The 72,089-nt window shown below is 38.9% G+C and overlaps 1 pseudogene across 1 annotated transcript; it reads right to left on the bottom strand.

The window, feature by feature from the left end:
• Window positions 1–61,430: 61,430 nt before the first annotated feature.
• Window positions 61,431–64,359, bottom strand: LOC308630125 (nonsense-mediated mRNA decay factor SMG5-like; annotated as a pseudogene). The gene has a single exon. The product of its transcript is annotated as a nonsense-mediated mRNA decay factor SMG5-like (transcript).
• Between the last annotated feature and the right edge of the window lie 7,730 nt (window positions 64,360–72,089).

The following is a 72,089-nucleotide window of genomic DNA, read 5'->3' as shown; positions in this document are numbered from 1 at the left end:
CTTCCTGTAAGCAGTTTAGAGTCCTTGAAGAATTTTGAACAAGAAAGTGACATAATCATTTTTTCAAGTAAGAAATGTCACTTTGATAATAGTGTGAAGGAAGAAATATAGAAGTCAAGACTGATATTAGAAAAGCCAGCCAGCAGAGAAATCCAATAAGCTACATAACAATGAGTGAGTAAACTCCAGCAATGAAACTGGAGAGAAAAAAACAGAATGAAAAGAGAGAGTATAGGGATTGTGAAATGAATGGTGAAAATTTTATAAAGACTGTGAAGTAGGAGAGATAAGCTTTTGTTTTCACATGACCTGCAGGTGCTAGAATGGCTATGGGAAAAATATCATCCATTTTACTGTAGTGTGCTTAACACACAGTGTATACCACTTCTCAAAGAGCAGAGACATGACAAAATCCAGAAAGACTGAAGCACCTGCTTCTCAAGAAATTCCATGAGGGCTTCCCTGGTGGCGCAGTGGTTGAGAGTCTGCCTGCCGATGCAGGGGACATGGGTTCGTGTCCTGGTCCAGGAAGATCCCACATGCCGTGAAGCGGCTGGGCCCATGAGCCATGGCCACTGAGCCTGCGCATCTGGAGCCTGTGCTCCGCAACAGGAGAGGCCACAACAGTGAGAGGCCCGCGTACCACAAAACAAACAAACAAACAAAATTCCATGAAATTACTACCCATTTTTCTGGCATGCTTTAAACATAGACTTTGTGAAGATAAACTGAGACCTCTAGAAAACCTTTTTAAATTGGGGGCTCTATAATGAGACTATGCTGTTCCCAATTTTTATTTTCCCTATTAAGTAAGTTTTTTTTGTTTATTTTCAGTGCCATATATTATATGAGGCATATAATTTTCAATTTCATTTCACTTGTTAAGAAACTGGAGTGTAATAGAGTGATCATGGTTTAAACATTACACTGTATATGTAGACTGACATGTGCAAGTGCTGCAAGCTCAAAATGCCTGACTTTCAAAAGCAACCCAATCAGTAAAGACATGACAAATGCACAAAGCAAGTCCATTATAATGGTTGTTTGGGTCACTGGGCAAGAAGAAGAAGAAAGGAGACAAAAGAACACGAGCTAACAAGTAACTGCTGCTCATTAAATCTGACTAGATCAATAAGTGATGTCCCTTCCATTCACCCACACCAAGCAAGGGTACATTGGAAATAAATGAAATCCCTTTCTGCTTAGTGTAACAGGAAAAATACATTAAATGGAATTTTTAACATGAATGAATGTTAACTATTTCTTGCTAATAGTCTCATTTCATTTTGGTAGGAACAGCCAAATCTCTAAATAATATTGAAAAGTCTGACAAGAAAACGTAATTATAAAACGTGGGGAACTTTAGTGATGGATACAGTGCAATGCTATCTGACCTTTACATTCCTTGATTATATTGAATTAATAGCCTCAGTGCTAATGGTACTTACTTAAAATGGCATAGTAAAAAGGCCATTGTATTACGTAAGATCTCCATGGAAATGGAAACCCACTAGTTTATCTTTTTTAATGCTGTGAGGGCATTCTGTAAACATAATCCCATTCAATAAACCCTGATTTTATTTGTGTAGATAAGTATCTATCCCCAGACATTTACTTTCCTGCTATCAACACAACCCCCTCTGCTGAGCTCTTGACTCTTGATCTTAAGGGACAATAACCAATGCTGATGTACAACTAGATATGAGCCAGTGTTTTTTGTTTTGTTTTGTTTTGTTTTGTTTTGTTTTTGTGGTACACAGGCCTCTCACTGTTGTGGCCTCTCCTGCTGCGGAGCACAGGCTCCGGACGCGCAGGCTCAGCGGCCATGGCTCACGGGCCCAGCCGCTCCGCGGCATGTGGGGTCCTCCCAGACCGGGGCACGAACCCATGTCCCCTGCATCGGCAGGCGGACTCTCAACAACTGCGCCACCAGGGAAGCCCGAGCCAGTGTGTTTTATATCTGAGCCAGATGTCTGGAAAATACTGCCTGTGAGCCGAATCTACAATCTGTTCTTGTAAACAAAGTTTTATTGGAACACAACCATGCCTACTATTAGTGTATGGTCTACAGCTACTTCTATACTACAAAAGTAGAGTTGAGTAGTTGTGACAGAGAACATATGGTCCCGCAAATCTAAAATATTTATCTCCTGGCCCTTTACAGAAAAAGTTCTACTACTTGTAATCTTTACTAATCATTTAAAATCAACATTGATCACCCTCATTTGTGATCATCAAAGTAGCTCCCAACATGGCAGCAGGATTTTGGCAACATACAAAATGCTCTTTTCTTGAATTCTAAGGCTCTTCTCATATCTTCAAACTTATAGGTAAGAGGTATCTATCGTTAAGAAGTGGAAACTCAGAACCTCCACAATCTGAAGCATCATTGTGGGAAAATGACGATCATTATTCCCCCAAATTCCTAATTTTTACTTCTTATTTTATCCACTTTTCTGCTCATCCTTCCACCAGCAATGCCATTATGATAGGGCATATTATGAGAAAATAAGCAATGTTTCAGACTATGGATTTTAAAACACATAGCTACCTTATATAAAAATTAAACAAGTCAATCTATCCAAAGGAAACATGATTCTATTAAACCATTTGTACCTCTCATACAGAGAGAACTGTGATTAAATTACCATGTAAATAAGTGCCAGTAGCCAAAGGGTGGTAAGGATATCTGGAGAACAGACTGTAGAATCAAACTGTCAGAGGAATTACGGATCCCTGTGGAAACTGCTGGAAAGAAACTAATCTTACCTCCTGCAGTAGGTAAAAGAATCACCCACTGCCAGAGGGAGTTTAAATAGGCTGGCATGGGACTAGGAATCTGCAGTTTAAACCAGGTAACCAGGTTCTGATGAAGATTCTTGAACCCCACATTAAGAAACACAATGTTCATTTTCTCCACTGGCATTATACATTTATAAACCCTACCTGACAATAATCATTTTTAAAACTATAAAAGCAGTATGCACATGTAGTAAGAAAATTCAGTTTTAAAAGACTTGGTAAAATAAATAGGATCTTTTAAAGACAGGATATTTTAAATGACTAAGAAATCTTAAAACCTTGATAGGTTTAAACAGTACAAATCTCTTCTCCCAGTGTATCATCTGTCTCTTAACTTTGTCCATGGTATCCCTTTTTGAACTATTTGGAATATTTTATTTGGATATAATTCAATTCATCTATTTCTTTTCCTTATTGTTAATGCTTTGAAATTTTAACTTTTTTTTTATAACATAGGAGACTGTTTTTTCCTATTAACTATTATTGCTTTACCTTTCACAATCAGGTTTAACCCAAATAGAGATTGGTAGGAATGAAGTTGTGTGTGTGTGTGTGTGTGTGTGTGTGTGTGTTACATTGACTTAGACAGTTTCTTTATCATACATCCATTTCCTATTGATTTGTGGTGGTATCATTGGGGTGTGTGTGTGTGTGTGTATCCACAAATTGCCTACATACAGAAGAGTTGAATCCAGATAAAGTAAAAGTAACAGAAGAATAGGAAAAAAGAAGTTTTGTTCTAGGATTCTCAAGGAGAAAATCAAGGAATAACACCCATAAAACAGAATAAGAAATTATGAAATATGTATTTAGAAATCACATAAAAAATGGATCTGAAAAGAACCAAACCATTGATTTAAAATATTAATAATCATTCATTTTTTAATTAAAAATATTGGAGTTATCAAAGTAATGTTTTTAAATGAAGGAGACAAAAATGTAATACCGAAACAATATGAAAATTAAAGGGAGAAATTAAAGAGTAAAAAGCCAAAATAGAAAAACAGAAAGTGGGGGCAGTGGGGAGGGGAAACAGTTTGAAGATTGCCCTCAGGGAGATATTTCTGAAACTCATATGGAATCTCCTGGAGCATTTAGCAGCCCAGGTCTTCTCTTTCAATTGTCTTTCTCACTTGGAAGTTCACAAACCATCCCAGTACCTAAATTTCCTATTTAAGTACCAGGCAAGCTGTCCATTTGTCCACACTTGCAGCTGAAACACCAGTCCTCCCCATGTATCACGTGTGCACATGCTCTTGCTCACACACACACACACACACACCCCATAACAAACACATTCATCAAAAGGAGTTTCCTTATTATGTGCTTTCTGAGTTTCTTGAGGGTTTTCCTGATTGTGACAAGAGCAGGTGCTGAGTTAGAAAAATTTCAAGATTCCAGGATCACCTTCAAATCATAATTTCTGAACTTGATACCTTTCATCGTTCTTGGTTCACGTTAGCACATCAGAAAGGCTTTGCCAAAAGTGGGTATGAAGCAAAATATGTATTTGTTTTGAACTCCTGGGTGCAAGTAGCCAGGAAATGTTTACCTTGATAGGAAGCTGGCTGCTGGTGCATTCCTGATTCAAGTTGCCTTTCCTATAAAAGTGAAATCGGGGACTCACTCCTCTGTTCCACTGTGGGCTTTTTTTTATTCCTAATTTAGTCCCTATAAAACACTTTAGAAGAATGTTTCCATGTCTATCTCTCTAGGCTCTGAGCTAATAGAGAGCAAGGATAGTATTTTTTTCATCTTTACTTCCACATCACCTTCCATAGATACATAGAAATTCTTTATAACTTTCGAAAAAAGAATGAATTCAATAATCTATAAAATGCTCTTTATGTAGTTTAGTAGAGCCTAAGGCTATGGAATTCATGCTGTTACAGTCACTGAGAAGAGATGTGCAGAAAAAAATAAAAGAAGACCAAAGAGTATTCCTGGGGGAGCCACATTTAAGGCACAAGAGAAAGAAGCACCATCTAAAAAGACCTAAGAAGAGAAATATGAAAGTTATTGTAATAAAAATCATGATAACTTCTTGCTTCCAGAATGAGGAGGTGATTGATGGTTTCAGTCAAAGTTGTAAAATTAGAAAGAGAATTTGCAACCAGAAGATTGTGTATGATTCCACTACTTAGATTCATTCTTTACTCTTGAGATAAAATTTTCTAAAGTCAGTAAAAAAAAAAACCTATGTATTTAGTGCTGTGTTTTACACTACTCTAAACAATGGATGTTTATATCACGGCATTAGAAAAGGTATAATCTCTGCAGATGCAATGAATATATAAATATTTTCCTATAATAATCAAAACCTACATACTTCTCTAAGTATAACACATAGGAGAGAGCTACATGCAATAGAAACTCACTAAATTACCCTTATGGTGATTAAGACAGTCACCAGAAAACAATTTCATTTTTGTCCATAATAGTAAGTAAGTTGCTGAAAGAATATTCATTTTATTATGTCCATAGCAATTTTTGAAATGACGAAATACTCAAGTTTCACCCATGCTTACCCTATAATAACTTCATAAATGTTCTTTCCTTTTTACTTCCTTTTCTTTATCATTTCTTCTGAAAACAATTTTCCATAACTTAGAGTTTTAAAATATCATGTTAAAAGTATTCTGATGTATGAGAACCCTGGCAGCAGCAACATCTTTAGTGCTGATTCACTCTTATTTTTAAATTAAGGGTTTTTCTTCCTTCAAATTATTGATGTTGAGACATTAATGATAATGTTGATTTTCATGAACTATGGAGTCTTGCCACGTACTGGGCAAGGCACCAAGTAGTCAGATGAAACACTGTTCCTCAATAGCTTTGAATACAAACTGTGGTTCTAATCCTAGTCTTCTGAGGGAAAGGAGGAGGGTGAGTGGAGAGAACCATGACTGAAATTAAGCACAAAGTAGCAAAATCTAAAAGCCAAATGTTTTTACATTGAAAATATTTTCATTGGCTTCCAATCATTGATATTAAATGAATAATACTACTGTGGAACTAAAGGTAGCTTTTAAATTATTGTTTCTGATACACAACAAAATGAGTATCACATCCTAAAGAAGCATATCTCTGGATTATAAACATGAGTTATGGAATAAAATAAGGATGAGGAAAATTAATATGGTGTTGATCCAAAGTCAAATAATGACTTTCTCTCAAGAGACAAATGTATCAACATTTAAAAAGAAATAAATTTAAAGACTCCAATTTGAAAATTGTACTAACGTAAGAAATTACTAAGAAATCAGAATCTTTATAATACTAGTAGAGATCATATGTGTCAAACTGACAGTATGCTTTTACAAGTAAAGCAAACTAATGATATATTTTTTTCTTCAAAAATGATTAAAACACACAGCTTGGGATATCCAAAGTGCTTACTAGATGCCCACAGAAGACTTCTGTAAGCAGAACAGAGTGAGTCATTCCCTGAGTATTCTAGGAAACCAAGGTTTTATCACTCAGCATCACCATTTGAAAAGTAGGCAATTATCTTACAGGGAAACACAGATCTTCACAAAACGGGTGTAAAAGGTCCAGGGATTAACTAACAATATGCATAAATACTGAGAATGGGGCTGGGGGGGTGCGGTGAGGGGATGGGGGCTGGACAGAGAAGAAATTGCAGGAAGCACTCTTTAGGGAAAATAGTGCAAAGCAAAGGAACAGTAAGAGCTAAAATAATACCTACATAGGAAAAATAATCTAAGAGGAATGAAGAAACCACTCAGTCAATAGGAAGGCTGAAGACCACAAGGAATACAGAATGCAGGTAACCCTGATACAGGACGATTCTCGGTACTTTCCATTTCCTATTAAATGAGCTATGCTATTGACAAATATTTCAAATTCAGAAATTGGATTCAGGAGTGTTCTGGACTAAATGTTTGTGTTCCCCTTAAATTCATATGTTGAAATCTTAACCCCCAATGTGATGGTATTAGGAGGTAGAGACTTTGAGGGGTGATAATATCATGAGGGTAGAGTTCTCATGAGTGGGATTAGTGCTGTTATAGGAAAAGACACAGACCCCAGCGAGTGTTCTCTCCCCTTCTCTCTCTTCTTCCCTCTTTCTCCCTCTCGATAACACCACACTGAGTGGCATCTTATTATACACATGTCGGTTCACTAAATCACCCAGAACAGTCTTACAGAGCATATTTTATGAAGTACTTATTCTTCATTGACTTTTAGTGAACAAACAGAAACTATAAGGGCATACTTCAAAAAGCCTTATTACTTTAGATGGTATTTATACATTTTAAAAATGGCAGCTAACACGTGGGCTCCCTGAGAAGTCGTGCATACTATTTCAGAGAGACTCTGAAGCCAGACTGTCTGGTTTACTGACTCGCTCGTATTATTATCCATCAGGTCCTGGGCAGGGTCTCACATCTTTCGAGCATTTATGTGCAAATAGTATTCTAAGTGTTTTCCATCAATTAACCTATTTTAAAAGATGAGGCAGTTGAGGCACAGGAAGGTGTAATAATTTGCCCAAGGACACCCAGCTAAGTAAATGCAGAGCTGGAATTCCAGTTAAGAACACTTGACTCTTAGCCCAAACTTGGTTTAAATGCTACACTGTAACTTTTACTTCAGTACTTTGGCTACAATCGTTATTTAGAAATGGGCAACTATACTTTTCTGGGGCGAAGAGCCAATTTTCCTTAAACAGGGAAGGGTCTGCTGAAGGGGCACAGCTGTCTCCATCGGGGATGTTTCTACTTCTGTATCCTAATAGCCTTATTAGGAGAAAGTCTTGTTGAAGAAAATGCTGCAGTTTGGTATCAAAACAAACCATGAGGGCTTCCCTGGTGGCGCAGTGGTTGAGAGTCCGCCTGCTGATGCAGGGGACACGGGTTCGTGCCCTGGTCCGGGAAGATCTTACATGCCGCGGAGCGGCTGGGCCCGTGAGCCATAGCCGCTGAGCCTGCGCGTCCGGAGCCTGTGCTCCGCAACGGGAGAGGCCACAACAGTGAGAGGCCCGCGTAACGCAAAAAAAAAAAAAAAAAAACCAACAACAACAACAACAAAAAACCCATTAACTCTCATCTCAACAGACTCTCAAAACTGCATGACAATATTCTGCTGGTCTCTTTAATGATCTACCACAATTAACAAACAAATCTCTTCTCTCATGAAACCGACATGAGCATCTCATGCCATTGCCCCATAAGTTGAGGCACTAACTTGAAGCTATCTGATGGGATCTCTTCATCTTCTTGATTCCAAGTGTTGAGACCTATGCACACAGAATTTGCACATGTGCCATCCTCCTTCCTTTCGAAAACAAGAGATCACCTGTTCTTCCTCCTAAGGCCTACCCCTCCACTAGCATTCTGGATCCTGCCCCACTGCATTTACTCAGAAAACCTGCCTGTTGATTATGCCTCTTGCATCTTGTGTTCTGAAGCTCAAGCCTCAATAATCTTCCCTCTATCCTCACAGCCTCCTCCCATTACCACCTTTTTTCTCTCCATCCTCAAGAGCCAAACTTCTTGAAAGTGTCATCTGTATTTTTTATCTCCATTTCCTCCCTACCACTAAGTCCTCAGCCCAGAATTCCACCAATAACATTCCATGGAAACAGCTTTCACTAAAGTTAACAATAATCTACAAAAGGCTAAGTCAAATCCTGTCTTACTTGATATATCAGCAGCATTTCACACATCCTGTTTCTGATACACAAATTTCAATCTCCATCAGAGAGCTGTCCTGGACTTCCACATCAATATACCCACAGCTGCCTACCTGATGCCTCTGCTGATGTCTCAAAGGCACACCAAACTGAACTCATGCTTCCTCCAAACCCATCCCTTTACAACATTTCCTTTTTCACTGAAAGGCTCATGGATCCATATAGGTTTACAAATTATGAATCCATGAGTCCCTCTTCAAGCCTTCCTCTCCTCAGCTCATTCCAGTTTTTCCATTACTATTGATTTTATCTCCTAAGTATCTATTTCATCCACATACAGTGTATATGCCATATATTATGAAACAACCCAGCAGGATACGGGACACACTCTGGAATCAAATACATTAATATTTCTGCAGTGAAACATTAATTAATACATCACTAACTGTGATAAGTAACAACTATAAATAGCTTCATGTCAGTTTGTTTCAGGTTCTGCTGCCATTTGAATTCAGCTAGGTCAGATTTTCCATCAAGTGTGTTATAATTAGAGCTTTCAGTTATCGGAGCTGAATTTCAAAATTGTGGCTAAGCAACTGTGAATCTGTGCCACAACTGATCAAGAACTAATGTGGATAGTTGTTAAGATTATGGATCCCAGAGCCAGACTGTCTGGGATCAATTTCATTTCCACCACTAAACAGACCTTGGACAAGAGACTTAACCTCTCTGCGCCTTAAATTCCTCATCTGTAAAATGGAATGACAAACTACCTACCTCATAGGATTGCCATGGGGATTAATAAACTAATGCATGTAGATTGCTTAGAACAGTTTTTGACACAAAGTAAGCATTCAATAAGTATTAGCTCCCAGAAAGTTTTCACTATCACAGACAATGGTGTAGTTCAATGTCTTTCTACTTGTGCCACTATGAACACTTCCTAGCCATAGGATTATTGGGTTAGATGAAATGTCATTTAAAATTTGGATAAATAGTAAAAATTGTCCTCCTCAAAACTTCCCATAATTAATGATTAACAGTTAACTCTCAAAAATGATATAGGATTTTACCCTCATCCCAATATCCTTAAAAGCACTGGGTTAACTCAACAAATTTTTGCAAATCTGAAAGTGAGAAAATGATATCTCATTTTAATAATTCCCTTAATCAGGAGAGATTCCTTTAAAATTTCTTTAATGATGAGAGAAGAACGCATTTCATATATGTACTGGCTATTTGTATCTCTTCATTTTCATGCCTTCTGTTCATTTTAATTGTGACATTCCTGAGGTTTCTTTTTTTTAATTGAGATATAATTGGCATATAATGTATTAGTTTCAGGTGTACAACATAATGACTTGATATTTGTACATCAAATCTGTATATTGTAAAATTATCACCATAATCACCAAACCAAGAAACTGAGGTTTAATATTTAAAAACTCTTAGTGAAGAAATAATGGAAACTAAGATTTTTCTTTCATATATGTATATATATATATATATGTGTGTGTGTATATACATATATAAAATATTTTCATGTCATATGTCACCCATATGACTTTCCCACACCTCACGAGGATGGACCTGCCTTAGACCCCCTGCCATGCTCAGTCACTAAGTAGGAACCGCCAGCAGGAAACATAGGCTCCGTGCAAACACAGTGGTAGATTCAGACTCAACAGCAGGGGCTATCAATCAGTTATGCTCCCTGCAGCAGGAGAGTTCAGCAGTATGTTTCCATAGCTACATGGCCCACCTTTGCATCTTATAAATCTACTGCTTCATGAAGGTTTTGAGAACAGCTCCCCTACACTTCCTTTGGGTCTCTCTCCCTGAGGTGCATCTTGAAAGGGGACATTTAGTGGGATGAACTAGAATTTCATCACTGTGGTTAATCACAAGACCACAGCTGGTACTCATCCTCACCCTCCTCCACTTTCCATTCTAAATTCCCTGCATCTTCATCTGTGATCTCAGGAGGTGTGGCTGGCTTGCCTGGTAGTGTGACCCAAAACCTCCTTCCTGAGGGGTATGAGCCCTCAGCAATCATACTTTTCTCAGGTCACACTGTTACAGCTTGTCCATCATGAGTGCCACGCATATTCCTTCCTGCCCCATTGTATAAAAGGACCCTATATCCTCCTCCTGATGATTGGTTGTTAACTGTTGATGGTGATTAACACGATGGTGATTCCTTGCCTCTAATCCCTGGGCACAAAGGGTCCAAAGTGCCCTGACAGCAGATGAAACTTATAATCAATGGGACCCTTGCTGTGTCCCCTGGCAAGAGGGAGCCTCCTTTGGGGACCAAGACTTCCAACGCTGTAGAGTTTGCAGCTGTGGTGACAGGCAGCACAAAGTCCCCCAGTGGGCCATTGGGAATGGTGGCATGTAGGGCCACTCCTGCTTCAACTCCATTGTTCCAGGACCCATGTATTCTTCTTACTAGGAACATAGCACTGGATGGAGGTTTCTGGTTTGATGCATGTATTATATCCTGAAAGATGGCACCACATTCTCTCAGAGCATTACCTTTGAAACTGTGCCTTTGGAAGGCTGTTCCAGAATTCTGTGATGACACGTGCTTCAGCATCCTGTAGTATGATACAACATGGACCAACTCCACTACTTCACTGGGAAGTGGATCCGCTGGTCAGATGTTATGCTGTATGGGATTCAATGCCCCCATGAGCTTTCTATAGCCCCAAGATAGTAGTGCTAGCTGAGGCTCTGCAGTCAAGAGAGGCAAATTCATACTGAGACTATGAGTCTATCCCCATAAAGGCAAACTTCTGGCCATTCCAGGACAAAAGGGCCTAATATGGTTGATTGTCACCAAGAGGCCTGTTGGTCTCCTTCCAGAATCATGTCATACCTGGGGCTCACCATTGGCCCTTAATTCTTCCAAGCTTTTAAGAGCCACCCTAGCAGTGGGTTTGTCTTATCCCCTATGGTCCTTGACAGGGATCTAAATTCCTTGTCCAGAGAAAATATCACCAGGTTAATGAATTCCTATCCTACATTCCAGCTCCTTGAGCAAGCACCCTGGAAATCCAATCCCAAATATACTCCCCCAACTTCTGCCTGTACATTACAGCTAAGTCTTATGATTGTTTCTCCCTTATCAGGCCCAGCAGCTTGGATTTTCTGGGATTTTTATCTTATAGCCTGGAAGCTGGGAAAGGAACTAGGAATAGTTCTTGAGAATATATGTTACCTTACATGGATGAGGCCTCTGCAGAGTCTTCTAAGAAAGGGTGGACAAATTTTTCAAGCTCTGAAGATTCTAGAGGATCTGCAGAACCAACATCCTCAGGAGCACCAACCCAGATCTCCCATCCTATGTTTCAGAGTTCCAGGTTTCCAATCCAATACTCTGAACTTAGCATAACTGACCTGTCTTAGATGATGAACATTCAAATGTCTCGAGAGCTCTGTGACTCTATCGAATCTTCATTTTGTTGTGAAGCTGCATTGCTGTCTTCATAAACATTGCCTCCACCCCACACCCAAATATATCTAAATCATCACATATGCAAGGGCATTTCCCTGCACTGGTGTGTTTACCAGGTTACCACTGGTGAAATATTTAGCAATCGGGACACCAAACTTTTCCAGGGATGATCTGCTCAGGATGGCATCTTCTCTGCCCACCAAGTGCTTAGTGAGCTAGTCCTGCATCCTCATCCTTCCATCTGTTTTCCTGGACCACTCTCTTAACAACTTGTGTTAGTTTAGGTCCACTGAGAAGCACATACCAATATGAGATTATGCATGCAAAATGTTTACTGGGGAAAGGAGCAGGAGGAAGTAGAGGGAACCTTCAGACCATGACTCCCATGGAAGGAGGAAGGGAAGTAAGGACAGGGTAGGAGTCACAGATAGCAGCACAGTCTAAGAAAGACTGAGCCAAGCCAAGGAGGAGTTCTTAATCCAAAAACACACAGGAAGAGTCCAACATCTTTCAAGGATGGGCTTGTCATAGTATTTTCATCATGCTCAGTCATTGGCTGAGAAGAAGTGTGGCCTCAGCACAAAGGCAGTGTTGGATCCTCTGGGGTAGTAGATGAAACCATCAGTTGTCAATCATGCTCCCTGCAGCTGGAGATCTGAGCAGTCCATTTTCATGAATGCCACACCTGTAATTCTACTCTACTGTAGTCTATTTGAAAAAAAATTAAGATTCCTGGTAAAAAAAATAACCAAGTCTGCTTCATCAGATTCTTATTTTAAGACAGGACTTCAGGTCATTAGACTCTTAAAGCACAACCTCACATCTCTCCTAAAGAACAAAATTTCTATGTTTTATGGCAGTAACTTTTCTCTCCTCTAAACACATTTTACCATGATTATGTTTTGAATTACGGACATTAACCACAGCTTAACTACAAAAGGATATTTATTGTATGTGTAAGGACTCAGGATATGTTATCATAAGACAAAAATCTCCCTAAAATAAAAAGGTAATTTGTTATACTGACATTCTAAAAATGGTAGAAGTCTGCAAGATCCAGATCAGGGGATCTGAGGGCTTTCTTTCTTTCTTTCTTTTTTTAAATCACAAATAACACCTTTTATTTAGTTCTTTAACAAAAGGATTTTCAGAGAAAAACAAATTCTGTATCCCAGAACTCACAGATTCCTACACCAACGTGGTATGTTTTAAAGGTTTTTTTTTAATCAAAGGTACACATGCACATAAAGGATCAAATAATTTGTTATAGAAAACACTAGTTTTCCCACACCTTTCTTCCCAGTCCCCTTCTAGAGAGGCAACCGTTTTCACTTCTTTCAGCTGATTATATTTACCTACATGTCTTTAAATACCATGTTTGAATGGCTACTTGTTGATTTGCCAGTTTTTTTTAATTTTTATATGATTTTTAAAGGCTACTTTCCATTTAATGTTATTACAAAATGCTGGCTATATTCCCCATGTACAATACATCCTTCAGCCTATCTTACACCCAATAGTTTGTCCCTTCCATTCCCTCACCCTATGTTGCTCCCACCACTGGTAACCACCACTTTGTTCTCTATATCTGTTTTCTGTTTCTTTTTTGTGATATTCATTTTTGCTGTTTTTTATAGATTCCACATATAAGTGATATCTTACAGTACTTCTCTTTCTCTCTCTGACTTATTTCACTTAGCATAATGCCCTCCAAGTCCATCCATGTTGCTGCAAATGGCAAAATTTCATTCTTTTTTATGGCTGAGTAGTATTCCATTGTGTGCATATGCATATATATATATATATATATATATATATATATATATATATATACCACATCTTCTTTATCCATTCATCTGTCGATGGACCCTTAGGATGCTTCCATGTCTTGGCAATTGTAAATAGTGCTGCAATGAACACTGGGGTGCATGTATCTTTTCAAATTAGTGTTTCCAGTTTTTTTTCAGGTATACTCACAGGAGTGGAATTGCTGGATCATATGGTAGTACTATTTTTAGTTTTTTGAGAAATCTCCATGCTGTTTTCCACAGTGGCTGCATCAATTTACAATCCCAACAGTGAACTAGGGTTCCCTTTTCTCCATATCCTCACCAACATTTGTTATTTGTGTTCTTTTTGATAATAGCCTTTCTGACAGGTGTGAGGTGATATCTCATTGTGGTTTTGATTTGCATTTCCCTGATGATTAATGATGTTGAGCATCTCTTCATGTGCCTGTTGGCCATCTGCTTTTCCTCTTTGGAAAAACAATCTGAAGGCTTTCTTTATGTTGATCCTCCACCAAACCCGGAACAGAGTTGATCATTGAGCATTAAAGTATTGCTGCAAAACTGAATGGAACTGAAATTTGTATTTGAATTTTGAACGGATGTGTTACTAAAGTTTCCCATATTCCCAAGTCCTTTCAGTCTCAGGACAAGTTATACAATACTTAAAAGGCATATGAAGCAGTATTTACAACAGCTGTTGTTTTTCCTATTAATGCTTTTTAAATTGACTTCTGTTTCTAGATTAACAACCTCCAGCCCAGGTTGTTGGGGATTTGGATACAAAAGGAACTCTGGTGGATAATTAGTGTACCCTACTACCTCTGAGAAGAAGTTTATATATATATATATATATATTTTTTTTTTTTTTTTTTTTTTTTTGGTACGCAGGCCTCTCACTGTTGTGGCCTCTCCCGTTGCGGAGCACAGGCTCCGGACGCGCAGGCTCAGCGGCCGTGGCTCACGGGCCCAGCCACTCCACGGCATGCGGGATCTTCCCGGACTAGAGCATGAACCCATGTCCCCTGCATTGGCAGGCGGACTCTCAACCACTGTGCCACCAGGGAAGCCCCTGTTTGTTTGTTCTTTAATTCTTCTAGGTCTTTGTTAAACATTTCTTGCATCTTCTCGATCTTTGCCTCCATTCTTTTTCTGAGGTCCTGGATCATTTTCACTATCATTATTCTGAATTCTTTTTCTGGAAGGTTGCCTATCTCCACTTCATTTAGTTGTTTTTCTGGGGTTTTATCTTGTTCCTTCATCTGGTACATAGCCCTCTGCCTTTTCATCTTGTCTATCTTTCTGTGAATGTGGTTTTTGTTCCACAGGCTGCAGGATTGTAGTTCTTCTTGCTTCTGCTGTCTGCCCTCTGGTGGATGAGGCTATCTCAGAGGCTTGTGTCCAATATCAATATTATTAACAACAGCCACATTTGGAAACAACCGAAATGTCCATTGACATAATAACATATAAATTATTAATATACATTCATATAACAATACAGAGCAATAAAGATGATCAAACTACTTGCTATTAGATCAAGTTCCCAGAACCAGACCCTGAGATGAGGATTCAGGTCCAATTAACTTATCTGGAAGGTTAATCCAGGAAACATTACTGGAGGAGTGGGGAAATGACACAGGGAAGGGAATTTAACCAATAAAAGGGTACTTTAGAAAGCCAGTTACCATTGTTGAAACGGAGCAGGACCCTGTGGTTCTTGCCCCCATGTCCTCGGCCTGCATTTTGTCTGTGGAAAAACTTTAGCCAAAGAGTAAGTTTCATCAGAGAAATGAGAAAACACAGAAACAAAGGAAAACAGTACAACAAGACTAAATAATAAAAGTTTAGTCAGTAAACATAGTCAAGGACCTTTAGTTCCTTCTCAAGGGCTATAGATAACATTCTGAGCAGTATCCTGTGAGCTGTCTTGCAGAGACTGAAACCCCCACCTGGCGGAAGAAGTTAACTACATGATGTCCAGACTGTAGCCATGACATAAGCTGCCACAATTCTGAGAATTGGCCTCAAAGAAATGGGAATAAACCAACCCTGGAACTGAAGATTAACTGTACTTAAAACAGACCACCACATGATCAATTTCAAGATGACGGGCAGAGTGACTGTGCTGTTTCTGCATTTAGCCCCCTCCACCCACCTATAAAAGCTCTTGTCCCCTAATTGTCAGTCGGGAAGAGTTGGCCTTTGGACAGGCGTCAGCCGCATCCCGCACCCCCACCCCGTTGCCAGCATCCAAAATAAAGCAAACTTTCCACCAACTTGCCTCTCTACTGGCTTTTTTTTTTTTTTACAACTTTATTGGAGTATAGTTGCTCCACAGTGGTGTGTTAGTTTCTGCTTTATAACAAAGTGAATCAGTTAGACATATAAAACTGTTCCCATATCACTTCCCTCTTGCGTCTCCCTCTCTCCCACCCTCCCTATCCCACCCCTCTAGGTGGTCACAAAGCACAGAGCTGATCTCCCTGTGCTATGCGGCTGCTTCCCACTAGCTATCTACCTTACGTTTGGTAGTGTATACATGTCCATGCCTCTCTCTCGCTTTGTCAGCTTATCCTTCCCCCTCCCCATATCCTCAAGTCCATTCTCAAGTAGGTCTGTGTCTTTATTCCTGTTTTACTCCTAGGTTTTTGAGCAGCAAGCACCTGGATCTCCACTTTCAGTAATGTTGTGAGTAGGTGGAGCTTAATCCTCCCGAGGAACTCTAAGAATCAGTATAAAATGCATGCCTCAGAGTTATCCACACAAGGAGTGAGAGAGCTTGTCCATACATAAGCTCTTGTCAGTCATTGACTGAGATCTACAAAAGAGTAATTTATCTCTCTGGACTTCTGACTGCCAGATGCAAGGGGTGGGGCTCTGGCTACCAAGAAAGGCTTCAGGCAGGTGGAATTCTGCCTTATTTCACTACAGTGGTAGGTCTGAGAGAATGTAGTAGAGCAATAATGACAGAGCCCACCATACTTCTGCCATGAACACAAACATAGATGAATTTCACAGACATCATATTTGTGAGAAAATGAAATCCAGCATGTTTGTTTGTTTCCACTTATGCAGAGTTCAAATGCAGGCAGAATAAAGGTGTTAGAACTCAGAATAGGGATTGCAATTGGGGAAGGAGAGAGGGAAGATTGGAGGACAGCACAGATAAATCTTAGGGATGCTTATGATGTTATGTAACACACTATGACAATTCATTGAACTATACACTTATCATTTGTACACACTGCTGTATTGTGTACATATTGTAACATTTAAAACTTTGGTTTTTTAAATGGAAGGGGAAATAGAGTAGGGCTTTCAATGCAGGCTGCCTCTATATGGTAGTCACAATTCAGGTGGACCTTTGTAAATATCTCAAAATGATATCGGGAAATGGAAGCTCTCAATCAATGCTTCTGGTTTGTTTATCAGAGATAGGGCTTATGAAGTGGAAATATGACATTAAATCCCTGTAAAGCCCAACAACTCAAAATATATTGGTGACTCCATTGTAAGCAAAAACAAGGAGACAAGGGGTTCCTTCTTTCTACTAATGGCAGGTGCCTCCTCTGTACATATTTATCTACTGCCCACTTCACTGATGGCTTATCCGTGTCTACATTATCCTGCTCTACAGATGTTATTGTGGGCCTGGGCTGGAAGTAAACAGGCTCTTCCAATTCTGAGACTGAGAAGTTGGGAAGAAATATGAGAAGGGGTCCTTAAAGCTCAGGTTGTTGAAATCACCCAGGATGGGACAGAGATTCAGAAGAGCCTTAATAAAGAGACACTCCATCCCAACTGTGTGTGGAAGCTAAGCAACTAATAATATAATCTCTTTTCTCAAAAACCAGATAATGAAAGTCCATATAGGGGCCACAGTTTATGTAGGTAAGTTGCGTGCCAATGCTAATGTTCCTTAATTCTAATCTCTCTCTTGGCCTTTCTCTCTAGTTTGCTTAAAAGATAAACACAGCTCTCTGGGGAGAGTTGGAGGTTCCAAGAACTACAGCACTAACCCTGGACTTCAAGTCACCCACAGCAGGAGGTTCTAAGATGTAGTCATAACCTTTGTCTCTCAGTTCTTTAAACTTTCTGTCCAGTAGAGAATATATTCAGTACTTCACCATCACCACCACAGTTCAGTTCAGGAGAGAAGCATATACACAAAGTCACTGTGGATAGGGACTTTTAGATATTTGGGAAACTCTGGTCTGGGACACAGCAGAATAGCATGTAGGAGACATTCAGGAGCTGGAATGTGAAGCAGCTGCAGGAATTACTAGTTGTTAATTTTTAATGGTTGTCTGGTTTGGCCTCCTTGACAATTCCCCAAATAAAATATCTACTACACCCTTTCTGAAGTTAATCCTTTTGTCACTAATTTCCTGATCTTGCATTGCTTTCCTATTCTAAACAAAGAAAGGGTGACATAAACAAATGTCTTATGCAGTTGTCCTTACAATCCAAATACCAACTAAGAACACTTAGAAGGCAGGGAGCATGCAAGTAGGAAAGTGCCCCCAACATCTAGAAGAGTGACTGGGACATAGTAGATATAGAATCATTGTTTAAAGTAATTTAATTTTCTGATTTTAAAATGATTTTTTAATAAGAACCTTTCATCAAACTTCATTCCCTCTGAGTCGAATGCAAAATGACTCTGCAAAAGGAAAGGACGAATTATCAATACTGGAAGAGACTGGACTTGAACTATGTCATAATGTCATGAGGTTATTTCACAGATGAGAAGCCTGTGCCCAAAGAAGGTGTGCGGACCTCCCAAAGCTTCTCTGCTACTAAGGGCCAGGCCTGTAGGAAAGCTCAGGCTTTTTAACTCTTAGATGAAAGGGGTTTTCCCTGTCTCCTCACAAGGTTTCCCTTTACAAGTTACATGACGCACTGAATAAAGTATGCCATTTATTGTTTTTAATCATTTCTGAATTTAAATAATGAATCGATCATCTTGACCTTTTCTAACTTGCAGTTGAAATGCTGTGTAAATCTTTCACTTGTTGTGAACACTGTGAAAGAGTAATTGTATGGCTAAGACGGTTCTGATTTTTCACCCTAAAATGCAAATCTCATCCCAGGTCATTAATGCTGAGGATGAAAAGTATAGCTCAATTCCATTTCTTATGTGTTCAGTTTTCTGAGCTGACCCAGAAAAATTAGAACTCTTAAACTCTAGAGGAAATGTCAGAAGAGGAACTCACACTAAGATCATTCATCTTCAAAATATAAACATCATTCTATTACTCTATTCTCTTGAAAGATTTCCTCTTGAATACAGCATTTTAACTGCAGTAAGAAAAAGGTACCCGAAGCCCATTAGTAATTCTCTAACTTCTGAAGTGCAGTTTATTCCAAATGTAAAATATATCACTGTGGGAAAGCATTTGCTTAATGAGAAAATTCCCCAAGAGAAGAAATACTTCTCAGCAATACACTGATCATTTAGAATTCCCAGAGTCACTGTGCTATACGTAACTTTTGACACCTTATGTACAGTTCTGAAATTTATTAGAAACATAAAATGAAAAACTGTTAAGAGTGAATGTTACAGTCTTTATGTTTTGCCCTCTGTATACAATATTCAATCCCAACATGATATTAATGTCACTCACTAAAAAAACTATAATTATTAAGCAAAAGATAATTTTCCATTTTTTCTTAGTTTTATTAGTAGTAATTGATCAGGCTCAACATGAAGATGCAAGATGCAATGCAATGCAATGCAAGGTGTCTCTCCAACAGAAGAGAGAAAATCTGAGTCTTCCATCTTAGAAGGTCTGATCCTGAAAGGTCTTAGAAGTCCTCTGTATAACTCTCCTCACTTTAGACATGAAGAAACTGAATCTGATATTCAGAAACTTGAGCTGACTTTAGTCCCAAAGATGACAAAATCCTTGAAGGAGCGTATAATGATCAAAACAACAACCAACTGTTCTCAAGCCCGCTTTCTCTCTCCTATTTTAAAACTTATGGATTTTTCTTTCCTCATACTTTCACAAATTGGATCTGTCTCTGCTTATAAAAGATCTGGGCAAAGATGACAGTAAATGCTTAGTTTTGTTTCATGAAATCATGGTAGTCAGACACATTTCCTAATAACCTATACTAAATGCAGAGCTGCAGTGTTTGGTTTTAAAATTAACTATGGATAGTGCTGACACATAAAGAAGTGCTGGCTGTGCTGCTGCTGATATTCCAAAATGAATTGGGAGGAGAAACCCACACATAGAATAAGATGCTTTTGAATTTTTCTGAAGAGACAATACACCGGCGAGTCTCCCCAAACAAGACCGCTGATAATTCTCTCACGCTGTGTACAAGCAGAAAATGATGACTAAAAATCAAAACCAGTCTTAGTCATTATTCTTCTGCCTGAATTGTCACCAATGCCTCCTCTTCTTACTGGAACCCAGGCATATTTAAATCTTCACAGCCTTCAGACTCTTGACTGTCATATATCACCTGGCCAAAGAGTTTATTGAACGAGAAACCAATAATGCTGAAGAGCAATCAACCCTCCATCCAGCGCCTCATTTTTCACATTTGTACCATATATGATCAGCATTTACATCCTACCAACACAGTGGGGAAATATGATCATAAATAAAATGACTTCTATGCCCTTAAGAAGCCCAGGTAAGTAGAAATGTAAATACAGATGCAAAATGAGAGGAAAACTTCTGTGCTAGAGGAGATAATAATGTTCTATGGCAGCAAGAAGAGAGAAAAACAATCATTCTTCCTCAGGGAATTAGGAAAAGCTAGGCAAGGGGAAGATGATGTCTGAGTTTTAAGGATAACGATGAGAAGGTGAAGAAATACAGAAAGATTTTTCAAGTATAAGGTACTACAGTAGATGAATGTATAGATAGGGAAGGAAATAATACTAGAAATACAGGTTGAGGCTATTGGGAAGAATTTTACAAACCCTATTCAGTTCAGGGGCAGAATTGTAGTTTCAAATCAATTAGGATGTTTCTGTTATGCACTGTGTAGAGCATCATTTTTCTTATAATGGTTTTTAAGAAAAACCATTATTCTATTGGGTCAGGTATCATTATATACCAATCAACCCAGAAACCTGCTGTGCATGAGAAGCATGTTTGGGAAAGGGAAAATAGATGTTAACACTGCAAAAGAAAAAATCAATAGGATGCTCTGGGCTGGGAAAAAAAAAAAACCCTCAAAAACTCAAAATGGTTTCCCTAAATATCTTACCTCAGGAGAAATATTGAGATAGGCTCCTTTTAAGGTTGTTTATTTCAGAACTCATCAAAACCATCAAAGGCCCAGGTCTTTCCTTCTTTCACCTTGGCCACCCTCAATATATTGGCTGTGGCTCTGAAACTAGTCCCTTCACAGTTGCAAGATGGCTGTAGCAACTCCATATATTACATCTTCGCACAACACATCTCAAAGGCAAGAAGAATGTCTCATCCTTTTACCCCAAAACAGAAGAAATTGTTTCCAGAACACCTTAATAAATATTCCTCCAAGTCTAATGACTAAGAATTATGTTAGATGATTATTATTCCTAAGCCAATTAATAGTGAAGGGGAATGGAATTAACATGATCAGCTGAAAATAATCAAGAGTCACCCAGTTCATATTGAAGTATATTGCTCCCAAATGCCAAATTTAAACCTAAGTTTGCTAGTTAGCTAAGGATAAAAAGAAGAAAGGTTATCAGGTAGTGATCAAATAGAGTTTTCCACAAGAAATTAGCCTAGGGGAGGAATTATTATTTTGGTATTATCAGGGTTTTCTTTGAAGACAAGATTCATCCTATCTCTGTCTCGCCTTACTCTATCTTCTTTATCATATTATCCTGTTTAACTTCTTCCATCAAATTGATCAATTTCTGAAATTACCATTTTTGTATGCTAATTATATGTATGTCTTCAATCTCATTTCACTGTAAGGGGGTCTTTTTCTTGCTCACCACTATATCCCAATGGTTAAAAGAGTGCCCACAGGGCTTCCCTGGTGGCGCAGTGGTTGAGAGTCTGCCTGCCGATGCAGGGGACACGGCTTCGTGCCGCAGTCCGGGAAGCTCCCACATGCCGCGGAGCGGCTAGGCCCGCGAGCCATGGCTGCTGAGCCTGCGCGTCCGGAGCCCGCAACGGGAGAGGCCACAACAGTGAGAGGCCCGCGAACCACAAAAAAAAAAAAAAAAAAAGAGTGCCCACAATAAATATTTATTGGTGAAATTTATAAATGAACAATATTGTTTTCATTCTGTGGACAATTCAATTAATGCAAACGTCTTATTTATTGAATATTTATCCTTTTTAAACTATTATATGTATAATTTGTGAAATATATGAAGTCATTAGAGGAAAGACAATAGGGCAGACAAAAAGAGAGGTACAGGAGGATTTTTCTTCCAAGGCACAATCTGCCAATCAAAAGTACACCTGGTTGCTTAATTTTAAAGTTTTAATTATCTCTTCTAGACACTATATCAATAAGAAACCTAACATTCTGACTTTTCTAACTGAAGGGAAAATTGTTTAATAGCCTCAGTTCCTAGATACAGAGATGAATTCAAACTAAATACACAATAGATTTAGGCACATGTAGGAGCACTGCCATGATGTTATATACTACTTAGCCACGTTCAGCATCCAATACCACACTAGCTGTTGCAATCTCTTGCTATGACAGTCTTCTTTGGCTAATTTGATTTCAACTTGTCATACAGAATAAATTCTAAAAACTTTTGTACCTCCCACCAATGCTGAACTCATTAAAGATAATACGGAGACATTTTTTAGTTTATTCTGGGTCAGAATGCCATAATTCTGGAGAAGGCACTGGTACTCCAAATATTAAGTGACTAATTTCAAATATCCTTCCACATTCTCCCTACAAGTTTAAAAATCAGTTGATCAGCCTGGGGCTGTCACAAATTTCCTGGAAAAATAAATGGCTGTCTTTACAGTAATAAGAATAAGAAGGAAAAAGCTGACAAATTCTGAGAATTTAGGAAGTGTCAGACACTCTTCTCAGTATTACACATGAAATAATTCAGTTAATCCTCACAACAACCCTATGGAATTATCCCCTTTTGACATAAAGGAAACTGTGGAACAGAGATGCTAAGTGGCTTTTCAAAGCTCAGAGTAAGTGGCAAAGACAAGGCTCAAACCCAACAGGCTGGCTCCAGAATCACTGCTCTTAACCATTTACATGCATGGTCTTTCAACTCCTCAGTTGAATTACTGTCACTGAGGTCACAATGAAAGCAAGCTTTGAAAAGAAAAAAAAAATTTATATAAATTCATTTCCATTCCTCTTATTTTAAAAGAAAAGCAAAAGGAGGTAAACATAGGGAAAGGTGAAAGAAGGCTTCTTCCTATCTTCTCTCCTTTGTACAATTTTCACTAAAGTTCTTGCTAGTGACCTTAGACTAGTATTGAATAGTCAACTTTTCTCAAAACCTCTTCAACATGAAAGTCTCACTCAATTATGTAATGTAAGAAAAGAAATTAAGTAGACATTATACATCCTATTTTACAGATAAATAATGTACCTATATAAATATGTAGACAGAGATATAAGGAACCCAAGATCTCAAATCTATATTCTGTCCGTAAAGGGGCATCCCTCCATAAAGTATTCCTCAGTGATGTGGGTAGACAAAGCACAAAGAGAAGGAGATAAACACTTTACATATTAGCTGGGGCTTTGATTCCAAACTCTACTTTAATTCCCTAATGTATTAGCTGCTCCCCCCCAAAAAAAAGCTACTTTGCCATAACTGGAGGTAGACCCACAGCTGGAAACTAAATCAGGCTAGACAGTCTTTTCCATCCTTTCACCCCTAAATTCACACACAAATCGTAGATCTTACCATTTGCTGGGGGGGCTTATTAGACTCCTCTCTTATGTCATTATTGCTCTTATGTATCCACTGGGACAAATGAAATAAGAAATACCATCTTTCAAGACTTTATTTATATCTTTTTCATATTATACCAGAAACTTCCAAATGTGCCAAGATAAAATAATCAATTAATTTTATCATGAGATCATTCTCTTAAGTTGAGAATTCACCTCATATTCTACTTCCCTGCTAGAAAAAGTTTCAGTTAAGTGGCCCAACCAAACCTAGCAGATAAGGCAATGCGATATGACCCAGATGACAGAATGGCCCGAATAATGGGATGCCCATAGAACAAAATGCCTCAAACTTTATTCCTCACTGTAAAATGTAACCAAGTAAGCTCTTCCCTATTACCAAGTTTATCTTTGTTCTCACAGAGAACAAGATCCAACTGTGGATTTTCTTTGTCTATAATTTCAAGGTAACCAGGATAATCACCTTTCATTTTCTCCAATAAACTCCAGATACCTGGATATATCAATCACAAAAATCAGTATCATTTTTCACACAATGATTTTTGCAAACATTATATACACATCACAGCCACCTGTCCAATTGGGTGTTATTACCCTTATTTTACTTAAAATATTTTACTTACTTATTTTAATTAAGTAAAGAAATTAAGAATCAGAAAGTTCAAATTACTTGTAAGGCCACACAGCTAATTTAATCTCACCCAAAAATCTTTTTTATTTCCCCATTCATTATGCTGTCTCATCTGAGCAACTTAATAACTCCCTTCATTTACCCAATGTTATTTCTCTCTCCTTCTTCCCTATTGAATCAACAAATAGGAAAGCATGTTCCCAATTACAGCTTTTGTAAATGCAAGAAGGCCAGCCCCTCACCTTTGTGGCATCAATTAGAAACATGCTAGGAAACAATAGAAAACCAGACTCTGCTGTTTTCACAGTAAACATAATAGCTATAGTATTATTCTAAATTTTGAAAATGTCCATTAAGAGGATTTATGTACTTTATTTAAATTGGTTCTGTTTAATGTGTGATGAGTTCAGATATTTTCACAACCAGTATTCTAATGTTTTCCATTTTATCAATGACGATAAACTTTTATGTTAAGAAGTTAATTCATTTCTTAAAAGTCAGTTTACTTTAGTGAAGAAAGTCATCACAAGTTCCCATTTGTTCCTGACTCAATATATAACTTACTTTTGGTGTTATATAGGGCTTTTCCCTGAAATATACTTCTCTGTGTGTTCTCTAGGGTAAGAGTATTTCTCTCAGTGACACCTAGTCATTGAATAGTTGACTTCCAGTCTTGACAGATCATCAGTCTTGCAACTTAGAGTCTTCCACCTCTGGATTTATGTTCAGTGTCAAACTCTAATGACTTTATATGGGTGATTTTCTTCTTTCAGCAACAGGAAAAGCACTGCTATTAGACCTAGTTTTACATATCCTCTCATTCCATCTAAAATTTCTGAGTCAAGCTAAGCATCTGCATTTTTTCTCTAAGTCACAGATAAAATGTTTCAAAATATGAAAACAACTCAAATAAGGTAAAATCTTTGTTCTCTACATAATTACCAACTTCTGTCTAGGTTGAATAAAGATTTACCCTTTATGGACTCTAATGTTTCATGAAAAAACAAAGTATGGACATAGAGGAAGCACTTTCTGCCTTTAAAGAGTATTATCTAGACTACAAACTGCTTCACTGTAATGTTCCCTTAGGAACTGAAACAGCATTGGGGAGTTTCCAAAGTTCCACTTAGTTTAAGAGGTAGTCAGTACAAATCTACTCTCTTAAATGGAGATTTTGGACATGGATTTCCTTAATTGAAGGTTCATATCCAGGATATATTAAGAGGGAACTAAAATTTGATGATGCAACATTATACTCTCTAAGGAGAATCTTCTAATTAGAAATCTCCTTACAAGTAAGAGTGGAGCTTAATTAATTTTGAATCCCACTCATTTTATGATGTTCCAGGATGGAACTGCTTTTCTCATATCAGTTCACTGAGTCTCTTTTAGTTTGAATATGATTATACCAGTTTTTTAAAAATATATTCAAAAGGAGATTCAACGCACATAAAGTTAATTTTAAGTCATTCTAAAACTCTTCTTATTCACTCAAAATTCAGTGACAATTCCAAACTATTTGTGAAGGTCTATTTAAAATATAGTATAATTTAACATATATAGTATTTAAGGATAGGCAATTTTAATAAAGGCTTAAAACAACTATATTCATATTTATGTACATCCAGTATAATGAATATTTTTTAACTGAACCAATAAAATGTATTATCTCTGAAGAGGTTCTCCCAGTAATTTTGAAATAAGGGGAGGAAATAAAGCTTCCCAGCTTTAGAGTGGGAGGAATATATTGTTCTTGGATAATATCCATCTCTTTCCTGCTGTTCAATTAATTTCCTACTTTATTTCACTTTTTCTTTCTTCTTTTATAATATTTTTATATTTTCCATATGTAAATGATCTTTTTTCCTCTTTAGTTCTTGATCTTTCCATAATCTATATGTTTGAAAAATGTAGATTTGAAGCTTGATTAGTGATTCCAGGTAGAGATTTTCTTATCATGTTACTTACAGACACATGCTGGGGTGTTATATTTAAAGACAGATGGCAAAAATCATATGAACACTCCACGTGGCTAGCTCTGTATCCATCAATTTTCAGCTGAAGAGGCTAGCTCATGCATCTGCAATAACTGGTAGAAGAGAAAATAAAAATGGAGAAGACTAGAAATTTTCACTCATTAAAAAAGTGGTTTTATTTGCTCTGACACCAAAATATACTGAATTTGAAAGTTCTTCAGATGGTTGTGGTGTAAAGCACTCCTACAGAGAAGTGACTGTTTTCTAAATATACATAGCTCATTTCCTCTGAGTCGGAATTTTAACTGGGAGCCAGGAACATATACAGCTATCTTAATGTTTTATGGTGCCAGCAAATAGAACTACCTATCATATAGGATTGCTTCATTGCTAGATTCCAAAAGTGCTAGGTTCGAAACTAATAATATCACTCACAGATCCTCCCTTCTAGCCGTCCTCATCTTCGTCTCAAAAATTTGCTACTGCTGTTAAATGTACATTTCTGCCCCTGAAAACCCTGTGCCTTTCAAGAAGCCAAGAATCTCATCCAAGAAAACAATCTCTCCATTGTTTCTGAGATTCACCAAGTTTCACTTTATCCTTAGAATCCTGTTCCATCTGTGAAGTCCTGACTACAAGTTAGACCTCTCCAATAAAGCCCCTGCTCCAGTTCCCAGACTCTTTCCAAGGGCAGGTATGTCCCAGGAATCATTACTCCCACCATGACTCAGGCGACTCTGACTCCATCTCAGACTGAAAGAGGACATATGTGTTCATTCACACAAATGTAAGGACATCTAACTTAACATAACAAGTTTATACACAGCCATATAAGCATATATTTACACAGACATGCACACACATGCACACATGTACTCACTCTCTCTATTGATGTAAGAAAGTAATAATTCTGAAAGGATGGAATAATATAGTACTATGGACTGAATATGTGTGACCCTTCATAATTCATATATTGAGACCTAATCCCCAATGTGATGATGTTTGAATTTAGGGCCTTTAGGAGTTTATCAGGTCATAAGAGTGGAGCCTTTGTGAATGGGATCAGTCTCCTTATAAAAGAAGCTACAGCAAGATTCTCACCCCTTCCAACATAAGAGGACAGAGAGAAGATGGACCCATCTACCAATGAACCTGAAACCAGACACTGAACCTGTTGATACCTTCATCTTAAACTTCCCTGCCTCTAGACTGTGAGAATAAATGTTTATAATCCATTCACTTTATGTTATTTTGTTACAGTAGCCCAAACAGACAAAAACATAAAGTATGAGAAACAAATATTAGAAGAGTATTAAAATGTTAAAGCGATAAAATGATCAAATGAACGCCAAACTGGTTATGAGAGGTTATGAGTAAGAAAGACAAAATTTGATTTGAGGAAATGAAAGAAACAGGAACAGAAAAGACTCTGAGTCAGAGGAAGATAGATGTTTTTGGTCAGGAATGTTACCAGGATAAGCTTACAACTAGTAAACAATATTACTTTCAGTCCTAACTGATGTCTTTGTCTTTGTCTTAGAATGCGCTGCTAGTTTAATGCCTTAAACCTGCTCTAAGAGCTCAGGTAAAGCTCTCAACTAAAGTTTACCAAGAAATCTCTTGGAACACTTGGAGCATGAGTGCTTGGGAACAGGAGACACACCCAGACAAGAACAAATCTTTCTCTGAACTCAGTTCTGTATCTCTTCTCTTCTTGTCAAAAAAATCTTCTCTGCACTTCATGAATTCTGCACCTACTACAGGCTGAACTGGTTCTAACATCCACCTTTAACATAGGTGAAAGGGTTGTTTATTTCAGAACTTTATAAAGACAACTAAAGAGATAATTGACAATAACAGAAACCATACTAGAGAACAAAATCTTAAAAAAAAAAAAAAAGCTAACCTCGATCATTGAGACAGACACATCTTAGAGTTAACCCAATAAGTCACCTTAGGATGTATGGTCCACTCCTCATTTGCATAATCTCTTCCCCTTGAGTGTGGGCAAGACCTGTGACTTGCTTCTTACCAGACTATAACAAAGGTGATGGGCAACCATTCTCTTGACTACTTTACATAATATAACAAAAATGATAGAACGTCACTCTCATGGTGACTCCATCTTAGACAACTGAGATAATTAAATCTCTGGATGAGATCACAGGCCCAACCGCACCTTTATTTCAGCCTGGTTAGACTCTGAACAAAGGACCCAACTAACCCATGCACTGAGTCCTAGCACAAGGAAACTATGGAATAAAAAAATATGTTTTGTTTTGATCTGCCAAATATGTGGTAATTTTTTACATAGAAATAGAAAACTAAAACAAACATACATGCACATAAACCTATTCTGAATTGTTTATGACAACCTTCCTAATTTTAACCTTCTTAATTTTAACGGTCTCCCTGTATATTATATCAAGCATATTTTTAAATGCCATCACACGTTAAGAATATTTTTACTATAAAAGTTTTTGGAGAGATTTTCATAATTTTGCTTATTTGAGAACAAATATTTCATTTCATTTTTCCTTGTTATTTTACCTCTATCCTAAGATATGACAGTTGAGTTAAGCTGCAGTTTAAAAAGTGATAAAATGTTATGCTCTATGGATATTTCCTTAAATGTTAACTTCTTTTAATTTCCAAGATTTCCAATTCTAGAGTCATTTTTCTGGTTGTACTTATATTTGTAGGTCATCTGAAAGTTTATAGCCCTACAAATTGTGCCTATATTATGTAATGGATAAAATGGCCCTGCACAAAAACAAATTATAAAGAATAAAAGACAAGGTTGTGAAATTCACTTCTAATTCTACTTCAATAAGCGTTTAATGAAACTTTTCACAAACTCTGGCTGAGGGAAAAATTTCCCTGCTGGTTCTTTTCTTATCCTCTTTTTTTCACGGTCTAATTTGGGATCCTTGGCAGGCCCTATGTTGTGTTCCATCTTGATCTGCGTCTCATGTGAATATGCACTGAAAAGACAGTGCAGTCGCAAAGGCATTTCATTCTTTCTGAAGATAATGTTCCAAATGATCACTCTAAGAGTTTTTATGAATTAATGCATATAGTTCCAGCTGTTCCCAACCCTATTAGTTACTACACAGATCGGTTCAAAAGCTAAAGTCATGGAGATCTTGTCTCCTTCAATTCTCTTGAAAATGACTCCTCGGTTACCAATTTTTCTGGAAATGACTTTTCCCTAATTGTCTGAAACTATCTACCAGGCTTTGTGAACATTGCCCTTCTCTCTTCTGAGAAGAACCTACTCTAGGAGGGGTTTTATGTGGTTTTGCTGGGGGGGAAAAGCCTTTCAGGTCCTGAGCACTCCATCCTCAAGATGCTCAATATGAACCCTCAAATTGAACCCTCCCCTCAATATGAACCCAGTTCAGAAGTTATTCACTCCACAATGATTTCCTTATTGTGATATCAAACATCATCTTCCCACTACCTCAGCCAGGATCTTGCTGTTAATCATTTTTATCAACCACGTGTGGCCTACATTTTCTCAACCTTTTTTTTTTTACAACCATGTCTATGACTTTGGAAAGAAACAGACCCCTTAAGGGCAGTTACCATGTACCCAAAGGAAAGGAGACTAAACAGAACATTTCCACTTAAACAAATCTAAACAGAAAAATATGACAATGGATAATGACATTTGAATGTCATGAAAAGAAAGGCAGTAGCAAAGGCATTTGAAGTACAACTTAAAAGAACGAAGCATAACAGAAGATGGCTAGAAAGTGCCATGCAGTATTTGCTACATTCTAAAAAGGGATTGCTGGATGTATTTCTCCATATGTCATTAAGAGGCATGCACTTGTCTTGGGTATCATACCAAGTCACATATAGAGACAGACCTCGATATCATTTTGGACAGTAAAGGAAAGATGTGACAAAAGATTTGCTCTATCAAATTTCTAAGCAAAGATATGAATAATAGAGTCAAAACACCTAATGTTTTTTAAATTGTGTATGCTCTTGATAAAGATTAAATATTCTACTACATCAAAAACCTTTGAAAATCATACAACAATAATAGTAGTCATTTGTTACATTATTATAATTAATATCAAAATGTAGTATAGTATAATGACTAATCATCATGAATTTTGGAGTCAGATAAATCTGTGTTAGAATTCAGCACCCTCCATTTAGCAGTGGAAGGCCACTGAATGAGTGAATTAAACTTTCTAAGCCTTAGTTTCTTCATTTGTAAAATATAGGAAATAACACGTTTTTCATGGCAAACAATAAATTATATAATCTTTATATAGTGCTCATCATAGGGTCTAGCAATTAGTAAGTGTTCAGTATCTGCTAGCAAGTTTTATATTTACTTCAAATGTCTTATAGAGGAAATTATTTTTTATATTTATATAAAGAGAGGAAATTGTGAAGAAAAGGAAAATACAGCCAAAAATAATTAGTTGAAGACAGTGGTGAGATTAAAATACACATCACAAAGTCATACATAGTCTGCTAGATATAAACCATGAATTTAACTCAGAGGTCCCTAGGAGCTGGTGTGAAGAGGAAAACATGATCAGTCATCTGACTTAAAAAAAAAAAAAAGAAAAAAATAGAAAGCCATGTTTAAAAGAAACCCAGATAGGGGATTCCCTGGCAGTCCAGCGGTTAGGGCTTGGTGCTTTCACTGCCGTGGGCCCAGGTTCAACCTCTGGTCGAGGAAGTAAGTTGCCACAAGCAGTGCAGCCAAAAATTTTTAAATAAATAAAAGAAACGCAGATATTCTAAAAAACAAATGTGTCACATCTCTACGTCCTCACAATAAGGCCTCTATGTGAGGTGTAAATACTTTCCTCAATTACTTTTTTACAGTAAAGCAAATAGACAAGTGTTTTGATTTTCTTATAACATCCCTCAAATTTGACTAATGGAATAATACTAAAATTCAGTTTAGTGACAGTAATTTTAAAATGGTGCAGTTTGGGTGCATGATTCTCTGATGAAAAACAATACATCAATAAATAAGTCTTAGTAATAACCATCCTTCTGTAGCACTTTGAAATCCATGGTTATTTTTAATTCTAAAAACTAGGTAAAGCAAGTAAATTCATTTGCATTTTACAGATATGGAAACTGAGTCTCAAACAGGCTCTATGATTTGCCCAGAGTTATACAGGAGATCGTAATAGAGCAGAGACTCTATCTTCTGTTTCTTAATCTCATGCCCTTTTCACAAATCCCATTCCCTCTTCACAATAATATTCCGAAATGGACTGACCACTGGAAAAGCATAGAAAGGACTCTAGCTTCTGCCACTCTCAGGGATAGAAGCCATCTTGAACAACCTTGTTTTGACAGATGAAAATCAGATTGGAAAGTCTCAACCAGGCAGAGTTACTTCCATGATACTAGTGACTTGGGGGACTTCACAAAGGTAATTCTTAAAATGCAAGTCATCTATAAGCTATAAGAAAATAATAACAATAATGTTTTTTATTTTCATAGTGCTTTAGATTTCTCAAAATATTTGCATATGATAGTTTGTAGTTCCCTAAAGAAGGCTGCCCCTTAACAGGGGCAGCTTCTTTAAAGCAAATGAGATGTCATTGAAGTACACCTTTTTCAGAGAGCTGCAGATTAAGCAAGAGAAAATAAAACCATATATGGACACTCTGAAACAAGATCCTTTTACACAGCACAAACTTAATAGGTGGCTTTTACAAATACATCCACATGGCATAGAAATTACTCACATATTGAAAGAAAATAGCACATGTAGGTGCTTATTAATTTGTAAGCTGATATTTTATAGCACATAAAGAAGAAATGGCAAAACTCGGCAAAGAGTAAACATTTTAAAAAGGAAGAATTCATAACATATACTCAGACCTCAAAAAAGATAAAGATTCCAACTGCAGTTTGAAAAGGTTACACTGCTATTTTTAAACGCAACCCACAACTAAGTGCAAAATCTGGTTTTAGGGAAAATATTTGCTAAGTACTTAAATTATGGAATATTCTGGTTTCCAAAGGATGCAAATATTTGGTCTGTCAATAATTAAGTTTCTATGTTTCCTGTAGGAAGTTGGTGTAAGGATAAGGAATGGTGGTGTGAAATTCAACAGTTACTAAAATTGAGCAACTCGGAATGAAAAAGGGCTTTTTAAATTTTATTATCTAATATAGTTCTGAATATGGCAATGACCTAAGGATTATGAATATGGAAAACGTCTCATTTTGAGTCTAATGTTTTGATCCTAGTACCTCATTTTCTTCCAAGAAAATAATGTAATCAGGTTGAGAGAATACATGCAGAGCAAAGATTAGCCAATTTTAACTAATGCTTTCTGGAAATAGTGCACAGTGTACAATAGGGGCTTTCATTACCTGGGTGACACATGGCTGGTGACAGGAACCTGACTTCACTGATTACTGCAGGCTTCCATCTGGTGGCAAAACATGCTCCTTGTTCATCTGATCCAGGTTGAGATCTTAAGCCAGTGTCTGTCGGGGAACTGTCTTGAAAACAATCAATCCAACAAAACCATAACCTCTCAGAAAAAGACAGGTAAATGGTTTCTTTGTAATCTATCAAAACCCCAACCAATAACCAAAAAATAGTTTTCTTATTTTTTAATTTTCAACTGAGAAAACAGAGCTGCTATTACAGTTGCATTTTGGAAATTACTATTTTGCTATTCAGACTGTAAAGTTCACATTTTTTAAAAGGGTATATTGCATTTGTGCTTAAACAACATCTAGCAAAATATATACTCAGTAGATAGCAATTACTTGTGATAATATACCCTTTAGTAAAAGACCTTCCCATGGTTCTATATTTAATATGGAACATAAGAGACTATCTCTTGTTTCCTTTACTTATCTTCTTCTCCTGCTTTGTTCCTTTGTTCCTTTTGTTTGTTTTGTTCATCTATGAACATAGTTAGATAATTAACAAAAAGTAAATTTATGAAAAATGTAATATTTTTTAATCTATGAAGAGGACCCCAAAGGTGATGGAAAAGCTCATAGAAACATATTTGGTTCACTTTTTACTCAAAAATCATTTTGGTTGCCAGATACTGTTTTGACATATGATACCAATTCTCAGTCTAAATGCAGATTCTGCTCCTATGACAACCTAAGCACAAATGCTTTTCCTTCTCCTGCCATTGAAATAGGTGTTGAGGACACCTTGTATGGCAACATCATTATTCCCAAGGCCTCTGGACTGGAATGATGAAGTGCAGGTGACAACTTAAAACTGGCTGGCATTTTCTGTATTTACTTTTTTGGAATCAATAAGGAAATAAGAGGAGTAAAGGGGAAAATATTTATCCTACTTCTAGAAGGAGGTAAGAATGTTAGGAAGAAAACACATCCTCCACTTAAAAGGATTGAAAGAGAGTAAGTGTCATAATGGGAAAGCTAGGGTTCTATTAGAAAAAGGAGATGAAGGGAATAGGAATGAGCAAAAATGGGATGAGGAATGAATTTGCTAAAATAACAAGATACAAAATTAATGCACAGAAATCTCTTGCATTCCTATACACTAATGATGAAAAATCTGAAAGAGAAATTAAGGAAACGCTCTCATTTACCACTGCAACAAAAAGAATAAAATACTTAGGAATAAACCTACCTAAGGAGACAAAAGACCTGTATGCAGAAAACTATGACACTGATGAAAGAAATTAAAGATGATAGAAACAGATGGAGAGATATACCACGTTCTTGGATTGGAAAAATCAACATTCTGAAGATGACTATACTACCCAAAGCAATCTACAGATTCAATGCAATCCTTATCAAGCTACCAATGGCAGTTTTCACAGAACTAGAACAAAAAATTTCGCAGTTTGTATGGAAACACAAAAGATCCCAAATAGCCAAATCAATCTTGAGAAAGAAAAATGGAGCTGGAGGAATCAGGCTCCCGGACTTCAGACTATTACTACAAAGCTACAGTAAGCAAGACAGTATGGTACTGCCACAAAAACAGAAATATAGATAAATGAAACAAGATAGAAAGCCCAGAGATAAACCCATGCACATATAGTCACCTTATTTTTGATAAAGGAGACAAAAATACACAATGGAGAAAAGACAGCCTCTTCAATAAGTGGTGCTGGGAAAACTGGACAACTACATGTAAAAGAATGAAATTAGAACACTCCCTAACACCATACACAAAAATAAACTCAAAATGGATTAAAGACGTAAATGTAAGGTCAGACACTATAAAACTCTTAGAGGAAAACATAAGCAGAACACTCTATGACATAAATCACAGCAAGAGTCTTTTTAACCCACCTCCTAGAGAAATGGAAATAAAAACAAAAATTAAAAAATGGGACCTAATGGAACTTAAAAGCTTTTGCACAGCAAAGGAAACCATAAGCAAGATGAAAAGACAACACTCAAAATGGGAGAATATATTTGCAAATGAAGTAGCTGACAAAGGATTAATCTCCAAAATTTATAAGCAGCTCATGCAGCTCAATAGCAAAAAAACAAACAACCCAATCTAAAAATGGCCAGAAGACCTAAACAGACATTTCTCCAAAGAAGATATACAGACTGCCAACAAACACATGAAAGAATGCTCAACATCATTAATCATTAGAGAAATGCAAATCAAAACTACAATGAGATATCATCTCACACCAGTCAGAATGGCCATCATCAAAAAATCTAGAAACAATAAATGCTGGAGAGGGTGTGAAGAAAAGGGAACCCTCCTGCACTGTTGGTGGGAATGTAACTTGATACAGCCACTATGGAGAACAGTATGGAGTTCCTTAAAAAACTAAAAATAGAATTACCATACGACCCAGCAGTCCCACTATTGGGCATATACCCTGAGAAAACCATAATTCAAAAAGAGTCATGTACCAAAATGTTCACTGCAGCTCTATTTACAATAGCCAGGACATGGAAGCAACCTAATTGTCCATCGACAGATGAATGGATAAAGAAGATATGGGAGGGAGGGGAAGATGGCGGAAGAGTAAGATGTGGAGATCACCTTCCTCCCCACAGATACACCAGAAATTCATCTACACGTGGAACAACTCCTACAGAACACCTACTGAACGCTGGCAGAAGACCACAGACCTCCCAAAAGGCAAAAAACTCCCCACGTACCTGGGTAGGGCAAAAGAAAAAAGAATAAACAGAGACAAAAGGATAGGGACGGGACCTGCACCAGTGGGAGGGAGCCGTGAAGGAGGAAAGGTTTCCACACACTAGGAAGCCCCTTCGCGGGCGGAGACTGCAGGTGGCGGAGGGGGAAGGCTTCGGAGTAGCGGAGGAGAGCACAGCAACAGGGGTGCGGAGGGCAAAAGATAGAGATTCCCTCACAGACGATCGGTGCCGACCGGCACTTACCAGCCCGGGAGGCTTGTCTGCTCGGCCGCCAGGGCGGGCGGGGCTGGGAGCTGAGGCTCGGGTTTCGGGCTTCGGTCGGAGCGCAGGGAGAGGACTGGGGCTGGCGGCGTGAACACAGCCTGAAGGGGTTGGTGCACCATGGCTGGCCGGGAGGGAGTCCGGGAAAAAGTCTGGACCTGCTGAAGAGGCAAGAGACTTTTTCGTCCCTCTTTGTTTCCTGGTGCGCGAGGAGAGGGGATTAAGAGCGCTGCTTAAAGGAGCTCCAGAGACGGCGCGGGCCGCGGCTAAAAGCGCGGACCTCAGAGACGGGTGTGGAACGCTGGGGCTGCTGCTGCCGCAGCCAAGAGGCCTGTGTGCAAGCGCAGGTCACTGTCCACGCCTCCTTTCCGGGGAGCCTGTGCAGCCCGCCACTTCCAGGGTCTCGTGATCCAGGGACAACTTCCCCGGGAGAACGCACGGAGCGCCTCAGGATGGTGCAACGTCACGCCGGCCTCTGCCGCCGCACGCTGGCCCCGCCTACGTGCCCCTCCCTCCCCCCGGCCTGAGTGAGCCTGAGCACCCGAATCAGCGGCTCCTTTAACCGCATCCTGTCTGAGAGAAGAACAGACTCCCTCCGGCGATCTACACGCAGAGGCGGGGCCACATCCAAAGCTGAGACCCGGGAGCTGTGAGAATAAAGAAGAGAAAGGGAAATCTCTTCCAGCAGCCACAGAAGCAGCGGATTAAAGCTCCACAATCAACTTGATGTACCCTGCTTCTGTGGAATACATGAATAGACAACGAATCATCCCAAATTGAGGAGGTGGACTTTGAGAACAAGATTTATGATTTTTCCCCCTTTTTTTTTTTTTTTTTTTTTTTTGCGGTACGTGGGCCTCTCACTGTCGCGGCCTCTCCCGCTGCGGAGCACAGGCTCCGGACACGCAGGCTCAGCGGCCATGGCTCACAGGCCCAGCCGCTCCGCGGCATGTGGGATCCTCCCGGACCGGGGCACGAACCCGCGTCCCCCGCATCGGCATGCGGACCCCCAACCACTGCGCCACCAGGGAAGCCCCCCTTTTCCTCTTTTTGTGAGTGTGTATGTGTATGCTTCTGTGTGAGATTTTGTCTGTACAGCTTTGCTTCCACCATTTGTCCTAGGGTTCTATCCATCCTTTTTTTTAAAACTTTTTTCTTAATAATTGTTGTTTATTTTAATAACTTTATTATATTTTATCAAACTTTATTCTATTTTACGTTATCTTCTCTCCTACCTCTCTTGCTTCTTCTCCTACCTTCCCTCCTTCCTCCCTCCCTCCCTCCCTCCTTTCTTTCTTTCTTCTTTCTTTCTTTCTACTTCTACTAATTCTTTCTTTCTACTTTTTCTCCCTTTTATTCTGAGCTGTGTGGATGAAAGGCTCTTGGTGCTGCAGCCAGGAGTCAGTGCTGTGCCTCTGAGGTGGGAGAGCCAACTTCAGGACACTGGTCCACAAGAGACCTCCCAGCTCCACATAATATCAAATGGCGAAAATCTCCCAGAGATTTCCATCTCAACACCAGCACCCAGTTTCACTCAACGACCAGTAAGCTACAGTGCTGGACACCCTATGCCAAACAACTAGCAAGACAGGAACACAATGCCACCCATTAGCAGAGAAGCTGCCTAAAATCATAATAAGTCCACAGACACCCCAAAACACACCACCAGACGTGGACCTGCCCACCAGAAAGACAAGATCCAGCCTCATCCACCAGAACACAGGCACTAGTCCCTTCCACCAGGAAGCCTACACAACCCACTGAACCAAACTTAGCCACTGCAGACAGACACCAAAAACAACGGTAACTACAAACCTGCAGCCTGCAAAAAGGAGATCCCAAACACAGTAAGATAAGCAAAATGAGAAGACAGAAAAACACACAGCAGGTGAAGGAGCAAGATAAAAACCCACCAGACCTAACAAATGAAGAGGAAATAGGCAGTCTACCTGAAAAAGAATTCAGAATAATGATAGTAAAGATGATCCAAAATCTTGGAAATAGAATAGACAAAATGCAAGAAAAAGTTAACAAGGACCTAGAAGAACTAAAGATGAAACAAGCAACGATTAGCAGCACAATAAATGAAATGAAAAATACTCTACATGGGATCAATAGCAGAATAACTGAGGCAGAAGAACGGATAAGTGACATGGAAGATAAAATAGTGGAAATAACTGCTGCAGAGCAGAATAAAGAAAAAAGAATGAAAAGAACTGAGGACAGTCTCAGACACCTCTGGGACAATATTAAACGCACCAACATTCGAATTATAGGGGTTCCAGAAGAAGAAGAGAAAAAGAAAGGGACTGAGAAAATATTTGAAGAGATTATAGTTGAAAACTTCCCTAATATGGGAAAGGAAATAGTCAAGTCCAGGAGGCACAGAGAGTCTCATACAGGATAAATCCAAGGAGAAATATACCAAGACACATATTAATCAAACTGTCAAAAATTAAATACAAAGAAAACATATTAAAAGCAGCAAGGGAAAAACAACAAATAACACACAAGGGAATCCCCATAAGGTTAACAGCTGATCTTTCAGCAGAAATTCTGCAAGCCAGAAGGGACTGGCAGGACATATTTAAAGTGATGAAGGAGAGAAACCTGCAACCAAGATTACTCTACCCAGCAAGGATCTCATTCAGATTTCATGGAGAAATTAAAACGTTTACAGACAAGCAAAAGCTGAGAGAGTTCAGCACCACAAAACCAGCTTTACAACAAATGCTAAAGGAACTTCTCTAGGAAAGAAACACAACAGAAGGAAAAGACCTACAATAATAAACCCAAAACAATTAAGAAAATGGGAATAGGAACATACATATCGATAATTACCTTAAATGTAGATGGACTAAATGCTCCCACCAAAAGACACAGATTGGCTGAATGGATACAAAAACAAGACCCATATATATGCTGTCTACAAGAGACCCACTTCAGACGTAAAGACACATACAGGCTGAAAGTAAGGGGATGGAAAAAGATATTCCATGCAAATGGAAATCAAAAGAAAGCTGGAGTAGCAATTCTCATATCAGACAAAATAGACTTTAAAATAAAGACTATTAGAAGAGACAAAGAAGGACACTACATAATGATCAAGGGATCAATCCAAGAAGAAGATATAACAATTGTAAATATTTATGCACCCAACATAGGAGTACCTCAAAACATAAGGCAAATACTAACAGCCATAAAAGGGGAAATCGACAGTAACACATTCATAATACGGGACTTTAACACTCCACTTTCACCAATGGACAGATCATCCAAAATGAAAATAAATAAGGAAACACAAGCTTTAAATGATACATTAAACAAGATGGACTTAATTGATATTTATAGGACATTCCATCCAAAAACAACAGAATAGGGCTTCCCTGGTGGTGCAGTGGTTGAGAGCTCACCTGCTGATGCAGGGGACACAGGTTCATGCCCCGGTCTGGGAAGATCCCACATGCTGCGGAGCGGCTGGGCCCGTGAGCCATGGCCGCTGAGCCTGTGTGTCTGGAGCCTGTGCTCCGCAATGGGAGAGGCCACAACAGTGAGAGGCCCATGTACCACAAAAAAAAAAAAACACAATACATATTTTTATCAAGTGTTCATGGAACAATCTCCAGGATACATCATATCTTAGGTCACAAAACAAGCCTTGGTAAATTTAAGAAAATTGAAATTGTATCAAGTATTTTTTCAGACCACAATGCTATGAGACTAGATATCAATTACAGGAAAAGATCTGTAAAAAATACAAACACATGGAAGCTAAACAATACACTACTTAATAACGAAGTGATCACTGAAGAAATCAAAGAGGAAATTAAAAAATACCTAGAAACAAATGACAATGGAGACACGATGACCCCAAACCTATGGAATGAAGCAAAAGCAGTTCTAAGAGGGAAGTTTATAGAAATACTATCCCACCTTAAGAAACAGGAAACATCTCGAGTAAACAACATGACCTTGAACCTAAAACAATTAGAGAAAGAAGAACAAAAAAACCCCAAAGTTAGCAGAAGGAAAGAAATCATAAAAATCAGATCAGAAATAAATGAAAAAGAAATGAAGGAAATGATAGCAAAGATCAATAAAACTAAAAGCTGGTTCTTTGAGAAGATAAACAAAATTGATAAGCCATTAGCCAGACTCATCAACAAAAAAAGGGAGAAGACTCAAATCAATAGAATTAGAAATGAAAAAGGAGAAGTAACAACTGACACTGCAGAAATACAAAAGATCATGAGAGATTACTACAAGGAGCTCTATGCCAATAAAATGGACAACCTGGAAGAATTGGACAAATTCTTAGAAATGCACAACCTGCCAAGACTGAATCAGGAAGAAATAGAAAATATGAATAGACCAATCACAAGCACTGAAATTGAAACTGAGATTAAAAATCTTCCAACAAACCAAAGCCCAGGACCAGATGGCTTCACAGGCGAATTCTATCAAACATTTAGAGAAGAGCTAACACCTATCCTTCTCAAACTCTTCCAAAACATAGCAGAGGGAGGAACACTCCCAAACTCATTCTACAAAGCCACCATCACCTTGATACCAAAACCAGAAAAGGATGTCACAAAGAAAGAAAACTACAGGCCAATATCACTGATGAACATAGATGCAAAAATCCTCAACAAAATACTAGCAGACAGAATCCAACAGCACATTAAAGGATCATACACCATGATCAAGTGTGGTTCATTCCAGGAATGTGAGGATTCTTCAATATACGCAAATCAATCAACGTCATACACTATATTAACAAATTGAAGAAGAAAAACCATATGATCATCTCAATAGATGCAGAGAAAGCTTTCGACAAAATTCAACACCCATTTATAATAAAAACCCTGCAGAAAGTAGGCATAGAGGGAACTTTCCTCAACATAATAAAGGCCATATATGACAAACCCACAGCCAACATGGTCCTCAATGGTGAAAAACTGAAACCATTTCCACTAAGATCAGGAACAAGACAAGGTTGCCCACTCTCACCACTCTTATTCAACCTAGTTTTGGAAGTTTTAGCCACAGCAATCAGAGAAGAAAAGGAAATAAAAGGAATCCAAATCGGAAAAGAAGAATGTCACTGTTTGCAGATGACATGATACTATACATAGAGAATCCTAAAGATGATACCAGAAAACTACTAGAGCTAATCAATGAATTTGGTAAAGTAGCAGTGTACAAAATTAATGCACAGAAATCTCTGGCATTCCTGTATACTAATGATGAAAAATCTGAAAGTGAAATCAAGAAAACACTCCCATTTACCATTGCAACAAAAAGAATAAAATATCTAGGAATAAACCTACCTAAGGAGACAAAAGACCTGTATGCAGAAAGTTATAAGACACTGATGAAAGAAATTAAAGATGATACAAATAGATGGAGAGATATACCATGTTCCTGGATTGGAAGAATCAACATTGTGAAAATGACTCTACTACCCAAAGCAATCTACAGATACAATGCAATCCCTATCAAACTACCACTGGCATTTTTCACAGAACTAGAACAAAAAAATTCACAATTTGTATGGAAACACAAAAGACCCTGAATAGCCAAAGCAATCTTGAGAACGAAAAATGGAGCTTGAGGAATCAGGTTCCCTGACTTCAGACTATACTACAAAGCTACAGTAAACAAGACAGTATGGTACTGGCACAAAAACAGAAAGGTAGATCAATGGAACAGGATAGAAAGCCCAGAGATAAACCCACACACATATGGTCACCTTATCTTTGATAAAGGAGGCAGGAATGTACAGTGGAGAAAAGACAGCCTCTTCAATAAGTGGTGCTGGGAAAACTGGACAGGTACATGTAAAAGTATGAGATTAGATCACTCCCTAACACCATACACAAAAATAAGTTCAAAATGGATTAAAGACCTAAATGTAAGGCCAGAAACTATCAAACTCTTAGAGGAAAACATAGGCAGCACAATCTATGACATAAATCACAGCAAGATCCTTTTAGACCCACCTCCTAGAGAAATGGAAATAAAACCAAAAATGAACAAATGGGACCTAATGAAACAATAAATACTGGAGAGGGTGTGGAGAAAAGGGAACATTCTTGCACTGTTGGTGGGAATGTGAATTGATACAGCCACTATGGAGAACAGTATGGAGGTTCCTTAAAAAACTACAAATAGAACTACCATATGACCCAGCAATCCCACTACTGGGCATATACCCTGAGAAAGCCATAATTCAAAAAGAGTCATGGGGCTTCCCTGGTGGCGCAGTGGTTGAGAGTCCGCCTGCCGATGCAGGGGACACGGGTTCGTGCCCCTATCCTGGAAGATCCCACATGCCGCGGAGCGGCTGGGCCCGCGAGCCATGGCCGCGGCGCCTGTGTGTCCGGAGCCTGTGCTCCGCAACGGGAGAGGCCACAGCAGTGAGAGGCCCGCGTACAGCAAAAAAAAAAAAAAAAAAGAGTCATGTACCACAATGTTCATTGCAGCTCTATTTACAATAGCCCGGAGATGGAAACAACCTAAATGTCCATCATCCGATGAATGGATAAGGAAGATGTGGCACATATATACAATAGAATATTACTCAGCCATAAAATGAAATGAAATTGAGCTATTTGTAGTGAGTTGGTTGGACCTAGAGTCTGTCATACAGAGTGAAGTAAGTCAGAAAGAGAAAAACAAATACCGTATACTAATACATATATATGGAATCTAAAAAAAAAAAAGAATAAAATGGTTCTGAAGAACCTAGGGGCAGGACAGGAATAAAGATGCAGATATTCACAATGGACTTGAGGACACAGGGAGAGGGAAGGGTAAGCTGGGGTGAAGTGAGAGAGTGGCATGCACTTATATATACTACCAAATATAAAATAGATAGCTAGTGGGAAGCAGCTGCATAGCACAGGGAGCTCAGCTCGGTGCTTTTTGACCACCTAGAGGGGTGGAATAGGGAGGGTGGGAGGGAGACACAAGGGAGAGGAGGTATGGGGATGTATGTATACATAAAACTGATTCACTTTGTTATAAAGCAGAAACTAACACACCATTGAAAAGCAATTATACTCCAATAAAGATGTTAAGAAAAAAAAAAGGATGAGGATGAAAGGAATTTTCCTAATGGCAGAAGGCACAGCAGAAGGTTTAGGAAGCCTGTGAGATGCAGAAGACTGGGTCAAACAATGGAGGCACATGGACAAGGGAACAGTATAGTAATGAGTCCTGATGATGGACGACATAGGCAGTTGAGGTTCTAAAGGTGACTAATCAGAAGAGGGATGTGAACCATGATGGGATTAGTCCTGAGAAGGCCTTGAGAGACATCAGGTATGTTCATGATGGATGTTTTGAGCCCAAGGAATGAGTGAACACTTTCTCAGAAGACTTTGGCCAGAACCCCCAGTCACTCAAGAGCCTCTTCTCTCTTAACAGCAAAGCAGTGGTGCAGTCCAGGAAAGGACAGATCCTCGTGGACTAGGAGGCCAGGACCTATTACTTTCCTTAGTGAGCGTGGTGTGATACCTAAAGAACTTACATCATAAAAGTGATGGAGGGCTTCCCTGGTGGTGCAGTGGTTGAGAGTCTGCCTGCCAGTGCAGGGGACATGGGTTCAAGCCCTGGTCTGGGAAGATCCCACATGCCGTGGAGCAACTGGGCCCGTGAGCCACAACTACTGAGCCTGCGCGTCTGGAGCCTGTGTTCCGCAACAAGAGAGGCCACAATAGTGAGAGGCCCGCGCACCGTGATGAGGAGTGTCCCCCGCTTGCCGCAACTAGAGAAAGTCCTCGCACAGAAACGAAGAGCCAACACAGCCATAAATAAATAAATAAATAAATAAATAAAATTAAAAAAAAAAAGTGATGGAAAAACTAAACCATTGCAGGATGTTTTGTCCTTGTGTTAATGGATATATTATTTTCACTAATATAGGATACTAAAAGAATCTGTTATTGTTCTCTTCCCTTTCCCCCAAAAGTGACTAAAACTTGGTACTCTACCTCAGGCCTCTCCGCCTCAGAGAATCTGAGATTTGAAAGTAAAATCGGCTATGCATAAGCTCTAACTCCCCCACAGGTTAAATCTGAGGTGAAGACACTTGGATGAACAGGATAAAGGCTGGTGCTGGGAAAGAAGACCAGTGAAAGAGAAGTTTCCTCAGGCAAGGTAGGCTCTAGGGGCTTGGGGAGATGCCATGAATGCAGGTAATATCCCTGATGGTAATGCCTTGTGGGATACCCATGGAGGCCAAGAACTGGTCAGAAAAGGTCTTTAGAGACCAAACATATGGTCCATGCATCCTCCCTAGGATTGCTGGAGAATGCATTTTGAGCTTGCAGAAAGCAACAGGGCTTGGTAGGTGGTGGAGGGAAAAATGGAAAGTAGCTTTTCCAGAAAAAGGAGCTACATGAACAGGGAGGGCCATTCCACCTCCCACATCTTTCTATATGCACGTAAGTATCCTTCTTCCCCCTTCCAAATTTGGAATCCAAGGAGTGAGAAGACAATTAAAACACGTGACTGAGATTTCATTTCTCACCTCCTTAGAGAGTAGGGGCACGGAGACTGATTTTATTTGAGTTAGAAAATTAAACCAAAATAACATTTCCTGTACTGATGTGTGAGAAGGAAATACTTATCACTTCCACATATAAAAAGTCCTTGCAAGTTATTTATGTTGGTTATTAGTCCAACTCCTCTCAATCTTCCAAAGTTGCTATCAAATCAGGATGTGCTGAAAGCCTACCATGTGCCAGGAGCAGTACATATATTACATGATTTAATCCTCACAACTTTTCCAAATAAATAGCATCACCCTTATTTTTGAATTGAGGAAATGAACTCAGACAGATTAAGAAATTTGACCAAGCCCTCATAGATGGTAAGATGCTAGTCAGGACTTAAGTCTAAGGTTGTATAAATCCAAAATTCTTGTTCTTTTATTTCACCATGCTGCTACAAAAAACATACATGGAAGGTTTTTTTGTTTTTTGTTTTTTGCGGTTCACGGGCCTCTCACTGTTGTGGCCTCTCCCATTGTGGAGCACAGGCTCCAGACATGCAGGCTCAGCAGCCATGGCTCACGGGCCCAGCCGCTCCGTGGCATGCAGGATCTTCCCGGACTGGGGCATGAACCTGTGTCCCCTGCATCGGCAGGCGGACTCTCAACCACTGCACCATCAGGGAAGCCCGGAAGTATTTTTTAATGCATAAAATGATATATAAATGAAGGCATCATTATTATGTTAAAGACTCTGGGGATCAGAGAACATAGGCATAGTATTCTCAGAGCTTTTTCTCATTTCCAGGCATAACAAGGGTACATGCGATTTTGAAGCAAATAACTTTGGGAGTAAGATGTAAAGAAATTATATTTCTCTCTTAAAATATTGTTTCATAATGGTCAAATGTGGTTTTATAAAGAGTCAGGTATTCAGACAGGCTGTCATTAGAGTAGCTTCAATTCTCTTTTAAAAGTGATCAGATCATTAGAGCAAGTAATAGAACCAAGGTTATGTAAAATTAAATTTACTAGTAAAAAATCAGTTTTTAACCCAAGCTAAAGGGAAAAAAAAGATAAAAGTCACTCACTTCTGATTGGAAGAAAGTTCAGGGAACTGTATGTTGATCCATGTGAGGGATACATGTAAGATCTATCGTTGTCCTTAATTCAGCACTGAAAAGAAGACCCTGACTTCAGAAAAGCTCATGAAATTGACATAACTTCAGTGAAAGTAAATCTGAGCCTCAGATAGGGATTTAAAACTGTGTTCCACTCAAGTCTGGAAGTTAAAATTTGGTGGTACTTAAAATCAGATTTTTATAATAAATGAATGTTAGTGTGTTTATACTTTATTAACTCAAATTATTGTGTAATTACTCAACAGATGGTTGAAAAACAACAATGTGCCGGAAGGGAGGTGAAGAGTTGGGAGAAAGGGCAGAATAAGGACGAGACTGAGACTCAAACAAGAAGAAGGGAGTCAGGGAACAGATTCCCAGATCATTCCATAGAGGAGGCCCATGGTCAAGACACAGTGTTTTAGGACTCAACTCTCACAACAGATGTTCTGGAACTAGTTAGCAGCATGGTTTTCAATCAAGAAGGTAGGATGGAGTAACCAGGAGATTGCTGCACAGTAGATTCCCAAGCAAGAAATATTTGCTTTACAAGAGATCAATAAATATGACCCCCCAAACAGAAGATTGGTTCAGTCTTAGGGTAATTGGTCCAGCTAGTCAAATAGTTGAAGTCAGGACTCCAGTTCTGGAAAGAGGGGGAGACAAGACAAGGACACTACTTAGACTGAATGAGAACGGAACCTGGGTTGATACCCAGACCTGGGGATTGGACCAAAAATGTAGAAAAGAATAACAGATGAGGATGTTTGGATGTTTGGTCTTCTGAGCTGGTCAAAACCCCAAAGTTCTTCCCTTGTGCACCAGATGCCAAGTCTATGGATGGAAAAGAACGTAGTGGGACAAGGTAGGGAGCACTGTACAGAGGTAAAGAAGTTGAAATCGAGTGCAGTAGTCATTACTAGAACACCAGATTTATTCCAATCATCTCCCATCAGCCATGTCAAACATAAGGAGGGTAGAGAAAGGGAAGCTTTGTTGAAGGCTTTTAAGTCACGCACAGGCCCTGTGAAAATTAACTCCTTTTCCAGGGAAAATATGAGTTTATAGCCAGACTCAGCTTGGAATAGCTGGAAAGACAGAGGCTAACAAATATATCATACCAAATGAAATGAACACATTTTAAAACACCTATCACCCCTTCGGAAATCGCTCACATTAGATACGATATTCATTTAAACTAAGCTGCGTTGTTTTCTCCCATTCAAATGTAAAAGTGTCCCAAGAGATTTAAAGGCAACCATTCAGCTGCTGTGACACAGCTGCTGTGTCGCTAAGCAGGTTAGCAAAGAGTTAGCTAAGAGAAGGGAAGGTTAAGAGGCACCTTGCAGAAGCCAATGTCAAAAGCCACTTATGTGGCCCAGGCTCCTGACTTCAATCCAGATGTCAAGTTCAGTTCATTACTGGGGATTCTCCCTGCCCTGTATCTTGTCCAAAATGGATTAGCACCTTCAGGGCATTATTATGCCCTCTTTACTTTCTTATCATATCATATTAACTTTCTTCCACAAAAGAAAACTCTTGCTGACATAAATGTTTGATTAGAAGCTTTCATATATTCCAATATGAAATATTCCCTCTCAGCCAGGGTTTATGAAACATACATCAAACAAGTTCTTTGTGCAGCATAAAACAAATTTCAATACTCCTCTTCAAATAAAATAATAACAGCGTTAGACTACTTCTAATTCCTATAATTGGCTTCTGGAGGCAGTTATTATAACACAAAGATATACATACATGCAAATTCGATTTTTCAATAAACCTAACCTGCCAGCCTGTGAATTCCAAAGACCAAGGATAATGACATTTTTGGCTTTTGCTCCAATTATCTTACTAGGAGACATTAGATTGGGGTAGTTTTCAGTCACCTTACTTGTAAAATTTTGCTAAACAATTCTTCATAATCCATTTTATTAATAATAGCCTTAGCTTTTAATTACATTAAAAGCTGTGGTACTATGGTGTTCAGCCCCAGATCTTATCTCTTTTCTATCTGCACTCATTCTTAGGCAATCCCCTCCAGTGTCAGAACTTTAAACATCATCTGTGAGAATATTACTGAGAATATAAATATAAGATTTATATTGAAAGATTCCATTATGACTCCATTTTTAGCAATTGAATAGTGTCAGTCCCTCAGATAAGAAACAAAAAAGAAGGCATGTTTGAGAATAAAGATTTATTTAATAATTTATCTGGGAACTGATGGTTTGGGGGAACTAATGATATTGTCAAATGAAAATACCCAATAGAGTCTGGATATCTGGAGAGGGCCTGGACTAGCGATGTAATTTTGAGAGTCATCAGGAGATGATGAAAACCGTGGCTTTGGTGACATTACCAGGGAGTTTATGTCTCATGAAAAGAGAAGAACCAAGGTGGAAAACTCGGGAATACTAAAAAGTAAAGGGAGGGCAGAGGAAAGGCACACACTGTTATGCTATGAACGTTTTGATTCAAATGTTGAATCCTGACCCCCAAAGGTGATGGTTGGAAGAGTGGGGTCTTTGGGAGGTGATTGGGTCACGATGGTGGAACCTTCATGAATGGAATTAGCTTCCTTATCAAAGAGATCCCACAGAGATCCTTAGCCTCTTCTACTATGTAAGAATACAGCAGGAACATGCTGTCTAAGAACCAGGAAAATCACCCTCACCAGAACACAACCATGCTAGCACCTTGATCTTGGACTTTCCAGCCTCCAGAACTGTGAGAAATAAATTTCTGTTGTTTATAAGCCACCCAGTATATGGTATTCTCTTATAGCAGCCTAAACAGACTAAGAGAGAAATTGGTACCAAGAAGTGGGGTACTGTTGTAACAAATATCTGAAAATGTGGAAGCAGCTTTGGAACTAGGTAATGGGTAGAGGCTGGAAGAATTTTGAATTTCATGATAGCAGAAGTCTCCTTTGCCATGAACGGACTATTAAAGGCAATTCTGGTGAGAGCTCAGAAGGGAAAAAGGAGAGCTGTCAAGAAAGCCTCAACTTCTTAGAGAATACCTAAGGAATCATAAACAGAATGTTGATAGAAATATATGAACCATAAAGGCCATTTGGATGAGGTCTCAGATGGAAATGGGGAACATGTTATTGGAAACTGGAGGAAAGGCTATCCTTGTTATAAAATGGCAAAGAATTTAGTTGAATTGTGTTCATGTGCTGGTGTTTATAGAAGGTAGAAATTGCAAGCTCTGAAATATTATCTTTAGCCAAAGAGATTTCTAAGCAAGGTTTGAAGGTGCGACTTGACTCCTACTGATTGCTTATAGTAAAACGTGAGAAGAGGGAAAATTACTTAAAGATGGAACTGTTAATCAAAAATGAAGCAGATAAAGCAGAAACTAATTTAAAAAAAATGAAGCAGAGGGCTTCCCTGGTGGCGCAGTGGTTGAGAGTCCGCCTGCCGATGCAGGGGACACGGGTTCGTGCCCCGGTCTGGGAAGATCCCACATGCCACAGAGCGGCTGGGCCCGTGAGCCATGGCCGCTGAGCCTGCGCGTCCGGAGCCTGCACGTCCGGAGCCTGTGCTCCGCAACGGGAGAGGCCAAAACAGTGAGAGGCCCACGTACCGCAAAAAAAAAAGAAGAAGCAGAACTTAGACATTTGGGAAATTCTCAGCCTATCCATACTGCAAAAAATAAGAACACTGAGGGTGTGGGCAAGTGACCTTTTCTTTTCTTTTTGACAAACATATCAACACAATTTATTTTCTCCTAGATTTCAGCTCTTAAGAAGAATGACTGCCAAATAGATACTGAAACATTGCTTATTTTTCTATTTAGGTAAATATCACCACCCAAGTGACCTTTTCATAAGGAGATTAGTATTGATCAGTCAGCTCTATAGAAACCAGGTGTCATTCTTTGCAACAATGGAAGGATGACTCTGAAAGCAATTCAGAGATCTTCAGCGCTGCCACTTCCATCACAGGTCAGAGTGCACAGGCTTGGGTGCTGTGGATGCCTTCACCTAGGTTTCAAAGGGCCACCTGGCAGAGCCATGGGAATAGGACCCCAAACTGCCAGAGCTTCGGAGCCCCAGCAGAGAGCCATGGCATGTGTGGAGCCCCACCAAGTGGTGGGGGTGAAATTGCCACCCCCTGTGGGTCCGGAAGGCAGAACACTGAGTTCAAGAGGACAGTTCTTGAGACATGGTCTAATGGAATTTGCTCCATTAGGTTTTGGACTTGCTTGGGACCTATCACTCCCTTCTTCTGTTAGAAGATAAACTGAGGCATATTAAAAATTTTCAGAGTTTATTTGAACAAAAATTAGTTGGAATCAGGTGGCACCAAACCAGAAGTAGTTAGAATCACTTCACCAACAGAAACTAGAGGGAAAACTTTTATAGAGAAGATGCAGAAGCAAAGCATAGCAATTATTTGATTGGCTACAGTTTAAGCAGTTGCCTTATTTGGGAAAGCCTAGTTGGCTGTTTGTGATTGGTAGTCCTTAGGTTTCAATTTCTTAACCCTGAGGCGTTACACATTTAAGTTTTGGTCCATTTATGTAGGCTACTATGGCATTAAAGCCACCTCAGTCTCATGGCTTCTTTAATTGATTTAATACTTCTTACCTATTTCCCTCTTTTTAAATAGGAATGTCTATCCTATCTCTGTCCCACCAGTGCATTTTGGAAGCATATACAGTAAGTCACCTACATAAGAAGCTTCAAGTTGCGAACTTTCAAAGATGTGAACATGTGTTCGCATGTCCAATCATGTAAGTTAGTTCACGTGTCTGGCATACATTGTCACGTGTGTGCATCCTCTACAAGTGGTTGCTGCAATGAAGCCTGCAGCAGCCATTCAGAATGCAATCCAGTGCTACCGTGTCATCTATGATGAGGGAAAAAGAGCTACTACCCAGACATCACTAGATCGTTTTTCAAGAGTGTAGATAGAATTGAATGCCAGCCATCAACATCAGGCATGAGTGAAATTGCAGCTTGCCCTCTGTCTCCTGTTGCTGAGGATCCTCCAGCTCTACCATCTCCCACCTCCTCTCCCTCTTCCAGTCAGTAACTCTTCTTGCCTGTTCACTCGATGCCAGCCCCTGTATGCCAGCTGTTGTACTGTACTACCGTACTTTTCAAGGTATTGTACTGTAAGATTAAAAATGTTTTCTTGATTTTTTGTGTTTTTTTAATGTATTATTTGTGTGAAAAGTATTATAAACCTGTTACAGTACAGTACTATATAGCTGATTGTGTTAGTTGGGTACCTAGGCTAACTTTGTTGGACTTAGCGAACTAATTAGACATACGAATGCGCTCTCGGAACGAAACTCATTTGCATGTAGGGGACTTACTGTAATTTGTTTGGTTTCACAGGTTCAGAGCTGGAGAGGAATTTTTCCTCTGGATAAACCTTACCTCAAGTCTCACCCCTATCTGATTTAGATGATATTTAAATGAGACTTTGGACTTTAGACTTGAGCGTTGATGCTGGAATAAGTTAAAACTTTTAGGGTTGTTGGGGTGAAATGAATGTATTTTGTACGTGAAAAGGACATGAATTTGGAGGGTCCAGGGGGAAAATTCTACAGGCTGAACATTTGTATCCATCCCCCAAAATTCCTATGTTGAAACCTAATCCCCAGTGTGATGATGTTTGGAGGTGGGGCCTTTGGGAAGTGATTAGGACATGAGCATGGAGCTCTCAAGTGTTAATTCCTTCTGTTTCTCTATCTGGGGCTTTTTCCAGTGCCAGAAGAGCTTGTTTGATGTGTATGCAAGGTAGTCCAAGATGCCAGGTAACCCTCAACCAATGAGGGATGAGAGTTGTCGAATAAATAAGCCAGTTTCCTCTTCCACTGATGAGATAACACTGAAGTACATTCCACATGATTTCTCAGAAGATCCTCAGAATTGAGCCCCAGTTGTCCACGCTGGTAACCCACTCATTCATGCTCTCTTCATTGGCTTTTCTACTTTTTCTCTCTCAGTTTCCCCACACCATCTCTTGTGATTTCTAGAATCACCTTCCAAATAAAATATGTGTAGTTATTTTACTGTCTCAAGGTCTGATTTGGGGTAAACCCAAACTAAAGAAAGTATCCTTCCTTCCTTAATATACAACTTAAGTATGTTTTAGGACTAGAAGTTAGAGAAAAGGAAAATATCCTGGGACAGGTCCAGAAATAGGCAGGCCTGACACAGTCCCTAAAAGCAGATAGCTTTAGTGATAGCTTCATCTTTGTATCAGATGCCTGCTTGTAGACAAAATCAGTTCTATTCAGATATAAGGATCTTAATCTCTGACTTTTTGTTTTTTAATTTGTAAAGTGTAAGCCACTGCTCTGCTTTGGGGAACCAGATGACTTTATGTTGACTTCTGTATGTCTCTGCTTCGATCATCTTAGGGGGCATGTCATTTTCTGAGGGACGTGTCATTGCTCTGATAAGCTTCTCCCAAGCCAATGGAAAATGGGGACCACTTTAAATTTTCATTAGCTTCGTGATGCCTCATCCTACTTGTCATCCTGCTTGCCTGCTATTAGAGGGCAATTACTTGATGAGTTCTTTTAGAGGAATGAAAATGCTAAATGGTGTTCACTTAGTGGTAACTTAAAAATCTGACCTCATTAGAGACCCAGAGATCCTGCTATAGGAGAAGCCCAGAGAGAGGTTGAATACACTTCATCAAGTGGAAAGAAGCTAGTTCCTGCTGGGATGGGCATTGTAAAATATTCCTAATGGCACCTTCTCTCAAAAAGTTGACATTTGTTAGCCTCAGAGTTCAAGTGAGTGATTCTCTCATTGATTTCTAGATTATTTGAACCACCTTCTACTGTTAAAGTGACAAGACTTCATTTCATAAATTCAAATGGCTAAACCATATCTTCATTCTATCCCTACTTCGAATAGACCTACTCTTAGGTTTGTGATGCCATGTTTACAACTCAGAATTTTGACTCATATGACTTTCTGTGGCTCTTCCAGAACACTGCTCATAGATTTTACTGTTGAAGTGATGTCTCTTCTCCTTTTAAAGCATAATAAATATAATAGCTAAACCAAGTGACAACAGAGAAATCAAGCGGAAAACTCTAAGAAGACTCCACACAGTCTGCTCAGCTAGAATGAAGACATTGCTCTACCAAGTTGGACAGATTCTATAAGCCATTAGCATGTTTAAACTTTGGGGAAACTCATTTCAGCATTTGCTGCTTGCTTAAACTTGCCTAAGAGACTCAAAATGAAAAGATCACACACAATGAATAGCCACCCCAGTTGGCAAGTAGGTATTATGCACCCAGAAGAGGAAATAAAATCAGGGTTGGACCCATAGAATAAGCTTTATGAGCAAGGTGTATATCAGTAGGGAGACTTCCTTATGGAGACAGCACTCATGATACTACACAAAGAAGAGAAATTATATTAACCATGTGTCTTTCCAACCTGTCTGCTCCTCCCAGAATTTCCAGTCAACGAAACATGAGAAGGATCATCCCACTGGGGGCAGGATTTCTGAACTGGAGTCTCATTCTGAATGTTATTATTTTTTAAGGCAGTGATCCAAAAATTGAAAGTTAGAGTAGACTAGTGATTGTACCAATAGCTCAAGCCAAGCTAGAGAGGAGGAAGTGACTGCACATCTGCTCTGACTTTAATGCCAACTTTCCTTCCTGACACTAAGTTCTCAGAGAGCAGAGAGTGGGAGTGCCTAAATCGGGTACCATATAAATTAGTCAGCTAGTTACAAATAAACTCATCCAATCTGATATAACTACACTTTATTAGAAAATAATGAGAATAAATTAGAAGTGGCATTCTGTCCTGTACATATTTTATTCACTCTCATGAGTCTTTAATATTTTAAATATTGTATAGATATAATTAAAATTTTTAACTCATTTGAAAAATATAGTTTCCTCTATTTATTAGATAAATCTGCTTCATTAAGAAGCTAAGGAGGAAAAAAGTTGTGTCATGTTTCTTTCCAAGAATGAGCCAAAGTGGGGCTTTCTACCTTGCTACTCTCTAGCTATACTAGAACCATGGACAAGTAGCTTACCCTCTCTAGGTCTCAAGTGCCTTAGTTTAAGGAGAGGAGATTTTCCTAGATCATTTGTACAGACTCTTGTAGCTATAACATTCAATAATTATTCAATGATCACAATTTCTTTTTATTTTGACATCCAATTTTGGGTTATTTCATTTTATTCCAAGTCAGAGGCTTTTTGTTTTTTGTTTTTTGAATAAAACTAGGAATATAGAATTGTTAATTTAAAAATACTCTGCCCAGGATCATCTCCATTTGGTTGGTTGTTTGTTTCTTTGTTTTATTGGCATATAGTTGCTTTACAATGTTGTGTTAGTTTCTGCTGTAAAGCGAAGTGAATCAGCTCTATGTATACATATATCCCCTCTTTTTTGGATTTCCTTCCCATTTAGCTCACCACAGAGCACTTAGTAGCTTTCCCTGTGCTATACAGCTGGTTCTCATTTGTTATCTATTTTTGATACAGAACAACCATTCAGATTTTCTAGCTAGTTATAATTCAAGAGTCATAACTCTTAGCCATATTTGTGCCACCATATGCCTGGCATCCTGCAAAGTGCTTTACACATATTAGCTCATTTGATCTGCATGCCAGCTCTGTGAGGAAATCAATTCAGAAAAATAAAAAACTCACCCATTATCTGGCTTTAGAAAGTGACTGAGGCAGGAATGGCTGGCTCAAAGCCCATGCTCTTCAGCATTGCATTATAGTAACTTAATTAAGGGAAAGAAGAAAATCCTTACATTGGGCACAGCCTTTCAGTAGAAAAAAGGTGTGGGTTGGCATTTCCTGAGGAGCCAAGAAGTACTTACAGGTGTGCAGTAAAATCAAGACCGACATCCTCGAGATGAACGACTGGTGTTCGCCCCATTCACAAAAATCCAATGGCGGCTGTAAACAATTCATTTGAAATAGTCATTTAAGATATGAACTATTTGAAAAAGACAAGCAGTTTTACCTGGTACATGAAGATTTATTTTGATTTCATTATAACTTCAGGAATGCACAGTTGTATTAAATGATTTCAGATTTTCTTTGAGAATGATAAAAGCATAGGTTGATTTATTTTTTTTTTAATCTTATTTATTTTTGGCTGCATTGGGTCTTCGTTGCTACACGTGGGCCCTCTCTAGCTGCAGCAAGCGGGGGACACTCTTCGCTGTGGTGCATGGGCTTCTCATTGAGGTGGCTTCTCTTGCTGCGGAGCACAGGCTCTAGGCGTGCAGGCTTCAGTAGTTGCAGCACACGGGCCCAGTAGTTGTGGTGCGTGGGCACTAGAATGCAGGCTCTGTCTTCAAGGTCCCTTGTAAAATATTTTCTGTTAATTTCTTTACTTGAGTCCTTATGCCTCAGTTTTTGTTGAATAATAAATTATCTGTCATTGTAAACAAACAAACAAACAAAAAATTACATAGTAAGTGATGCAAAGACTTGAACTCAGATCTTCAGAATGCGAGTGCAGCCTCAATCTCGTGGGCAAGAAACAATACCTAATTTTTAAGAATGACTTTAAACAGTATTAGGATTTTTTTAATGTCCAACATTAACTTGGAGTAACATTCAGGCACTAGTTTGGAAAAATGTGCAATTGTTTTTCACACATATATTAAATACACAAGTATATTAAATATCTAACATGTTCCAGGTCCAAATCTAGGCATAAGAGAGAGGATTATACAAAATTAGTAATGTAGTTATTGCTACTGTGGAGCTCAAAATCTAGTAAAAGAGAAAGACAAATAACTCCAATGAAATATATGCGTTGTAACACTATGAGCAACAATGACTACAGAGGAGAGAGCAACTGCATGTGCTCAGAGATGAAGAAACTCTCACAGAAGAAGAGATATTTAGGTTGAAACTAGAAGAATAAATAAAATCTTGCTAGATAAAGTGGGAAAGGAGGCTTTCCAGACAAAGGGAACAGTGTGTGAAAATGCTTGGATACAAGAAAAAAAGAAACGTAGGTTCAGAGAATTTCAAGTGGTTTATTGTAATTGAAAAATGGAGTTTATGTTTGAGGGAAAGTAAATGCTGAATGAATCTGAAAAGAATAGAATGTGGCCATCTAGTCCTAAATTTTTTATGCCACACTAAGGAATTTGGACTTGATATGCAGTGATGAGCCATTGCATTTTAACCAAGAAAGAGACATAATCTGTTGTATAAGAGCACAATAATTTCGGTGGCAAGGTGGAGGTAGGACAAGAATGAGGTGGGAAGATCAGTTAGGAGGATACAGCAATTTTCCAGCTGGTGCTGAAGAGGACTTGGGTTACAGTAGGACTTGGGTTAACTTGGGTAACACTGTAACCCAGTAGGACTCGGGTTACAGTGTCAGTGGGTTGAAACAGTAGACTTAGAGATGCTTTGAATAGAAATCTCTTTTGTAAACTCCCTAGATGGCATAGTCACCATCTCCTCTCCAGAGTCGGAACACTTTGTTCATTCTACAGTGATTATATTTGATTAGATGTAAATTTCAATTTCTAGAGCTGTGATTTCATCAAGGACAGGAAATATGTCTTAATTTCATGTTCCCACAGCAACAAACATAATATCTGGAACTAACAAGAACTCAGTAAGTTGTTGATAAATGCTTACTGATGTGTTCAGAAAAATTATTGAGAAATTGTATATGTATAATGATTACTCTTATGTATCTATTTGGTTAGACTATAGTACCTAGTTATGTAATGGAATTTTAATATAGTGTTGTTGTACAGGTATTTTGTAGATGTGGTAAACATCTACAGTCTGTTGACTTTAAGTAAAGGAGATTTCCTCAACAATGAGGATAATGAGGTGGGCTTCATTCAATCAGTTGGAAGATCATAAAAGCCTTAAAAAAAAAAAAAACTAATTTCCTTGAGAAAGAAGAAATTCTGCCTTGAGACTGCCATCATCCAGTCCTGCCCAAGATGCTGCCAGCCTCCCAGCATGCCCTACAAATTTCAGACTTACCAGCCCCCACTTGCATAAGCGAATTCATATTTATCAAATTTCATCTATATATTGATAGGTGTACAATTAAACCTTTTGGTTGAAGGAGAGGAGGGGGAGTTAGAAGAGAATTGAACCAGTGTTTGAAACTTAGCTAAATGCCACTTATCAAAATAAGGACCACCAGGAGAAAACCAGTTCAGGTTGAAACAGTGACTTCTCTTCTAGACATGTTGAATTTCAGATATATGGAAAATTCCAGCAGATATGTAGAGGAGACAGATGGAAATAAGAATCTTCAGTTCGTAAGAGAAATTATTATAGTCAAAATATACTATTCAGCCAGAATAAATATAGTTTCTGGCTGCCTAAAAAGCACATACACACACATTCACAGTCAGGCTGAAATTTACACACCATAACTCATATATAGAAAAGAAAAATCTAGCTCCAGTTATTGTCTGAACATAACTTACATTCTAACCTATTCCACTCAAAATATAAAACTTGTAAAATAGCTCAGTGTTAACCTTGCTTAGTAAAATAACTCAGCATCTTCCCATTTAAAGCAATTTCTTCTTGGGTAAATATCTCCTCTAGCCAGAGTTGAAACTCCCCGTCAGGGCTGTTCCTCCTTTCACTAACTTTTCCTTCCCTAAGTTTGCTTATCACCAGGACAATCAGATGGGAGAAGAATGAGTGTTGTTTCTGTGTCCCAGAAGCTGCCCTTGAGGTTGTCACTGACCTTCACTGAGATGTCCTCTTCCTGCCTACTTACTGGATACTCTATGCTTTTGTGTGCTTATAAGTGAGTCAGATCTATTTGGGATAAATTTGAGCTAGATATATCTGGAATCGAATCTCACTGTAAGTCACTTAGTAGCCGTAGACCTTTGGGAAAGCTGCTTAACTTGACTGATTTTACCTTACTAATCTGAAAATAGAGTTCTTTTCTACTTCCTAGAGTAAAAAGCAAATTAGAAAGCAACTGTCCATAGAAGGACCCCATGCCACCTGGAGGAATAGCCACACCCAGTGATAAAACTCTTATACATCAAACAAACAGTGCTCTCCTTATCAGAATCTCAGGTGATAATAAAACTAAGAGTTATTTTCCTCAGCTGAGCCTGTATACAAATACAAAGATTTTGGGCTTCTCTGGTGGTGCAGTGGTTGAGAGTCTGCCTGCCGATGCAGGGGACACAGGTTTGTGCCCCGGTCCGGGAAGATCCCACATGCCGTGGAGCGGCTGGGCCCGTGAGCCATGGCCGCTGAGCCTGCACATCCGGAGCCTGTGCTCCGCAATGGGAGAGGCCACAACAGTAAGAGGGCCATGTACCACAAAAACACAAACAAACAAACAAACAAAAAAAACCCAAAGATTTAGACACTATACTGTTTAATATTGTACCTGTTGTTTTGTATATCATTCCTGATATGCAATGATGAAGAGAAAAAACTATAAGAAAATTTTCTCCTAGCATATAAAATTTTGTCCACAATCCCACAGGTTTAAGCAAAAAGACTGTACTTTTAGAAGACAAACACCTTTAGGATGAGTAGAAACAATAAGTAATCTAAAATGTTTCTTTAAAGGGCTTTGCCTGGGTGGTTCTCACTGGCAGGGGCTGACATCACTGGTGCTTATCCTCTAAGTAGACCAAATGAAGTCCAATCATTTAATAACAATAATATGTCCTCTTTGCCTCTTAGCTCTTCCATAGGTGGAGCCAGATTATTTACACCAGGAATCAGCAAGCCATGCAGGAGACATCTGTGACATGTGTCACGAGTTCACAGCAGTGACATCAAGGCAGCCACCCCCCCACCCCCACCCCCCGCCTAGTGTTTACATAAGTCCAGACCAGGGGTGTCTGCTGATGATCAGCTGACACCTGTAATTTCAAAACTGCTACAAAGGAAAGCAAGGAAATATCACAGAACCCAAAAGCAGGCTTTCTTAGGGAGAATGATTCCTACATGCAAAAAAAAAAAAAAAAATCGAAAATTAGCAGAACTATGGTGGTGTAGCTGCTGCTACAATGGCTGCTTTCTGCCCTGCATCAGCATCAGTAGCTGCCAAGACATTTTGAAATGACTCATTTTTAGCAGTAAGGATGAGAATGGGGCTGGCTCTGGGGCTTGGAAGAACCAAAACCCACTGTGAGACACAACACAATGTCTACTGTGTTGACAATTAGTTAATACTGCCTTAGTTTTTCTTGCCCTCACCCCATTCATATTATTTAGACTAGAACCTCCCAAATGTAATTTGGAGCCTCCCATCCAAGCTTCTTGAAGGGAGGATCTCCCACAGTGATGAAAGCCCATTTATTTTCATATGTGAAAACACCATATATCTCCTATCAGAAAAACAATTGTTTGCATTTTTAAAAATAGTTTATTCTTGTTCTCTTATTCTCTTCTTCTCCACTGCATGCTTTGAGTTACTTTTTCCCTCCTCTCAAGCTGTCAGTATTATCAGCTCTCTCATATGAATACAACACTGTACCTGGCAGGTTACAGCAAGCAAGGCAAAGACCATAAGGGCAGTCAGCTACCTGACTTAGGCTATTGTATTTAGGGTCCAATTAAATTTGTGCTCTCATATGTTTTAGGTTGGTTGTAGATTATAACAATAAGAAATAAGAAAAACATTGTAAGTAAAAAGAGACATGAGCAAAAAACCTTAAAATACAGCACTAAGCTATTTATTTCAATCTCCTACTGTCAATAATACAATGAAAATTTCACTTTTCAAGCTGGCAAGAAAAAAAATTGAAATTCTCTGAATTGAATGCAATGAAATATGTACACTTGTACTCTTGGGAGTAAGAGTTCTTACAACCTTTTAGGAGGCCAATTCAGTATCATTATCATTATTATTTAGTATAATTAAGGGCCTTAATGCATTCTGATTCTTTGCCTCAACAATTCTACTTCTAGGAATTTACTCTAATAATCAAAGACATATATAAAAATTTATTTACATTATTTATAACCAGAAAAAAAATGTAGAAACAAATATCCAAAAGCAGGAAAATGGTTAAGCAAATTATTGTATATCTGTATCATGGTCACTTTTTTTTTTTTTTTTTTTTTTTGTGGTACGCGGGCCTCCCACTGCCGCGGCCTCCTCTGTTGAGGAGCACAGGCTCCGGACGCGCAGGCCCAGCGGCCACGGCTCACGGGCCCAGCCGCTCCACGGCATGCGGGACCCTCCCGGACCGGGGCATGAACCTGTGTCCCCCGCACCGGCAGGCGGACTCCCAACCACCGCACCACCAGGGAGGCCCCATGATCACTTTTTAAAATCATCTTAAGGACTTCCCTGGTGGCACGGTGGTTGAGAGTCTGCCTGCCGATGCGGGGGACACGGGTTCGTGCCCCGGTCCGGGAAGATCCCGCATGCTGCGGAGCGGCTGGGCCCGTGAGCCATGGTCGCTGAGCCTGCGCGTCCGGAGCCTGTGCTCCGCAACGGGAGAGGCCACAACAGTGAGAGGCCAACATACCGCAAAAAAAAAAAAAAAATCTTAAAAAAATAAGAAAATGATCATAACATACTTGGTGAAAAATGTGACTATAAAACTATGTAAAATGTTTACTCCCCTCTGGGAATTAAATTCCTTTCTCAGAAGGCCTTTTGGCAATGTTTCATAAAAGTTACATTTATATGCATATGTACATATAAATATATATGCACACATGTAAAATTTATGTACATACATATATATTTATACCTTTTAATTCAGTAAATCAACTTCTGGTCACCTATCCTAAGGAACTAATCCCAACAGATACAAAGATCTTTAGTAATTATTAATGACTTAATACTAAAAACATTAGAAAAGATAGATTAATGCTTAAGCAAACAATAATAGGAAGGAGCTATTACAGGGACAATGAAGATAATGCAATAATATAAGAAGTGTCTGTAATCTGAAGAAAAGGAGGCTGAAAAGATGTTTATAGAATATAATTACAACTAGGAAAAATATGCATGCAGAAAAAGCATGACAAGTTATAAATAACTGAAAACAAAAATGCTAATGTTAGGGTGAAAATACCTTTGGGTTTTTTCTTTTTTCTATTTTTCTCTCATTTATTGAAAATTTTCTAATAAATATAATAAAGTGCTTAGAAAAGCATGGAAAAGGGGAAGTGACAGAAGTTTAACTGAAACACAAAGGCGCAGCTCAGAACAACTGAGAAATGAGAATCCATGAGTCAGGAAAAAGCTCAGAAGGTAATTTCTCTGCTTCTGAAGGGAGCAATTGGATTTGAGGCTGAGTTAGTGAGGAGTATACCCAGAAAGAGGAGGATTCAGATGCCTCAAGAACTTGGGATCCTGAAAGAATACTAAGTTTGGCCTTGCAATGTGATGGTTTATTGTGGATGGGAGGAGGGGGGCAAATTAATGTTAACACTTTTAATTCATGCCAGTCTGAGTGAAGTGGTAGATTTTAACTTGTATCCAATATTTACAGGGTCCACATTCAAGCTCTGCTAATGGCAGGAAAAGAGCTACTCTCTGGAGTATATACAAAGTAGGAGGTTGACAAGAGATTCCAAAAGATATCTGAGAGCCAGAAAAAAAGCAAGAGACAATGTCATGGTAGCCAAATTGGAAACTTTGAGCAGATGTGAGAAAAAATACCAATATTGTACCATGAAATACCTACTCCCAGATTATCAAAAGCAGAACCAAATCAGCTGATCCTACCGACCTAGTCCTAGCCAAAAGGGAAAAACCTGAATGGAGCATGGAAGAAGGTGAAGATGGGACCAAGAATTGCAATAAAACCCTTCATTCCAATCAAAACTATAGCTTTCCATTTATCGAGTTTTCGCAGATGGCAAAGGCCTACCTTACATAATAGGCAGGATCCATCACAATAAAATAGCATTAAAAAGTTTCATGTCACAAAACAGAGCAAAGCAAATTATAGTTCCACCAAGCTGAGCGGGGACTTGGAAGTGCTTCCTTAACTTGATGTTTTACCGTAAAAACACTAAGCACTGAATTAGTTTAATCTGTTTTTCAGACAGAGAACATGATATCAAGCCAAGATGACAAAGAAGGAAACACAAAGGCCCCTGGCAGTCAGTACACTGAGACTCTACCAATAGGTAGGTACAGATATGAGTTTACCCAATGGCTACCTTTAACATTAGGTGTGAACAAGAGAGGTGAACAGATTGAGTTTGATGTGTTAAGTGCTGAAGGAGGAAGATGGGAGATGTGACGTCAGCTGACCGTCTTCCACTCCCTGTGGAAGAGCCAGATGTTCTTGATTTCCACACCAGCTTTAATTGCTGTTCCCAGCACCAGCTACAGGGGGTATGAGAAATTCCTAGGGTTGTCCAAACAGATGCCCATGATGATTGTTATCATGCTGCTAGGGTCAGGGGTCCCTGGCTGGGATGAGTCCAGCAGACCTTTGCAGAAGTCAAGAATGTTATAGAGGTCCCAGGCATCAGAGTCTGGCCTGGTCATCCTGGGCCTCACTAATCTCGTAGACACAAAGGACTGGCAGAAGATGTACTGGTTCCCTCTCTTCAGCTCATCCTCTAGGAAGGTGATGGCTACCAAAGCCCAGCAGTCTTCCCTCCTCAGGACGTACAATATGTCGACCACGATCTTGGGTGTGATGAGGAGAAACTTACCCCTGGTGGCAAGCTGCTTGATGACTGGAAGATGCTCACAGAGGGCCCGAGGGTCAGGGGACAGGTACGGGGTCAAAGCTGACTGAATCTGGAGGTGCCTGAGGATCTTCTCCAGCTGCACTTCACTCTGAAGCCAGAGCTGAGCTATGTCTTTGGAAAACCTGATCCTTGAAGTACTCCCTATTAACTGCTGAGACGGGTTGTCTGGTCCTTCAAACCCAGAGCTCACAAAGACCCCCAAATTAGAGTTGAAGCTCGGAACTGTCCAGGGAGTGTCGCTGCAAAGTGGCCAAAGCTTCTGAGGAAACAGATGTGCATAGCAGCTTCATCCTGGGAGCTGAGTAGAGGTGGGTCTTGCTCCAAGCCAGCCCTCTCCTGGGAAGCCTGCCGGGGTGAGTGCTGGCCCAGGGCAATGTCCTCAGGGAGCTGCAGGAACCTGGGAAGGTTTGGGCCCTTACAGCTCTGCAGCAGATCACGGAGATGGTGGGACAGGCCCAGGCCTGGCTCCTGAAGGTCTCCCACGGAGGGCAGCAGGTTCAGCAGCACAGATGGGGGACCCCACAGGCTAAGTGGACTCCGCCAGTGTGAGGTGAGGAGGCTGTGGTTGGTGTGGAGCCAGCCTAGGACCGCCTTGATGGTGGGCAGCAGGCCCTCTGCAGAGAGGATCTGCAACTTCTTTTGAATGGTCTGGAGATTGTTGCAAGACTGGCTGATGGAGGCCTTCTGCCCCAAGTAGGAGCCAGCGGGAGGCTCTGTCTCAGGAAACTGCTCACACCATCCTCTGTGCCAGATGCATTGCTGGAGGCATCAGAAAACTGTGGCTGAAGACAGGGGCCAAGTACAAGCCATGTTTTACTGGGAGCTTGTGGTTCAACGTGGCTGGCAGGTTAGCAGAACTTCCTGTTTTTACGTGACCTAACAGACGACTGGGAGGTTGAGGTGTCTTCAACTTATCCACCAGTTGGGCAACTTGACCTTTGGATTTGGCCCGATGCTCCTGCATTGCTTCTGGATTCAGGGAGCCACTTTCCTCTTCATCAGTTGTGTCTGAATAAGTAGTTTCACTACTGATTTCTGAGCTGGCTTGTGAGCATAAGGATGTGTCTTCATCTTCATCTATCTCACCTGAGTCACAGCAAGAATGAAAACTGGCTTCCGAGTTGTAACCCTCACTGGAAATGTGAGATGACCTGTGGTTCTTCTGAGATTTGCTGTGGTGGGGCCCAGGGCAGGGGGCTAGAAGGTCTTGTCGCTCTTCCCCAGCTTCTATCTTCTGTTGGTCTTCCTTGTCCCTGGGGACATCCACCCCTGGAGTCAGCTTCCCTTTCCGGAGCTCAGCCTGGATGCGGGTAGTCACATGCTGAATTAAATGGGAGAAAAGGGTCAAGGTGAAGGTGACCACTGGCCTGTGCTGCTTCGAGCCTGTTGTCCTCAGGCTGTGCACACTCATGAGGCAAAGAACCACCATGTGGAAGATGAGGAGGTCTGGGAGGAACAGGTAGCCCCTTGGGGGCTTTCTCTGGAGGCGTGGCTCAGGTCGGATGGGCACGGCCGATAGGAAAGGCAGAGACGGAAGTCTTCCAGAACCAGCTGGCACAGGGCCATGAGCCTGGTTGCTTTGAATTTCCGCTGAGGCTGCAAGAGGCTCTGAAGGTAGAGGAAGCTAACCATCAGCCTTTTGTTATCCCAACACTGCCTCTGGCTGGGAGATAGCTTCTTTCTCTGGTACCTTTTCAGCTGGCTGTACCTTTTTCCCGCATGATCATAGAATCCTTTGAGGTGCCAAGATGCCCCCTTTAAAAGGCACTTCCGAGCGGAGGCAGCGCTGGTAGAAGTATGTGGCTTCAATGTCATAGTACTTACTCCCTGTGAGAGCCCCCAGCTGGCTGAAGGGCATGCCCATGTGCAGGGCCACTGACATGGCTCGGTGTAACACCTCTCTGCCAAGTCCTTGGTGGCCAGGGCTGGGAACTCATTCTGAAAGTGGAACAAGTCTCCCAGGTACAGCCAACAGTGGTGGCAGGCCATTCACACCCAGGCCACCTCTTCTTCAGAGGCAGGACCTGCTTTCTTGCAGCCAATCAAGTGGATGGCACTGTGAGGCCAATCAGTGTAGCTTAGTAACCTCAGCTCATAGTGTGCTCCTGCAGGAACAGGAAGACATGGTCACAGAACCTGAGGCTGCCCTTCAGGTGAGCCCGCAAGGGGCCTTCCCACTGTTTGAAGGTGTCCACGAGTTTTCTTTTGGTCCTCAACAGCAGCATAGCAATGCCAGAGTACATTTTCCTCCATAACAGCTCTTCTGCTTTCCTCCCATAATCCACTGGGTGAAAGAACATGAGTTTAATGCAGACTTGCTGAACCACATCCCTGAGGGCCAGGACATGAGGCTTGAAAACCTCTTTGTGAGAATTTCCTTTTCCAAGGAGAAGGTCAAGACGCTGAGCTGCCAAGCAAACATCATGGTAGAGGAGTCTGGCCTTCAGGGCTTCTGCCTGGCTTCTCTCCATAAGGCTGGACTCTTTTCTCATGGTGCCTGTCTTCTGAGAAAAGACAAAAACTACGTATTAGTACCCACCCATAGAGACCAAAAATAATAACAATAATAGTCACCAGAGCAACACAGTGGGGATGTATAAAGCCTTTTGACATGAAGCAGGAACTTTTGCTCACACTTCAGATCTCAGTTTAAACACCGTTGCATCCAGGAGGCCAACTCTAACTCCCCAAATTAGGTTAGATGCGTCCCCTTCACACTGAGCTGGCTTCCTTTGGGTTTCTGGGACTCAACTGGCTATGAGTTTTTCTTGACTGTATTTCTCCTACCATAGCACATCCATTATCTATCATTCTTGCTCCCAAACTGGACCACAAAGTTCTCTGAGGGAAAGGTTAGAGGTCAATTCACCATTTAGTTCCTAATACCAAACAATATCTAGTTCAAGCAGAGGCTCAGTAGAGAAAGGTGAATGGATGAAGGTTGTTCCAAAAGTCAGTTCCTCAATTATCATTTTCAATTCAACGATTATAATGTATCAAAGCACTCCATTATACTATTCAAAATACATGTCTAAGAGTGAAATAAAATGCAATGTAATCTCCTTAACTGCAAAAAAAAAAAAGGAAAATAATCCCTTATCAAAATTTAAATTTAATCAAGCTTGTGGATTTTTTGGAGAATTCAACCTGGATTCTATGTAGTTAAAAGTATTTGTAGTATAAATATATCTAAAGAGATATAATATTTAAATATAAATATATTAAATAATGTTTAATACAAAATTATTAAATTCCTTATCTCTCAATAGAATTTGCTTTTAGACTCTCGGGATGGAGGGAGAAGAGAAATACACCTTATAATATAAACAGAATTCATACAAAAGAAAATACAAAGGGCAAACACAAAATAAAAAATGTCTTGCTTCCTCATTCTAAAAGAAAAGCAAATTAAAGCAAACTACAAGGCAATAATTTAATTACATCAACGTAGTAAAACATATTTTAAATTATAATACACGATGCTCAAAGCCATGGTGAAACTTGTATAGACTTACACAGCTGGAAGCATTAAAAGTTTTAAACATATTTGTGTTTGCAAAACCATTTATGTCCATATTCTTTATCCAGCAACCTTATTCATAGGAATGATGCCTAAGGAAATAAATTTAACAAAAGCAAAAAGCTACATTAATTGGTCCATTCCAAATGTATCTTTAATAAAGGAAAGGAAGGGCAGGAGGGAGGGAGGGAGGAAGGAAGGAAATTAAAATTAACCTAAATATTCTATGATCAATGAATTGCTCATGCATGTCTACATGTATGATAGAAAGTCATTATGTCCATTAAAGATAATAATTATATAGACATAAAAATAATAATTACTTGGAAAAAGTGGAATATGAAACAATACATAAACTGGAAAATTACATCTTCAAAAACTAAAATGTAATGTGTAAAAATTAAGAGGTTAGCATGATAATGACTGTGGTTTCCCCCCCAAAGTTCCTTAATACTGCTATTGTCAGTCATTCTAATACAACTTGTTAGTTGGTACAATTTATGAATCTACATTTTTGTATGACTAGCATTTAAAAAGAGGAAAAAAATAGTAATTCAGTAACTAGAATAAATAGCATTAAAATGTCAAGTACATAAAACTCACTGAATACATAGAGTATCCATAGAGCTAGAATAGCATATGAAATACCTATGATCTGTTACTAGGATGTGAAAAGTTGAATGAGGGATGGGGGGTAGAGTAAGAGAAGGAATTTGGGCAGGAGTGCAAGGAAACAGCCAGAACACAGAAGTTGAACCAGCAGTTTCCAGGGCTTTCAAAATCTCCAGAGCAAAATCTCCATCGACCAACATGAGGCTTTTCCTGGAATGATACATAAATGGTTAGCCTGGCCTTTCTCAGTCCTGAGAAAGATGACTGAAGGAAGAGAGAGAACCTACTGAAAAAAACACCTGGAGAAGAGAGATCTAGGTTAGATTCAAAGCCACACACACACTTTATGTAAAGGAAATTTCACTCCCTAACAAGCCTAAGAGCCAGAAGCCAGACGTTCCAAGCAAGGGAGAGAAAAAAAATCTAATACCCCAAATTTATTAGACTATTTTGGGAGACACAGATTCCATTTGAAAGCCAGATGGGAAGAGAGTGGACTGAAGTCATTTTTACTGGCCTCTTCTCCCTTTCCCTTAACCTCTAGCCACACCTATTGACTTCCAATGACAACACCCTGCTGCACCCCTTCCAGGATGGCTGTGGAAAACCCGTTGCCCAAAATAATAGGCCTACAGTCACCCAGGTTTGGACAAAGCTCACAAATAGGCTTTAAGTCAGCTCCCAAACCCCCAAGTTTGCCAGCTCTGATACAAGGACAGGCATAAATCTATGAAATGAAAACGGAATGATTTTCTCACAGTTAAACATTTCCAGACTGAACAATTCCTAGGAATGGTCCATTCTCTCTGAATGAACATAAATGTGAGCTGGCTCCTGGCTGCACTTCACTCCAACACTAATATAAGGCCCACATAATCACTTACTTCCCAGACCTCTGTCTTCCTTGGAGGACATTTGGATAAATTTCCCAGCAGGCTTCCCGATACAAGGCAACTCGGTACAGCTGTTCCCATTGCTGCCAGGAACCAGTCACAAGCAATTCTGTGACATTTGGACTAAAACTCCTGAAGTCCAGAGCTTATTTATGAGAAGAAAAACATTAAATCCCCTCCTTGAGATGGACCAAAGGAGACTCTCCTGTGTACCATGCATCTGAACTCACCGGTAAGCTCTGACCGCCAGAGCTTACTCCTGCTCAGCCTGCTGGTTCCCCAGGCTTGAATCCCACACGATAAGCTCTCAAATCCTCTGGAATCTATTACTTTGTTGACACACATGGATTGACTCTGCATAATTGGCATCAGCTAGGTACACTCTGGCCAAGAAGACTGACTAAAGCTGCCTCCTCAGACAGGTAATACAGGACCAGATATAACCCTGATAGATTTGGAAAATCCATAGCCCTAAGCCATACAGAAAACTAGGTCTGGGTAAAATGTATCTCTGTGAACCAAGAGTTATACATATCTTGCATGAAAAGGATGATTAAAAGAGGCCTTCCTCCATAAAGACAGAACCATAGCTGTTTCCTCGTCTTCATTCAGTCCAATATAGTCATAAAAAGTGGTTCTCTAGAGCCTTGTATTATCACAGGACTCAAGAAATCCTAGAAACATAGCCTCGGGGAGAAAAAAAAAAAAACTCTTGAGCAAAGAGACTGAATATAAACATGTCTTGTCCCCCTTCCCTCCCCCCGACCCTTGGTCATCCTCTGCATAGCCTAGAGTAATAGAGACTTCAATTCCTAAAGAAAAAGGGTGATCCGCAGCCGGTATGGAATTATATACTGCTTAGTTCACCAGATTTGGGATGGCTTTGGTGTCCTTTATCAAAACTCCATTCCAAACAGTTAACTAAACTGCTCAGAACCTTCCTTTAACTTCAAAGTACCATGAAGAAAATATACCAAAAAAGTTAATCCACTGACAAAATTAGATGAAATGGGAAAATTCCTGCAAAAAACAAACTACAAAAATTTACTCAAGAAAAAGTTTGAAAATCTGAGTAGATCTATAATAAGCATAAAATTGAATTAATAATTTTTTTTCAATTCTTTTATTGAAGTGTAGTTTTGTTTTGTTTTGTTTTGGCTGCACGGCACACGGGATCTTAGTTCCCCGACCAGGGATCGAACCTGTTCCCCTTGCAGTGGAAGCACAGAGTCCTAACCACAGGACCGCCAGGGAATTCCCTGAATTAATAATTTTAAAACTTCCCAAAAAGTATAGCCCAGGCTCAAATGACTTCACTGATTAAGTCTATCAAGGCTTTAAAGAAGAATAAATACCAATTCTTCACAAGCTCTTCTAAAAATAGAAGAATATTTCCCAACTCATTCTATGAGGTCAGTATTACCCTAATACAAAACCAGACAAAGACATCACAATAAAACTACAGATGAATATTTCTTATAAATTTTGATGTAAAACTTCTCAACAAAATACTAGAAACCCAAATCTAAAACATATAAAAAAGATTATATACCATTACTAAGTGAGATTTATCCCAGGAAAGCAAATTGCTTTAACATCTGAAAATAAATTAATGTAACACACCACATCAATATAATAGAAGGAAAGAAAATATATTATCATCTCAATAATGCAGAGAAAGCATTTGACTAAATCCAACACTCTTTCATGATAAAAGCACTCAGCAAATTTGGAATACAGGGAAACTTCCTCAGTCTTATAAAGGGCAAAACCTCACAGCTAACATTGTACTTAATAATGAAAAACTGGATGCTTTCCCTCTAAGAGCAGGAACAAAACAAGGCTGTCCACTTTTTCCACTTCTCTTCAACATTGTACTGGAGGTTCTAGCCAGGGCAATTGGGAAAGACAAATAAAAGGCAGATTGAAAAGAAAAGGTTAAAACTATTCCTATTTGTAGATGACATGATCTTATATATAGGAAGCCCTAGGAGACTCACAAAAATTATTAGAACTAATAAATTAATTCAGCAAGGTTGCAGGATAAAAGATCAATATACAAAAATCAATTGCACTTCTATACACTAGCAATGAACAATCCAAAATGAAATTTTAAAAACAAATGTCATTTACAATGGCATCAAAAATATATATACATATATATATACATACATATATATTTGTATATATATATACATATACACACACACACGGGAATAAAGTTAACAGAAGAAGTGCAAAACATACTCAAAAATTATAAAACATTGTTGAAAGAAATTGAAGACAAATAAATGGAAAGACATTCATATTTATGATTCAGAGGACTTAACATTATAAGGTGAAAATACTCCCCAAATTGATCTATAAGAGCCAATGCAATTTTTATCAAAATCCCAGAAAACTTTTTAAATAATAATTCCTTTCCCAAAATACATGTGGAAATACAAGGGACCAAGAATAACTAAAACATCTTGAAAAAGAAGAACAAAGTTGAAGCACACTTCCTGATTTCAAACTCAAATCAAAGCTATGGTAATCAAGACAGTGTGGTAACAAAGACAGACATATAGATCAATGAAACATACGAATTCAGAAACAAACTCTTAAATTTGTGTTTAATTGATTTTCAACAAATGTGCTAAAACAATTCAGTAGGGAGATAATCATTTTTTCAACAAATGGTGGTGGAAAAACTAGATATCCTCATGTGCAGAAGAGTGAAGTTGGACCCCCTGGTTCATAGACTGAATCTCAGAGCTAAAACTATGAAACTCTAAGAAGAAAACATAGGAGTAAATGTTTGTGACCTTGGGTTATATAGACTTCTTAGACACAACACCAGAAAGCAAGAGACCAAACTAAACCTCTTAGGAGGAATATTTTCATGAACTTAAATGTTCATTTTACATTTTTATGCTAAAAGGGGATTATTTATCATCACCTGAATAGAAAGTTTAAAAAAGAAGGAATTTCCTTCTGATAGTGACACTCAGTTGTCCTATGTTCTAGCTGTTAATGTGACTTTAGAAAGGATTTGTGTATGCCTGAGTGGTGTCTTCTGGAATCTTCAGGGAAGCAGGTGTTCTGCACGGTTTGGAACTACCATTTCTAGCACTTTCCAGAAATTATCTGGTACTGTGAAATATAACAATACATATTAAAAGAATCAGATATTTGCTTCAGTTTGTCTCTAAGCAATTAAACATAAAGAAGAAAAAAAACCATCAGAGACAAGTTATATAATTTAAAAATTGGTTTCAAGCACTAAACAGAACAGTACATCTCTTCCATAAATACCAAATATCCTATGTTTAGGATGAAGACATGGAAATATTTGTTTTTAATTTGTCCATGCTTACCACTGGTGGATGTTTCCTGCTGTTAAAAAACATATAATAGTTGAAGGCAAAGCAGTAAACCTTTTAGAAAAAAATTATTTTCATGCCCTCAAGGTAGAGAAGAAAAAATTTTTAAACAGAACTCAAAATTAAATACATGCTGACCAAAAAAAAGGAAAAATTGGTATATTCAATTGCATTAAAATTAAGAACTTCAATTCAAAAAAATTTAATGTACTAAAAATTCTATTAGTAAAGGGTGTTTGCAGCATGCATAATAATAAATGACTAATATCAAGAATATTGTTTTTTAGTCTATGAGTTAAAAAGGAAAAAGTCTAATCAGGCACTTCAAAAATAAAGGACACTCAAACAGACCTTTGGAAAGAGTCTCAATTTCATTAGTAACCAGAGAATTGCAAATTAAAATCACAGGAAGTACAGAGCACATCCTCCAGAATGGCAAAAACTTTTAAAGTCTGACAACATCAAGTATTTGCAAGGATACAAGTAAGAAACACTTTCATACGTGGCTGATATAATTACTTTGAAAATAGTTTGGCCTGATGTGGTATAGCTGATCATTCACATACCTTACAATCCAGCACCTCCATTTTTAGATTTAAATGGTGGGAAATCTCTTGCACCTGTGTGCCAGTTGACATATTAAAAAATATTTCTAGCAACATGGCTTTTAATAGATAAAAACAAAAACAAACCAAGCAAAAACTGGAAATAACCTGATTGTATATCAATAGTAAGTTGAATAAATAAATTGTAATACATACAGCAGTACATGTTTTTACCATACAGTGGTAAAAATAGATGAAACATGCTGCATATATCCATATGGATGTATTACACATAGTGTTGAACAAAAGCAGTAAGCCACAGAAAAATGTATAAAATATGATGGTATTTATACCCAGGCCCAAAATAGACAAAATTAAGTAAAGTATTGCCTATGGATATATACTGAGATAGTAAAAACATAAAAGTAAAGGAGTGATTATCACAAAAGCTAAGATTGCGTTTTGGACTGGGCAATTGTTGGGAAGACGGCCAAATCAGGAGGTGTATTCATTGGGGGTAAGGTGTTTTTAAACACTAATGATATCTAGTTCTTCTACGAGATTATGTGGGATGGATATGTATACACACACACACACATATACATGTGTGTATATATATATATAAAACATATTATACTTGTGTGTAAATTGCACAATTTAAAAAATCTTAAAATGTAATTCATCATATAAAAAAGACACACCACTATGTATACCACAGATTTTTCTTATTACACTTTTAGGGAATTGCTAGATTGACTCTTGTGGTTAACTTGAATAATAAATGTCATTAAACATTAACTGATTTTGTTTTCTATTAAATAGATTGATTGAATCTAATCAAGATGTTCAAAATGATCAAAACAATTTTCTGTGTAGAGTAGGAACTAGAAAAACAAAAATAAATAAAGAAAACAAAAGAGTAGAATCACCTCTCGAATAATCTATCAAAACACAAATGATTCCCAGATAGTTGAGATAAATGAGTGGTCAGTCACTTGTACAATTAAGACAGTATGATGTGTAAGATCCCTTTTAGTCTAAGTCTAATATGTTTAAAAAATAATTATACCACAAATCTTCTAGGCACCAAACACTGCCTATTGCTAGTTATAGTGTACTGACAAATTCTTATTTTGATTTTATTTTCTCCCATCATGAGTCATGAAATTCAAGCTGCGATTAAAGATTAGCTCCCTAGTGTAAACGATAATGCTTTTTTCATCTATTACTACAAACCATATTTCCTATTGAAAGCAATGTGGCTTT

Source organism: Mesoplodon bidens (assembly GCF_964165515.1).
Source record: "Mesoplodon bidens genome assembly, chromosome: 16".
NCBI classification, from domain to species: Eukaryota; Metazoa; Chordata; class Mammalia; order Artiodactyla; family Ziphiidae; genus Mesoplodon; species Mesoplodon bidens.
The sequence above is the reverse complement of the archived record's forward strand: the minus strand, read 5'-3'. Positions and strand labels throughout refer to the sequence as shown.